Source organism: Elgaria multicarinata, chromosome 6 (genome assembly GCF_023053635.1).
Source record: "Elgaria multicarinata webbii isolate HBS135686 ecotype San Diego chromosome 6, rElgMul1.1.pri, whole genome shotgun sequence".
Lineage (NCBI taxonomy): Eukaryota > Metazoa > Chordata > Lepidosauria > Squamata > Anguidae > Elgaria > Elgaria multicarinata.
This window is the reverse complement of record NC_086176.1, coordinates 56,305,395-56,377,483: the sequence shown is the minus strand read 5'-3', so window position 1 is coordinate 56,377,483 and position 72,089 is coordinate 56,305,395.

Here is a 72,089-nt window from a genome sequence, read left to right as displayed (position 1 = left end):
GTACCTGGCTTGTGCCAAAAGGCTACAGAGTCACTTGGCAAAAGAGGCAGAAAAACTGTCTGCTCTGCTTGCTGCCTCATGATCTCGCTTTGCCATATGTCAGGCTGGAGAATTGCACAAATCAAGCAGCCATTGACCATGGAATTTGTGGACCTTTTACTTTTTTCTTTCTTTTTTAACTTTCCAGAACTCTATGCAAATTTTGTCAGGGGGAAATAGAAAAACAACAACAAATCTCCAAGTGAAGGGGGAGAAAAGGTTAAAAAAAAGACAAATTCTCCATCCAAACCTACATTTTTTTCTACTTTAGCCTTTTGGGGGGTGGGAATGTGTATTTTTGGACGCTGATTCCCCCCCCCCAACTAAATATGTGTACAATTACAGAAAGTAAAAAGAAAAAGAAAAAAGATGCCTGACAATCCTCAAAACACAAACAGAACACAGACAGTTGTACTATTTATTTATTTTTTTAAAAAAGTTGTGCCACGAAGGACTCTGGAGTGCATGCTGGGAACAGGATGGAGGACTAAGGGAGAAACAACCATAGCAAACCGAGGAGCTCCTGATCATCTGAGGGCAGCAGCGTGGGTTAGTGATGTATTAAAGAAGCCCCCATGGTTTGTGTCAAGGGTGACTTATTGTGATGTGTGAATACTCCTGCTGGCTCTCTAGAGCTTCAGGCAGGGCTTAGACCCAGCCCTATCGGAAGATGTAAGGTTTGGCTTGTTCAGTGGGAATTCTTCTAGATATGAGCCACTATGTCCCAAGTGTATTTTTTAGCCAAGCCTCTTGATTCAGACTGCTCTGGAAGAAATTTTCAACAGACATCCTGTGGTTGCCAACTGACCAGAAGTCGGCCTCCCCCTGTGCCTTTAACAGTGGCTTGATAGGCAGGAATTCGCAAGGGATGCTTTTCACAGAGATAAGTATTATAGAGACTGAAAGGCAGTATGTGAATGGTTGAAAAACAAACAAACAAATACAAGATTTATATTTGCTTATGTCCTCAGAACAAACTGTTAGTAAAGGCATAGAAACAAGGGTGAGTACAAAAGCTGGCACACCTACTAGATTCAAATGATTTAATCACAATGAATGTGCATGATAACAACCTCATCTGCACTCACTTATTGAAGAACATTGCTATTTCAATACACCCTAACAGTTCCATGGGTTGACAGAAGGTTTATGGGATGCAGTGACCGAAAGAAAATGTCACTGTCACACAAGCCACATTTAGGGTGCAATCTTATTGATGTTTAGACAGAAAACAAAGTCCTACAACTCCCAGAATGGATGCTAGGAGTTATAGGACTTATTTTCTGTCTAAACTTGCAAAGAATTGCAGCCTTAATGAACTGTGCTTGGAAATGAAGGATCCACTTGTCTTTATTGGTTGTGCTACCTAAGTTTGGTAGAACAGTCCTGGGGACTGTCTTCATGGCGCTGGGTTGGTGCTGCCTCCCCCCTTCAACCCTGTGCTTTCCCTCTCACCTGGGGTGGTGTCAGATAATCCTGATCCTGAAGAGGGAGTGCAGGGCTGTCTGCATCCAGGTCCCAGAGCCACCCCCACCCTCTTCCTAGTGGAAAGTGACCAATCGCTGGTCGCCTTCCAGCAGGCTCCTCCCTGGGGTTAGCCCCGGATTGGCCGTGGAGCGATGTTACATGGCAGAAGTGCCATGTTGACATCACTCCCTTTGAAAAAGCCAGGGAAAATCCCTGACTTTTTCAAATCAGAGCATCGCAGGGAAGCCTCACACTGGCTGCAAAGCGGTGCCTGCATTGTCTAACTGATGGGGCGCAAATCCACAACCACCGCAGGGTTTTTCCTGTGTGTAGACAACCCACAAGTGTTTGGTAGAAATCTTTGCAAATTACTAACTGGAACTGACTGGTGGCTCCATGTACTTTAGATTCAAATGAGCTACATTTAATTTTAGAAAGAGAAGCTGAGCCATTTCCCCACAACCTTCACTTCTGCTTAAATTCATTTCACACATTATATTGTATAACGTAAGCGCTCTCACTCAGCAGTGACATTCTTCCACCAGGCAATTGAGAAGACGTATCACCAGGATTAAGATCCACTATCTCACTGAAATGTTTGCCATGGCAAATCATACACACATGAGGTTTTTCATTTGTTCTGGATTGTCAGTTCCACTTATGATGTTCTCAGCCATGTCATTGCCTGAGCTCATAATGCTGTTCCCATATCATGCGGATCCAGTAACCTAGGAAACTCCTAGGAAACTGGTTCCTATAAACACTAGTAAAGGACTCAGAAGGAAGATGCATTACATCACTGTGATTACTAAAGGGTGTTGGAGAAGTGAATACTATATTGGCTGTGGAATGTAAGAAAGGAGGATTAGGTAATTCAGAAACTTTGTATGAATTTCTTGAGAAATGAAAAGCATGCTTTTGAGCCCCTTCAATGCAATCCTATACCTGCCTGCTCAAAAGTAAGCCCCACTGAGTTTATTGGGGCTTCATAAGAATCTGTGTGGTGTCAGAGCTGGCCCTACCATGAAGTGGGAGAATACAGGCACAGCTGGCGGTGGAATATGGGAAGAGTGGTGCTCTCTCCCTCCAAAGGGTCTGCTGCATCTTGGTCCTGTCAACCACCTGCATGACCTGCAGGTGGTTGATTTTTAAGAATTATAATAATTCTTAAAAATAGGGAACGAGCTTCAGCACAGCACTATTAAAAACATGGGAAATTCTTCTGACTCTTTGGAAGATAGCATTGCGAGGCTGGCTTTGATAAAGCTGGGTCAGGGGAAGTCTTAAGATAGAACAACATCCTAGATATTAATAGTGACCTCATTCCCTAAGTGTCAATTCTTATGTAGCCAAAATGGCGTCATCTATGCACAAGAGGGAGGTATAACAGGATCAGGAAAAGCACATGGTTTGTAGAAGTACAAACAAAACTTTAGAGGGGGAATGTTCCCAATGATAACTGAGCATGCTCAGTTGACCATGGAATGCTGACTGTTGAGGGGGAACAACAGAAAACTGAAGCGGAGGAGCAACTGGGGCAAGGCCTGCCGTGAATGTTGAATAGGATTGCAAGTTGCACTTGTCCGTTTATACAAGTGTGTGCGCTTGTTTTCCCCCTATTTCTGAAAACACACATTTCTGAGAAGCGTAGGGATGAGTGGGTTGGTGGAGACAAACAGACAACTATAATGATGGAGTATTAAACTAGGAAGACAACTGAATCATGTTAACTGTCACCGTTTGTGGTCAGATCTTATGGAACACCAGAAATGCTGCACTGGAATATGGGGACTCTGTCCTTATCTCTAATAGTAGTCACTGCTAACTGCTGGTAAAGTAGCACAATGTACTAAGACACGCAACAATGTGCCGTAATCGGAGAGTGCAGAACAAATTTCTCAGCTAGGCTTCAACGGCTGATCATGCTATTAAACACAAGAATGATTACTCTTGTCACTTAGTTTCTTCTCCAACCGCAGATGATGGGCTGTTTTGAATAATAACTATTATGGCATGGGAACATAATGTTTCTCAGGCTTCCTTGGACTTTTCTAATTGCAGGCTTACATTTCTCTTGAAATCCTTACAATTGCCTCCACTCAAGAAGCTGACTCCAAAATAGCCTTTCAAATGCTATTGATGTATCGATTGTGAGTTTGTGTATCAATAAGGATGGCATTTAAAATGTCAGGAGAGGGGGTGACATAATGGCCAAGAGGCTTAGCTTAAAACTGTAAAGCCCAGGGATCAAATTTCCCCTCTGCCATGAACTCACCATGTGGCCTTAGGCAAGCCTCAACCTCCCGCCTGAAACAAGGACATTGTTAATACTGCCCTATTCTGTAGACCAGTTGTGAAGATTATAAGAAATAATGCAAGTGAAAATCTTTGAACCCTAACAGAAGCACTATATAAATGTAAAGTATTATTAAATGTACTGATTCATAAATATCTGGAATATAGAATGTAGACTTTTCTGATGATGGGTTCATTTCAATTTCCAGTTTAGAGATCCAGTTGATTGGATCCAACTCTTAGCATAGATCTCTCAGCAGATTTGGGGACTGTCTTCAGACACCAAGTTGGTGCCATGTTCCTCTTGGGGGTGTTCTATTACCAGATTTCCTGCTGCAAGTGCAGGGTTCAACTAGATCAGCCTTCCCCCACTTGGTGCACTTGAGACGTGTTGGACTGCAACTCCTACAGCAGTGGTTCTCAACCTTCCTAATTCCGCGACCCTTTAATACAGTTCCTCATGTTGTGGTGACCCCCAACCATAAAATTATTTTCGTTCTTCTCTACACGATCCATTGTCATGGGATGGTTTGCTAATGAAAATAATACATAACAATAGCTTTAATAATACAAAAGATGATACATGACATAGTTCAGACAATACAGTTTCCTAAACCATTGGAAATATGTGTTTTCCGATGGTCTTAGGCGACCCCTGTGAAAGGGTCATTCGACCCCCAAAGGGGTCCCGACCCACAGGTTGAGAACCGCTGTCCTACAGCAATGGCCATGGTGGCTGGGAATTATGGGAGTTGTAGACCAACACATCTAGGAGGCACCAGACTGGGGAAGGCTGAACTACATGGCCTAAAAGCCCCCCTCCAACTCTATGATCCTGCAACTCTAGCAATGCAATCATATACATGTCTACTCAGAAGTGTGTCCCACTGAATTCCTATTGTCTGTAAGTCCCATTGAATTCATCTTACTCCCAAGTCACTAGGTTCAAGATTGCAGTATTATGCTGCTCTCCTATATACACTGGTTTCTCTGCCTTCCACCCAGGAGCCCAGGAATAGCTAGTATGATGGTGTTATCCACTCATCTTTTATCTTCACAATAATCCTGTGAGGTAGGCAAGCTTGAGAAACAGTGAGTTGCCCAAGGCTGTGTCAGTGCAGAGTAGGTTCAAGGTCAGTATTTTGTCATCTACTACACTAACCTCTCCCAACCTGTTGTCCTCCAGATGTGTTGCACTACAACTCCCACAATCCTCAGCTGGCATGGCCATTGACATTGCTGGCTGAGGACTGTGGGAATTGTAGTCCAACATGTCTAGGGGGTTCCAGGTTGGAGATGGTTGTGGTGAAGCCAATTGCCAACGTTGCGGATAAGGAATTCTGGGCACACTAGGCCAAGTTATCCTGAAACATTGACATCTCCTAATATCTAGAATGGTGAGGAACAAGCCATCAGGCAAGCGTGCCAGTCTAGAAGTGAAGTTCAGAATGAGAGGTAGAATCATTCTCATAGAATATTCCTGTACATATGCAGCCCTGGTCCCATTGGTTGTTTTTGCCTCTAATTTACTGAGTTGGACAGCCTTCCCCAACCTTTTCCTGCTGAATATGTTGGATTACAGCTTGTGAGTGACACATAGTAATGCAATGCCACTCTTTGCTGACATCTAGTGGCCTTGTACAAATTTGAATTTAACTGGAAATAATGGAAGACAAAACTGTTCTTCCAACAGGCCTCCAGATACAGACTATGAATCTCATATCCACTAGAACGTTAGATTTCCCAAATGTCTCATCTCCTCCTCTTTGAGAACTGGTTGGGTGTGCACAACGACCATAACATACCAAAACAATTGATTTCCAGAAGGCATATGGAGAGGCGTATGTATGCTGCTTCTTAAAACAAATATACTCTGCTGCTTCTGTGACTTATAAAACTAATTCTGAACATACCAGCTTGTTAAATCTACACCTTGGAAAGCCACCTGCATGATTAACTAGGCATATATGGCATGCCTAAAATGTTACACTCCAGTACACTCCTGATTAGTTTGCTGTCTGAATTGCACACAGAGTTGTATCTCACATGTCTCCATGCGCTATCACCAGAATTCTTTTAATCAGGTGTTTTTCAAACCCAAGTTACGTGAAGGGATTTACTGTCTAGTGCAGCCTTCCCCATCCTGGTGCCCTCCAGATGTTTTGGAATCCAACTCTCATCAACCTCAGCCAGCATGGCCAAAGAGCAGCAATGTATGAGAAGCATCCAAAATAGATCCAAGAAGTAGGTCATAAATAAAATCACACACTTCCCATAACATGACACATATTGCAGAAATTCTTAGAAAGCCTTCAGAGAACTCTGTAAGTGTTGTCTCATACATTTGAAGACAGGAGGATGAAATCATAGCTGAAGCTGGTAATTACATACCATGCAATAGAAGTTATCAATCTGCGATTAAATGTCAGGGATGATCTCAGTGTCTTGCTGAACAGAAACGATGTTTCTCCAAATGCAAGATCTCATGTAAGCCTTTGTCCCTCAAATGAGATCCCAATCCCCCCTCCCAGTCATGTAGTTGTAAATTTCGAAGGGCAGGTGCTAATCACAACAGTCCCCATAGTCACATTCCCAAGGATCATCCAAAAATTCAGGTAGGTATCTTGATCCATTTCAACAAACCAGTTTTCATTTCCACCAGGAATAGGTCTTTAGTAAAGCTAATGGGACTTAATTGCCCATTCATGGCTAAAAGCTCCATCACACTAGCGTTATAGTCTGCTGTGATGGTGAATTGCATGCAAAGGACTCAGATGATGCCAACTATGTTCTGCTGTGATTCTCCCCCCCCCCCATTAGCGATGTATTTTGGCACATGGAAAGTCTGGTTCTTCTGGTAATGTGAAAGCATATTGCTCAAACTTCAATGTGTATTTTAATCCATCATTTTCAATCCCATGTTCTGTGGGCATATTTTCAAGAGGCAATATTGCTGATGAAAGAGCGGGGCATGCCTTTTCTCCAGCGGGCTGAGTAGCTTCTCTCCCCTCCCCTTTCCCTTTCTCCTTTTCAATAAAAGGGAGTTTTAGTTGACTAATCAATTAATCTATGGATTAAATTTGCATATGAGTTATAAGCAGTCCCTCTGGAGCACGAAGAGGTCCCATTGAACTCTATGTTCTTACTCCTGAGTAGGCATTTTCACCTTAAAAGATATGTGGAAAATGCACCCTCCTTGCCAGCAGCACCCTCATTTTTAAAGATAAAGAGATCCAAATTGGCACAGTAATAGCTTTTAAGGAGGACTTTCAGCATGCTCAGTGTGATTCCGATTGGATCATCCCTTGATTTTAAGGGATTTTTAAAATGGAAATTAAACAAATGCTTACATCTGTGTAAGTTTTAAAGATAAAGAGATCCAAATTGGCACAGTGATAAGTCTTAAGGAGGGCTTTCAGTATACCAAATTTGAATCAGATTGGGTCATCCCTTGATTTTTAATGATTTTTTTTAAAATTCCCCCCCTTAAATTCTTTTCCTCTGTTTTGCACCAGTGCAAAGGATCGTAGGATCGCTCTTCCATTCCTTTGATCATACGAAGCTGTGCATCTTTGGGCAGTTTTCAAAAGTTAAAAACTGTAGACATTAAAAACAAATATACAAAGTTTAAAAACATAAAAAGCATAAAAAACAACAGTATCCTAATAAAAACAGATATTCTGGGGTCCATTAAAAACAAACAGTCTTTAACGGTTTCAGACGGAATCATTTGAGAAAAACAAGGGAAAAACAGCACCACCAGGATCTGTGTGAGTGAGAGACTAAAAGCTCTGGTGCTTGCAAAATCAATTGTTTATTGTAATCCAAAGATAAACCAATAAATCTTCTTAGTATAAAACTTGCCACAAAGGTTATAAAGTGCTCAACATTTCGGGTTCACAAACCCTTTGTCAGGAGCTATAAAACATTAAAATGATGTATGCATGAAGTTTTATCACATTAAAATACATTGAAACAATTCAAAATATCAAGTTCAAAGGAACAACACTCGTGATTCAGTGTTTGGGTTTCATCACTCCGTTACTCTACGAACCACCTTACTTACATTGCAATGTACTTAGGTTTCTACCTTAAAGATTCTCTTTAGTTTATAGCAATTAGATTGTGCCCATATGTTCTTATCCTAATAGCCCAGTACTCCCTTCCTATCCTAATAAAAACAGATATTCTGGGGTCCGTTAAAAACAAAAAGTCTTTAACGGTTTCAGTCGGAATCAGCCATAACTGTAAATGATCTGTCCAAAGTGCTGAACCTATTTGGTGGGGATAGGGTTCAATACCTTGGACAGCACCTTTAGAGTTCTGGCTGGTTGTTATTGAAACCCAGAATGGATTCACAGCCTCATCAAAATTGGGGCCATCACCCTCCATTGTTTGAAAATAGTTTCTCAGTGTGAACCAAGCAGTGATCAGTCCAGACAATAAGACTATTCCATTCCATTGGGTTATTATGAGTCTTGGTATAGGTGTCTGGTTGGGGGTGGAGTGAACTTGCCCCCTTAAGGTTTTTTTCCCCTGTAGATTTTTTTGGTATACTGCAAACTTTGTGGCTACTTCAGGCCTCCTATCTCTCTATTGTAAGTGGGTGGTGCACTTTTGGCTACTCACAAGCACAGGAAGACTCAAATCCAAATTAGTATATATTGTAATGATCATGATGCTGCCCTCAGGCTAGATCCAAGATGGAGTTGGTCTTGTAAACAACCCACCATATTTTCACTCCCTGGCCACTCTGGGTGGACAGTAAGTTCCACAAGCAATAAATACATTGTTGAAGAAGCTGCATGTAATCTAGCATTTGTGTCCATTGTCTGAATCCCATTTATGTAGACTTTTTAATATCCAAACTGATGGTGCATCTTCAGATCGGAGTAGTCTGTTGTGATTCTGTTTAAAAGTGTCCCCCCCCCCCACACACACACACAATCAGCATCCTTTTATTTATGAATGTTTCGGATTTTTCCAAGGCTATGAAAATAAAGGAGCTACTCCCCTCCTCTTCCTTTTAAATCAAAAAGAAAAAATAAGCCTAAAGGGAAAGGAAAGGAGGATCTTTTTGTACTTCTCAAAAGGATGACAGGCACAAGGCCACAAACCCAGGTCTGCACTGGATGGCATTGTTGGAAGAAAGGCTGAAAAACAATTAAAGGTGCTTCAATTGCTCTGTGGAGTGGAGGAAAACTTATCTTCCTCCTCCTGTCTCCCGCACGCTTTCTTCTCAGTTCCGTAAGGCCTGGGGCTGCTTTGCAATGTAATTGCTGCTGGGAAGATGCAGTTGTGCTGGGAATCTGAGTCACTCAGCCTTTGGCGGGCAGCAGCACCACTCCAGAGTGTGTGATGAGCAGAGGATGTGCTGTATTATGATGCTTCCGACTAGCTGACAGTCGGCGCGGAGCTGATCATTTCAGGAATCCATGAAAGGGGATAGGGGCCGCTTGCTAGAAACCACCTGAGCCACAGTCAATTCACACAGGTCCGATTGTGCCCTTGAACAGCAGGTTCAGCTTAATGCAAAAGGCTTTCGGCAACAGCATGACTAACGAGGGCAAACAACATTTTAATCAAGCAATTTGTCAGTGGAGGATCTGAAAGGGATGCTGTTGGGATACTGATTGGACAGAGAGAGAGAGAGAGGTTTCTAGCGTGGCCATGTCTCCTCTTTTACTGAGGTCAGTCCTCCATTTGAAGGGCTGCCAGATGATCATCTTCTGTTTGAAGGCATCCTCTGTTTGATGGGCTGTTCTCTCCAACTCTGGTTTAAATATAAAGGACCATAGAAACTGATGCCCATCATTAACACCAGAACAGGAGACTGAACAGGCATGTTCACTGGTCACCTGGTCACAGACATCCCCATTACGAGACCTTATTTCTGTTAAAATTATAATACTTATTTCTAAAATTGCATCTATCCATATACATTAGCATATGCAATTTTATGCAAATCTCTATCCTCTTTAGTCCACTATTTTCATGGTCCGTCCGTCCTTCCTTCCTTCCTTCCTTCCTTATTTTTTTGTTTTGTCAATTCATAAGTCACTCTATGGATTTCATTCTATGCACATCATCAGATGAGCATTTTATCACATGCTCATTAGTGGCAGCTCATGGTTTTTTGTGGTAACTTTCGGTGATGCCATCAACCTCCTGTGCATCTTCACTCCTTCTGGTTTATTTTCCTCAACAAAATAAGTCCCGGTAAATCCAACTTTTAAAAACAAATAAAACTTGCCGCAGGAAAACAAGCAATAAAAAAACACCCACTGAATGGGCCATGTGGTTGCTGCTGCTTCCGCTTTCTTCCCCCTGTGAAGGAAGAGCAAGCTACTCGTCTCTATTGTGGGACATCAGCAGGAGGCCAAAACAACGATAGAAAAAATGCAATTTTCCCTCCTTCTGATGACACTCTATGTCATCAGCTCAGTTTTGCCTCCAAGTTGGCACAGAGTGTTCAATGTTCAGAACTATGCTCAAGGATTCTTCCTCTTTGCAGAAACAAAAGTTTAAGATTCTGCAAATTAAAGGTGCCCCAAATTTGTCAATGAGCAGTGAAACAGTTTTTCATCCTGAGCACAGTATCACCCCCAGTTCCAGTTGAACATTCATACTTGGGGCAGACAGGAGATACAGATATGCCATAGGACTCACTGTAATATTTTAATGGTGTTGATGTGCTGTAACATTTTTTTTTGCATTTTGTATGCATTTTCTCTGAATGTACACATCAACTGTGCACATGTTTAAATGTGCACATTTTCCCATTGATTAAAGCATGCTTGTGTGTGTTTTTCAAAAGCATGAATGAAATTCTGGTCAAAAATAAACTGAAATAAACTGAAACAAATTTCTCACACCTCCATATAACCTTTTTTTGACTATTGACCATGTTTCTCCTTTGATGAAATCTCTTCATTGGCTTCCGATCCCATATAGAATTCAGTATAAGCTTCTTTTGCTGACATTCAAAGTGTGTCATGGTCTTGCACCTTCTTATCTTTCCTCTCTCATTTCACTCTACCATCCCCCTTGTACCCTCCGTTCTTCAAATGTTATGTTGTTCTCCCGCCCAAGAGTCTCTATCTCTCTTGCCCAGCTTCGCCCATTCTCTCTGGCTGCCCTGATTGCTTGGAATGCTTTTCCAGAGCAACTACGTACCACGAGTTCCATTGTAGATTTTGAAACGCATTTGAAAACTCATTTGTTTTCAATAGCTTTTGGTATTTTAGCTTGATCTACTGTTCTTATTACTATGATTATTCTCTTATTTCTGCTTTGTGAACCCCTTACCCCTTCATATGTTTTAATGTGATTTTAGATTGTAAGCCTCTAGGCAGGGTATCGCTGTTTTATTTGTACATTTTGCACAGCACCAAGTACATTGTTGGTGCTAAATAAATAAATAAATAAATAATAATAATAATAATAATAATAATAATAATGGTGTTGGGAGGGCTTTGTCCACTCTGTCTGAAGAACAGCTTCCCTTCCCTTGGCAGTTTTCTACTAGTGTTTCAATCTGTTCCAAATGAAGGTATATTTCTAACTGTGATTTCTCATTTCCTCCCTTATTTGGAGAAATGAAACACCATGCTTGAACGTATGCACCCATGTGTACTCAATGTCAGTCCAAGATGCAAAACCCAAATGTACTCCTTCTCCAGCTAGGGGAAACACTTTATAGAGTCTTTCTGCCTCATGTACACACCAATTCCTGCCTTCATCCATTCCCCTTCCATGGTGCCACCTTGAAGCAGGTCATTTCACCCTCCTGCATGGCAGGGCCAGGCCGACAGGATCTGCAATTTGCACACATTTGTTTTCTTTTTTTGCACACATTTCTGAGCAATTCGGAAAAAATATGGCCTACCCCACCCAACAAATGTGCTAAAAAAATATTCATTTAAGAACATTCTACACAGCCCTACATGGGCCTCATTTGTTCTGTTTCTTGTTCCTTCAGCTATCATTTACCAGGTTATTGTCAGTTCTGTTATGCAGGCGACAGGCCAGTGGGTGGCATGAGAACTCCACAGATAACATTTTCACTGTCCTCTGATAGGATTCTGCATATTAAACTGTGTGTGCTATTATTAAAAAGTTTCGCAGTTATTAAAAAGTTTCGCTTATTTGTAGAATTTGGTCTGATGCTCTAGTTTTGCCTTCTATAGGCAACGGTTCAACCTAGAAAAAACAGCTACAACAAAAGTGGATCTATTTCAGAAATAAACATCCTTCTAATAAACCACATGTTAGTTAAATGTTAGGGAAAGAGTGTTGCACTGACACTAGCAGTTTTGGGGGAACTATAACTGCAGCTTCTATTTTGGTGCTTATGCTTCTTATGTCTAATAGTGAACTTAGAGAGTGTCGAAGGATTGTAGCTAAACAGGGCCCCTGAGAAACAAGGAAGAGGCACCAGCATCTTCAGGACACCCCTGAGGCTTGCAGAAGTACAAACAGTCTTGGAGGGGATGCTTAAGAGCCCCCCTCCCACCAAAGAAAACAGCCCAGTGAGGACTGAACATGCTCAGTAGCCAATTAATGTAGTGTGACAGTAGCAAAAGAAAAATGGACTGCGGAGGTGGGGATGGAATGCGCTTCATAGACAGACTGGTTGGTAGCAACTCTGAATGGGAGTGCTCCTCTTAGGAGGAAACGCTGTCACATTTTGTTGCAGTCTCAAGAGAAGCCCACATGAATGGCTGACTGGCACTTGTAATATCATCATCAGTGCAAACTGCGTTGGTAAAAGGCATTAAAGACATCCGAAATTCCTGCTTATCAACATTTAGCCGATGTTGATTGATTTTGTACATATCCATCTTACTTCAGTTTGAGTACAAATTTTTTCACATTAATTGTAGTATCTCACTTCCTAATGCATAGCTGATGCGAATCACATTGTGGGTGAGGGTGGGGACCTGAAAAGCCAGCAGATGGAGTCAGGGAGTAGATGTCTCAATTTTAGACTCCACAGAGAGAGCAGCTACAGCCTGCAGCATCTTGCTAGTCTCAAGCTGACTATGAGAAGGAAACAGGAAGAAACATGTTGTGGTTGGCATAGCAAGTTCCATAAGAGAGAGTGTGTGTTTCTGCATAGCAGATCTAGAGCATGCAGTCCACCTGGGTCTATGCAGTCTGCTAGTCATGTATTGTGGCTAATGAGCTATGTGATAAGTCCAAGGGGAGGTAGCAAAAGCAGGGGGGGGTATCAATATTTATTTATTTATTTATTTATTGCATTTTTAAATTTATTTATTGCATTTTTATACTGCCCAATAGCCGAAGCTCCCTGGTGGGCTACCATATGTAGCAGGTAGCCTACCTTCATCTACGTTGATCACAAGTAGTGCAGGCCATAAATATATAGGTCAGAACAGGAATGTCTTGCATAGGGTAGCCACTTACACTTCACCAAAAAAGAGAGCATGTGTGTCATGGTGCTGAAGTGGTGTCATCCAGTATGCTTCAGGGCATTTCTTTGAGATCAGCTGCTATGAAGAAAATACTATTTTACATGGATGGAAAGGGCTAGCTCAAATTGCTGTCCTTCTATATATGTTGGCATGAAACAAAAGTGGTGGATACGAAAGCTGTCTTGAAAATTCATTTCCTCAGTTGTGCTTTTTTGAGATGGGTTTTTTTTTTAATTATAAGAAATATAGGGAAATGGGCCCCCCAGCCAGGAACCCAAAGTGGCTTAAATGGCTCCTCCTTTTCATTTTAACTTCACAACAACCCTGTGAGGTAGGTAAGGCTGAGAGTCAGTGACCAGCCGAAAGTCATCCAGTCACCTTCATGGCCAAGTGGGGACTAGAACCCAGAAGTTCCAGTCTAGCAGTCTAACCACTATACCACACTGGCTTAGTGATTAAAGAGAAAACAGTTGGTGCTGGCAACCAACAAACATGGGCTAGTGTCTGTGGGGCTTATTAGCCAGAAAGACCCACATATAATAGATGTGATCTACTATTATAGAGCAGGTTTTTCAAAAGCAGATGGTAAAGGATGCATTTCAATATGGACATGTAAAAATGGAGTGATCTAATAGGTCACACAAGAGGTTAAATAATGACGGTGGTGGAAAAAGAACAGCCAGGGGTTGCTCTGAGCTAGATAATATTTCCTATCAGGACAGAAGGGCATAGCTCCGTGGTGGCAGGGTACATGACTTGCACGAAGGAGGTTACAGGCTTAATTCCCCAGTGAAGGGATTCCAGGCAGCAAGACTCCAAGACCCCAGAGAGCTATCACCAAGTCAGAGTAGCTTGATCCATGGTCTGACTCAGTAGAAGGTCACTTCAGATGTCCCCCTTACACACTGCCTGGATCTGACTGTTTTTTCTATATACCGACCATTATATATATCGTCCTTTGTAACACGTTAAGGAGTTCATTCGTCTTTCTCTTGCTTTCCTGCCCAGTAATGCAGGGAAGGTCATGATTATTCCATTTTAGGGCCGAAAGAGACATTACTTGCAGCCACAACAGTGCAAGGCCCCTAATCTGGATTTGGACCCTAGCATAGTGGGTAGGGGAGCTTTTAAAGACTGGGTCCCCAGCATAAATATGCAAAGGGGGAGAGATAAATGCTAGGGACACATTTAAATTAATGTCTATTTTGGCCCTTAGAAGCAGAGAACCAAAGGCCATTCAAGGCAGTGCATGGCTACACAGGAATTTGAATTTCCAATACTATATCCGCTGGATCTCTCTCCCCCTCCCTCCCTCTCTAAGGCATTTATCATCACACAAGGCACTACCCTTAGAAGCAATGCCCCCCCCCGCCACCTGCCCTCCCTCCCAGACAGCTTCTCATTGACTTCCCTTGAGACAGTCTGATGAGCAAACCTCTCTGGAGGTGATGTTGTAAGCCAGTGAAGCCGTCTCTGTGTGTCACTCATAGCACCAGCTGTCACTGCACAATAGCATTAATTCCATTGAACAATCAATTGAATCTCTCCTGCACAGTAGCTGAACCCTGTTCACTGGCTTGGTGCGATTTAACACATGTTACTCCGCTCTCTCTTTTTAATTCATTCAGGAATTCAAGGATTAGAATACAGGTCCATGTAACAAACTGCATATTTCCACCGCTTCACTTCATTTTCTAAACATATCTACCTATCATATCTATCTATCATCTATCTATCTATCTACACATCTATCTATCTATCTATCATCTATCTATCTATCTATCTCAATATATATCAGACGCAGTATGCTTCTGTATACCATTTACTGGGGAACACAAGCCGATAGGGATGTCTGTTGCTAGGAAATCCAGCTCTTTTGGGGCTCCCTGGAGTTCTACGGCACGACAAAGTCAACTTGCATTTATGAGATGAGCCACACATTTCCCCTGTATTCTGGGGAGTTTTTACATTTTTGGTTTGCTTGTATTAATTTGCAGAAACAGACATTTGCAAAAAAAAAATGGCCATGATTTGCATAAATTGCACAGATTGTAGTTGTAATTTGCACAAATTATATGAACCACAGACAAAATTTGTACAAATAATGGCTGCAATTTGCGCAAATGTCTATTTCCCCCAAAACAACAACAGAGAATCCTTCAGATGGCCCAACTCACTGTGGAAGACAGAAGGGCAGAAGACAGAATGGCAGAAGACAGAATGACAGAAGAAAGAAAGCTTGTTGAGCTCCACCCACTCAAACTGGATTCCTCTGACATCTCTACAAGTAGTTGGCCACTGTGTGAACAAAATGCTGGACTAGCTAAGCCTTTGGTCTGATTCAGCATGGCTTTTCTTACATTCTATTCATCTCTGTAAATATCACAGAAAACCCATTCTTCCCAATTCATAAATCCTTGGATTGAATAGGATATCTTGAATTGGTGCTCATGTGAAATCTCTAGTCTTCATTTGCATTCATAATTGGGTAGGTCAACAGCCTTTACCATATATGTGAAAATTCAATCACATTTAGGGCCCACAGAGGAAATTATAGTCCATGCCAGGCATTTGATTTCCTCTCATAGAGAAACATTCTTTATGGAAGTCAAACTTCCCCATTAAAGTCACTTGTAATAACTTTGAAACTTCAAATATGCATCTGTTAGAGCCACATCTAATTAAGATTCCTAAGCCCACTGAAACACAAGAAAGAGTACAGACAACATGTAAATGATAGCTTAAGCCCTTCATTGGTGTCAGCCCTTACAGATACTAGAAACTGATGTCAGTAAAGGTGTGTGTGATTTTGGGGGTGTTGGATCTGCACTGGATAGCATCTAAGGCAGGAGTGAATAACTTTGTGGGCTCTGAAGCCAATTTTAACCCCAGGGGCCATACCTTTGCCAAATGTCCCTTGCCCTGACAAATGTTGGTGTTGATTTGCTACTGTGCTGATTCTTTTGCAGCTGCTGCTACCACAACAGCAAATGTAGCAATGGTAACACACCAGCAAATGTACCACACATAAGGGCCACATGCAGCTCATGAACCATGTGTTGACAAGCTCTGGTCTAAGTCAACTCAGTGTATTATGATCAACACCGCCCCCCTTCGTCTGCATATCATTTGGAACAATTATGGTATCAGCATGGCAGGTATATCACCATTGAAGCAATATCAGCTCTAAGTTTGTCCATTCCACACTTTTCCCAAACAAAATGAAGACGTTTCTTCCTTCCCTATCAAGGCTACTTTGATCTCAGTGGGAGCGTGCAGCATCATGGTTGCACTTGACGTGGACAAGCTTGAAATTAATTGTAATGCATTATTTCCCACTGGGCTTTCAATTAAACATTAGTCATTACTACTCAGAGAAAACAATGTCAAATCTGGCTCAAGGCTATGCACGCTTATTAGGAAACATGTCCTACTGAAATCACCCACATTGTCTTTCCCTCAATCATTGAGGTCAAAGGATGAGTTGGTGCAGGGAAAGGTGAAGAACAGAGCAAGTCTCAGATGTGAGAGGGGTGGCATGGCTGTGGATGTTCCCTCCAGGGTCTGCCAATACCCTGCAAAATACAGATGCAGCACAAAATGCAGAGTGAGTCATGAGGTGGGATGGGATGTCTCAGCCAGGGCCTTGATTCACTTTCCTATGTGCCTACACATGAGATAGAAGACAAGTAGAATGATTACGAAAAAAAGGTTAGGAAAGGGATGAGACATTAGCAGAGAGCTCCAGTTGGCAATGAGTCCCCAGTAGTTTATGAGCTCTGGAAAGTGCCCATTCATGCTGACCAGTGATGCCTATCAGCCTTCCTCTTTATTTTGTATGAATTTAATGTCTCTCTCATGAACAGCATTTGTATGGTGAAAAGCTGACGATCAGAGAAGTGCCTGAGTGCTAAATGTTATCTAGGCGGGGAAAAATACCTTAGATTACACCATTTGGGATTCCCATAGAAAAGTCCCACATCAAATCCCAGTAAAAAACCCTGAAGTTGTGTCACATTGGAGGAGGCCAAGTGTATCTTCTTTGCCCCTCATGATTGAGCATCTTTGCTTCATGTGTCCTTTTCCCTGCTACAAATGCTGGATGCATTTGTAGCAGTTAAATGTATTTACCTTTCTGTCCGTTGCACCTTTTGCAGTTTTGCTTCTTGGATGTAAATAGGGATGGGGCAGAAATTTGTTTACCAATTTTCACATTTTCACACCACTATGTGAATGAAAGTCTGCTGTCCTTCAAAATTTGCTGTTCTCAGATTTTTTAAAAAACTGCACATATAATATTAGAAAAAAATAGTTGCAAAAATATGTATAGCAGACAAAAATGCATGAATTATGAGAAATGAGCACCCAAATGCTTATGAATTTTCATGCAAACATTTTTAAAAAAGGATTTCTCAATGTTTGGGATGAACCAAACTTAAGATTGGGAAAATGAGAAACTGAAAGAAGCCAAATTTAGAGGCAAAGACACACCCTCAGTGCAAACTTATTACTGTGCACTTTCTGTATCAAATAGATACATAACTTCTCAGAGAGCCTTTCGAAGGCTGCTAGAATGATAGATGAGTCAATTCTGAAAATGCATTCCAGTGAATGGCAAAAGCCAAAACATGAGTACAAAAATTGTTCTGGAGTTATGGAGGAATAAGAAGGAGCGGGCAACTAATACTCTGGCATTTCATAACTCCTGGTTCATTAAATTTACTGTGTTTTGTTGTGCTGCCCTGTTGCTGCTTTATTATGTTGCATTTATTTATTTATTTTCCACCTTTGCACAAGGTCAGGATAATAAAACCTGCAATAAAACAAAATGCATATAAATGAAAAATAAATAAATAAAGTGACTGGCACAATTTTAAGCTTCTCTAAATTCTGGCAGCACTCCATCATTTATTAGTGCACTAAGGTCCTGTTCAAACAACACAGTAAGCTTTAGGGCATGTCTAGACGGGGCAATATCCCGGGGATCATCCCAGGATCGTCCCTGTGTGTCCACATGATGCATAGGGCATCCCAGGAGCAGGGAGGGGCGATCGTTCCCTTAGCTCAGGATATCGCCCTACCCTTTCATTCTGATTTTTCCTGCAGTCTTGGGATGATCCTGAGACCACAGGATGTGTGGCCCGTTGTCGCGGTTTTGTCTTGACTCCTCACAAGTAAACGCGTGGAGTCAGGAAGTGGACATGGGACATGGAGCTCCTCAAGAGCTCTGTGCCCATTGGGGGTGGAGTGGGGGGAAGCGTGAGGTTTTTTGTTTGTTTGTTTTTTAAAAAACACCTTACAGTTTCGTTTGAGCACTTGTGCACTCATTTTCCTTTTAAAAATAACCCAAAATGGTGGGTGTGACGGCCTCTTCCTCTTGGGACATCATGAGATCATCCTCCTCCACCCCTTTGCCTAGCCATGCCCATAGTTAGGCCACTAATCCTTTTGCAGCAAATGATTAGTGAATGTGCTTAAACTGTGGTTATATAACTACCATCATTAGGAATAGTTCACACGACACACTAAACCATGATGTTTAGCTTAAAATGCTTAACCACTGTGGCTTAGGGTGTCGTCTGAATAGGGCCTAACTCTGATAAATTGAGAGCAGAAAACAGCAGTGACTGACTGTCTGCTTGTGTCCTGCCTGAACTTAGCTGGTGTAGAGATACTTCATCCAGGTTACTCAGAAGACACATGTCTTGGAAATGTTCTTCCCAAACTAGTCTCAACTACATGCTGGCCTCCCTAACAAAACAATGTTGAATAGCCATAAACATATGTAACAGGATTGAACAAAGAGAGAGCACACTATTATTAAATGACCTATCATTATATTAATTGTTCTTTAAAATGGCAAAAGCAGCTTGAGCTTCCATTCCAAGCCACAGTGTCTAGCATAAGTCCTTTGGTTGTTATCGTTGATGTCAGCAAGGTGTCTTCCTAAAGAACAACATGTTCCAGCAATCAGGTGGGGAGTTCAAGAGACAGTTCTGGAATTAGGTGTCTGTCACATTTCACAGGACATCATGTTCTGGGTGGTTTTCTGGCCAAAATCATGTTGTTTCACAGGATGTGTTCTGAGAGACATAAACAGAAAGGTTACTGATATATGAAATTTTAGGTACTGCTATTGCCTGTCTAGATTTTTTTGTTTTTGTTTCCTTGTTTATGTTCATGGGTTCTGGCTGCCATTTGTTGTTGTTCTTGTTTTGGCCACCATCCCCCCCACCCCAGAAAAGAATGGCATATTTGGGGGGTCATATAACCACCATAGTTAGGAATGGTTCCATCTGAGGGAGTAATGACACAATGAGGCCCCACTCTAATACTATTTAAGAAGTGACACCTAATTTTGCTTATTTTCTTCTCTTCACATTCTATCCCCACCCACACACCCCTTTTGAATTGTTTCTATTAGATTGTACCCCATTATTTTCAATGGTAAATTGCCTTGGGTGCATGGGCAGAAAGACATATAGAAATACATCAATCAATCAATCAATCAATCAAATCTATGTATGTCACATTTGGCAAATAAGTTTTATTTTATTGTTCAGGGTGTGTAAAAACTGAAAAGGTTCACATCCCCATCCCAGGTCCTTTAAAGTAGCCCTGCGCACTAGAAAGAGTAACATGCATTCTGCTACACATGCTGCGGGAACATATAATTCAGCCTTTCTGGATTGTATTACATCAGACTGGAGAGAGAAAGTTACATGTTTGGCTATTTCCCCAACAACAACAACAAAAACAACAACAACAAACCAAAACCTTGTACACATGAAACTAGCACACTAGGGAGAAGTCTAACCTAGAACTGTTCTCCGCGAGGTACTAGTTTCTATGAGCAGAATGATTTTGTGGGGCGGGGGCAGTGTGGGGAGAAGCAGAGAGCAACAAATCATTGCAGTGTAGACTCCACTGCTCCTGCTCAGAGTTCCAATCAGCTCGCCATGCCTTCTCCTACGATAATCCATTTCATTTTGCCTCGCCCCCAGCTTTCCATTCCCCCCGAACAGAATGCTCAATATTTTGTGGCCACTCAGTCCTCATTGGGTCGTTTTAGTTCCCCTCCCCTTAGGATTTTTTTTTTTAAATGTACTTCTGCAAACCATCCACACACAATTTCCTCTTGTGTTTGGATGGTACTGTTTTTGCTGCATAAGGATCCACACTCGGAGAATGAATTTGCTTTTAGCATATAGGGTTCAGCTGTCTGGTTGCATGATATCGAGATGACTGCAGTCTGAGCTCTGATTGTATGCATTTGCTTGTTTCCTCGAGCTAAATTCTCTACGCCTTCTGCTACTATATGTCTGTGTGCCTCCACCAAAATGACGATGGAGCATCACATGTAAAATTACATAATTAATACACTTGAAAATTAATTAAGCCAAAGCTCATTGAAGAGATTTGTCCTTGGTAACACGATTCTGAATAATCATCCATCTTGGGCATTCAGCTTTGATTCAGTTTCCAAGCAAAGGATCTTCCATCACGGACATGCCACTCTTTCATGCCTGTGCCATATGGACAGTAATAACTTAAATGGATTCTAGCAGATGTTAAGCACACAGTGCATGGCTTGGAATGCACGGTTAGGCCCAGACTGTTTGGATAATGCCTTAATTGTGATATTTTGCTGCCATGAAACCGTATACGCTGGCCGTAGAGACAAAGCAAGCGACAGCAGGCAACATCATATGGAATGGTTGTTTTTTAGACTGATAATTGATTTGCTGAGAATAGCAAAAAAAAGTGAAAATTGCCACTTTTTGTTGAAAGCACTGCTAATGTTGACAACCTTTTTCTTTTCTTTATAATGCAGCTTTCACCTCCCCATCTCTATATACTTGCCTGCCCTTCTTGGCCATTTATTCATTTAAAATTATTACATCTCTGCCTAGAGAGATTCCAATGTCTATGGCTCAGGATACAAGGTGTCATTCATATGGAATGAATGGTCACAAACAAGAGGAAGTTATGCATGATTAGATCCTTCGGAAACAGGCTGGTAAGGAATGATGCACATCTTGCTGGATTAGGGCTTTTGTGTCAAAATACCTAGGGAATTTTCAATTGTGTATTGAACAAATCAGCTAACATCAAGACTGGAGTTTCTCTGAGTTGTGTTAAGTTTAGACTTTGAATGCAGGGTAATTTATGCAATCAGAAAACTAAAGTGGTTGAGCTTTTTCCTGGATTGTACCACTTCAGGCTCCTGGTGGCTGGGTGATCCATACTGAAATGCTCATCTACGGGGATGGAGGTAGTGGTGGCGGTTGCAGTGGGGAAACCCTTCCTGAACATAGAAAATTAGCATGCCAGCTTTTGCCTTCTTCCTAATTTCAAAAGTGGATGTAGTTTTGTTTTCCATGATGGTGTATTGAAAAATGAAAGGATGCCTGCAACCTGAAATGGTATGGTCCAAGAAAGACTTTACAGTCTATAGTTGATTCTTCTGATTAAATAAACTGGCCCAAAATCTCCAGAAGAGCTGCACTGCTACCACATTTGTACTAACCCTGTATCAAGTTGAAGACCAGACGCTGAATGAGCTAAACACCACTCCTCAAAATATGTGTAACCATCGCCTCTAACTATATTAATTAATGGTCATCTAACCCCACATTTAACATGTCATCAGGAAATGCTCCATGGTATAATTTGGTCCTGGGCTGTGCTGAAGCCATTTAGGTATGTGGAAATACACTCTTGAGTATTATAGTACTATGAACACACTCCTAATCTAGAATATTGAGGACTAGACGTCTGCAGCCAAACATTTAACAACTTAGTTCATACCAATGTGTAAGCTTACTGCTAGATTAGTCTGTCCCACTTCCCTTTGCCACCTTGTTGCTTGGCCAGCATCCCTTGAACCGTTGGCTTCCACATGCTTCAGTTTATAGCCCATCCTGAAAAAAAGGCCCTGTGGGGTTTCTTCAGAATCCCTTCTTTCATTAACCCCTTCTCACCTCAGTGCCTTGCCTTCTCTGCTTGTCACTTAAACCCTCTGGGTTTAGCACTTTCCCCTGGTATTATAATATCTGGCTCATTAACTCAGCACACGACACATATCCCCAGCACATTGTCTTGTCATTATGAGTTCCTTCTGATGAGCGTTTTATTGCACACTCGTAACTGGGCACTCAGGGATTTTTTGTAGGTCCCTCACACGACGTTGCCTGCCTCTCTCTCATCTTCCGTCCCTTCTGGCCTTCCTTGCACTGCAAGAAAAACCAGAAAAAGTTTGAAACATTTTTTAAAAACCGGTAGTTGCTGCTCTCTCCTGCTGTGTGTGGGAGAAGCAGCGTGATTACAATACTTGACTGAATGGGCCTCATGCTCGTTGTTTACTTCCTGTTTTCAAACAGGAAGTAACTGAGCGACGAAACCAGGAGCGAAGAAGCAACAGTAGCCAGCATTTTTCCCCAGGTGTGATGGAGCTCTATTTCTCTCTCAATATTCTGCATTTTCCCTCTTCAAAGTACTTTTATGAAGTGTTTTTTTGGGGTGGTAGTTACAGTTTCCATGTGCTACAAAGGCATGGGTTTTCCAATCTAGCGGTATTCTAACCTTTACCGGTGAGAGTGGCTTTAAAGCGGTAGTACCTATTTTGCAACATTTCCCCCGTAGCCCATGGTAGAATCTAGATGTTTTCTCCTCCTCCTTTCATTCCCTATTTTTACCTCCCACTGATTTTCACAGGATTTCCAGGCAGGAAATCTCCAGATAGTTTTGTGTGTGGCTATTTTTCACAGCACACCTACACAGCTGAACAGCAACTAATGATCACGCACTTTATTTTTAAAACTCAATTTCTGTGCAGCAGTGAAAGTGAGCATTATATATTGCAGGTATTCTTCACTGTGCACCTACATAACTGTGCAGCCATGAATAACCACACTTTATTTTTAAACCTCCGTTTCTGCACAAGTGTGCACATGCAGTTAGTGGACTCAACCCCCTCCGCGCAAAATGGCAGCATCCCCCTCCCACATTTCTCCCACAATTGCAGTAGTATAATGTGGCTTGTGTGACAAGTCATCATGCTAGACACACAGATGCTAAATCATATATGACAATTTAAACTCCTGTTCCTGTTTCTCTTGCAATTATAACACTGTGGGCTGTATCCAACTGTGCGATTCCACTAGTGCAAATGTGCTCGTGGAAACTAGGTCCTGAGCTATGCATAAGAGAAGAATCCAACTAAAGTTCCATTTGCGCAAGCACAGTTGTGCAAGTGGTTGTGCATAAAGCTTGTGAAACCTGCTGTGCAACCAGTTGCGCATATCTCTTGTGCAACCCATTGTGCAACCAGTTGCACAACTGCTTATACAACTGGACACACAAATAATAATGGGCAACTGCTTCATTCTTGTGTGCCCCTAAAGCAGCAATCACAGTCTCAAAAAATGCCAGCACAGCTGTGCCTCACAAATGAAACAGATCTAATATATATGGTCTCCCAGTCCCTATCACCTAAACTTCCATCAGATTTCTCTCTCTCTCTCTCAGTCCACTGTCTGTTCTGCACCTGTGCCTCTGAGACCCTCGCCATTTAGGGGTCCTTGATCCCTCTCCTGTTCTGTACCTTTCATCCTCTGAATTCTGTGTTCCTTTCCCCACTTTAAGATCACCATAGCAACTCAGGTGATCGGTTTCAGGGGCTTTAGCTCTAAAACTGCAACACAACACAGATAAAAATAACTTTCTTAGGATCGCCTGGATATGATCAAAAAATGAAAATTTCAATGACTTCCTTGAGTGGTGGATTTACATATTTAGCACCAGAGATAGTAGCACATTCAGAGGCTTCTCCTTTTTTAAACCTCCCTCCCACCCCTTTCTTTAATTGCTGCAATGTCCCCATGTCAGCAGCAATTTACCTCCATTTAAGACTTTTAGCAGCCAGAGAGAGTAGCACCATCTCCTTTGTTTTAATTCCTCCCTTTTCTTTTTAACATATTTTTTCTGCCACTTTCCCTTAGTGCAAGGGTGCACAGCACGTTTGGCCCCAAGAGCCATGTGTCATGCTGGCTCAGGGGTTGCATGCATGCATGCACATACAAATATACATGTGCAAACACACGCACACATACTATTAATCCTGCTACAGATCACTCTTTTCTCACTGGTAGTAACAGAGGGAACAGAATGAGAGGCTCTGGAGATGGGAATGGTGGGGGCAGGGAAATTGGCAGGGGGGATTTAGCGGTGCAGCATGGGGACGGCAGTAGGGCATGCGGCCCTTGGACCATAGGTTGTGCACACCTGCTACAGTGACAGAGATCCTCCTCTATCAGCAACCATCTTGTCCCACCATGCATGGCACAGCCCTAACCAAAACATCTCTCTGAACATAGGCTCTCTGCCATGCTTGCTTTTCTTCCCCAGGAAGTTATCGACATGGGGAAAGATTCAAGCATGCAAACTTTCACCTGGAATCTGAAGTGGCCAGATGCAGGAGGTGTTGTACCAACATATTTTCTGCCTGCATTGTTGAGTCCTCTCCCAAGGTGATACACACTCCATTTTTCTCCACCTTCTTTTCTCATTTAATGATCATTTCAGCTGTGCTTGTGTTCTTTGGCAAGCAATCTAGCTTTCTCCTTTGTGTATGACTTTGGCAAGTGACCTGCATTTCTTTAAAAAGACAATGCTGAGATGTGTCAAGTTATTTTTAATAGTGTGCACGCAGCAGAATTTTCATCAACTCTGATTTCTAGCGAGACAGTATAATATTAATAGCCCATGACAGAGCCTGTTGTCTGAGTGGCATTATTGCATGATAGGTCTTCGGGGTGTTGAAGAAATGAAGACATTCCTTCATTGTATGCTTTCAGACTGTGACCTTTCTCTAATTCTACGCTTTTCTTTAGACCTTTACAGAACCAACTATTGATCTTAATGAGTTCACTTCAGAGAGCTGATGACATCCAGACCAGGGTTGAAACAAATTTCCCCTCTAAATCCTCATCTGCAGATTTTGGTATGGAATGTTTGCTTCAAATTTAGCAGCAAATGTTCAGCATCACTTTGACATCTACTCATATTTAATATGGCATCAGATAGCAGTATTTAATATTTGGCATATATTTGATATTAGACTGTATAAAAGGACACGTGTGCAACAAAATGTTGCAAAGTGGAATGCTCCTGTTCTAGGTTCCAGCTAGCCTCCCCTTTTCCAGGATATCCATTCCTTTCCCCCTCCTAGCCTAGACTTTCCATCTCAACATCACCACCACTCAGTCAGCATTCTTTGCCACCTGAGCACGCACAGGCCTCTAAGGAGTTTTTGTCCTTCTGCAACCATGGGTTTCCCCAAGCAATACCTCCCTCTTGTGCATGGGTGGTCCATTTTGGCTTCATAAGGATCCATGCTTGGATAATGACTCTGCTAGTAATGTATAGGATTTACTCCTTCCGATGGTATTTCAAATGTGACTTTAAGTATTTGATGTGTCTCGGTTTTTCATGAAGGACTACGTTATAATATATATTTCTTCGTTTATATTTATTATTATTATTATTTAGTTATATAGCACCATCAATGTACATGGTGCTGATTGTACTTATATTGTACTTATATTGGAGCTATTTAATATCAAGGCTTGGTATGCTGGTATTTGATCTTAATGTTTATAGGCAACAACTGATTGTGTTTGATGAGCCAAAAGATTCCAATTAATTCTTGTTAAGATCTGGGGAGAAATCACTTTTATCAATGCTTGATTTAAATTTTTGACTGGAGTGTATACATCTTACTTTTGCCTTAGTTATGGGCTTTTTAGATTAAGGGGAAATTGTGTTGCCTTACCACAGCTTTGCTTCCTGCTTCTCTTGTGCAATTGTAAAGGGCTGCTATACATGGACAGAGAAGGGTGACCATGTGGTCTATAATTGAAAACTTACCCTCCTCTCCAGGCTCATAGCCTTGAATGTAACGGTGCTCTCTAGTGGGTGCTTTGCAATGCAACTTCTGCAACACATGGTAGGAAATTGTGTGATATTTCAGAAGAATTGGGATATCCAGGGTTTTTTTTAGAACAGAATAACGGGGGAAGGTGTGGGAGACATGCAGGAGGTTGATATCATTGTCAAATGGACCTGCAAACGTGAGTGGCCAGTCACAAGCATACTTTATTTTACTTGCGTGAAGAGCCCCTATAACATGAACTCTGGACACCAGCTCTGGCGTGGGGGTGTTATTTCTATCTATCACTTGTTGTTCCCCAAACAATACAAATCTAAAGGATATAACCTTGATCACAAAAACAAGGAAGGGAAAAAAGAAAGAAAGGAGTCTGCTTCCTCACTGGGTATTGGCAGCTTTTGCACAATAGCACATTCATCAATCTGCTATTTTTTCAGGATAAACTATTTCCAGCCATTTTGCCCAAAATATAGGTATTACTAAAAGAAATATTACTATGCAGCAAGTTCGTATGATGATCATAGCTATTATGTAATCAGGATACCTGAAAATAGTAACATCATGTCTAAGAATAGCCTCGTGTGGCGCAGAGTGGTAAAGCAGCAGTTTCTGCAGCCGAAACTCTCCCCACGGCCTGAGTTCGATCCCAGCGGAAGCTGGTTCTCAGGCAGCCGGCTCGGGTCGACTCAGCCTTCCATCCTCCCGAGGTCGGTAAAATGAGTACCCAGATAGCTGGGGGAAAGGTAATAACGGCCGGGGAAGGCAACGGCAAACCACCCCGCTATAAGGCCTGCCAAGAAAATGTCAGCGAAAGCTGGCATCCCTCCAAGAGTCAGTAATGACTCAGTGCTTGCACGAGAGGTTCCTTTCCTTTTTTCCTCAAGTCTAAGAGGCTAAAACATGCTGGCATTTTTGGTGTTTTGGCCCTGCCCTTTTTGCCTTGGCTCCACCCACTACTGAAATGCAGGTCATGAGAGCTTCTCCAAAATGGAATTCAGCCCCTGGGCTGAAAGGGGTTCTGTACCCCTGCAGTAGAGCAAGCTATGTAGCACACCAGCCAGGTATTGCAGCTTGCCTGATACTTGACGACCCCACTATTTTTGCAGCAAAACATGCCCCAGTCATGAGACAGAATAGCCTAGTGAAAACTGCCCACTACTCTCTCGCTGAGATGACACCTCCTCCTTCTGCCTCCACAGGGCGATTAAAGAACGATCTTGCCCTGAGGGGAGAAGGCAGAACGGCCTGTCATCAAATAATGCTTTTAATTTTTGTGAACCGCCCAGAGAGCTTTGGCTATTGGGCAGTATAAAAATGTAATAAATAAATAAATAATCAAACAAACCTGGATGAAGAGAGCAGCACAAAAGGATTGGATGACATCACAGGATAAACAATAATGTCCATATTCCAAACATAAAATGTGCTGAATTGTTCAGAAAATAAACCCTTGATAGCCAGTGTTATTGCCTTAGGTTTCAGTTTAGGTATACCCAGATACTTCAGTAGTCTCCCGTTTACTTGCATTTTACTGAAAGTGAAAACCATAAAGATTGAATTCACTTGATAAACCAGTGTGAGCCACATACATACCAATGGTACAGTCAGGCACACCCAAATATCAAAGAAGCAGCTTCGTTTCAGTGAGCGTTGAAACCACCGATGCCTCTCTGAAACTCGCTTAGAATATCTTGGGCTTTCGAAACTAGGACGGGAAGGGATACACTTGGGTGTACACTCTCTTCTGATCCTTTCTGTCCTGTCCTGTATCTAGTCAGACCAGAAATACTGCAAGTGTGTAACACTTCCCAATAAGACAGGTTTGCCAACTTTTCATATTTTTCCTTTACTGCTTTTAGACCTGCTAGGAAATTTGCCCAGTTGACTGACGGTTTAGCAGCACCATCCTGCCATATGTCCAGTGTGCAGTAGAGAAGGCATGTGGATTTTGCATGAACTCAGTGCACTTTGTATATGAAGAAGCATTCTAAACAGAAACAATATCGTAGTCAAGTAGCATTTACTAACGTTTCATTGCCTACTTTCTCCCTCACCCTTTAAAATAATTCTGTTATGTGTTACACACATCTACATATAATAAATTTATGGTGTGCTCAAAACTATCATTATCCCAGTCAGTAGCTCTTACTGCTGCTTTCCCTCAACCTGGTGCACATTGGACCTACTCCCAGAAGCCCCAACCTGCATAGCCAATGGTCCAGGATGCTGGGAGTTGTCGCCCAAAACTTCTGAAGCAGTGGGTGAGGCTGTCTTACCACATGCTTTGCAAGGCATGGTAATATTCTTATCTACATGTTGCAGACAGAGCTGAAGCTGAGAGTGGCATACCTTGTCAGTGGATGGCTGAGGCAGGATTTGAACTAGAGACATCCCACCTCACACTCTCAGACTCAAATCCTATACAAACTTAGCTGGGAGTAAAAACCATTGAACTCAGTGGGATTTTCATCTGAATAGACATACATATGATTGGTCTGCTAACCAATACATTACGCCATCTGGATACCTAGGCTGTGTCTATAAGATGACGCTCTGCATCCTGATTTCCCCCCAAACTCTGCAGCATCACTACTGAGAAGCAGCATCGATATATTTAAATGACAGGACTTAGCTAGACCTACCTGTTATTGTGTGACGGAGGGGTGAAGATCTCACAATGTTTACATGCCCCCCTCTGTTTACATGCGGCGTGTGACGGACCTGGAAGGAGAGGCGTTGCACCTGCCATTTTGTGTTTGTTTGTTTCTTAAAGGAGAAGATGTGTGCGAGCGCTCGTGTACAATGCCGGGTATATCAGCTAGAGAAATATAAAAGATATAAAAGATGAGCTGATAAATTCCTCCTTGACTCTGTGAGGAACTAGCATTTCTGGTATTTGATTGCACATTTGTATTACCCAATCATTCCTTGACCTATGGGAATGGCAAGTGGAAATGCATCCTCAGCACTGTAATGCATTAAATGGGCTGTGAACTTCCAACTCCTTGCAGATCATGCCCAAAACAAATTCAAAGGAAGAACACCTGATCAATTGTTTTCAGCAGACACTTTCACCTGGTAAGCGCTCTGTCTCACTGATGCCCATTTAGATGAGTAACTTTATTTATACAGACAGTCTCATTAACCAGCCTGCTTAGATGAACAAAGTATCTACTGATAGCTGGATGTTGACAAGTCACTAAGGGGTAGGGATGGAGGCAAAGTGATAGTCTTTCACGTAGTTAATCAGGCAGATGTTGCATGTTGTGGCACATCATAGTCATGCACTAATATTTAGCCTGTGTTTCATACAAAACATATACAGTGAAAGAAAAGTGGCCTTATACATCTGAGCAATGTGAAACATACCCCATCACAGCTGATATTAAACAGAATGCATAGGTAGTTTTCTTATTGACTGCTAACCTTAACAGTATATTAGGACTTGATGCCTTTAAAGCAATTTGTGTACAAACTACACTGACATACACACTGAAGTTGATTTAAACGTCTGGGCTTTTCACTTTGTATTTATAAGTGGTGCACGCGATTTCCTTATAAGAATGTGCCTGTATGCAAGTTTGGACCATAGCTTTCACTGGAGAGAAAATGTTATTCACAGCTTCAGTCCAACAGTTGGGGAAGTAAACATAAGCTGAATAATTAACAGTTGTCTTTGATTCCCTTTTTCATTTATATAGAAATACACTGAACGTGCTGAGGACTTCACTATGAATCTTTGATCAAAGGCTCATTAGGTTTTATTAGCCTGTCCAGGAAAAAATGTGAACCTCACAATTCAGTATGCCTAACACACAATTGGATGCCCAGTGATGCAGTGTTCCTGGGCCCTAAACCTATTCTGTTCCATTGTTCCTGGATACAATGTGTTCAGTCATTTACTGCAAGCAGATCAAAACAGAGCCTGACTTTTTTCTTCCTTTATGGGCTGTCTTTGATTATGGGAGTACATTTGTATTATTGGTTTTTAACACAGTTCAGAAATCCAGCCACTGTGTTCAATGTAATTATCTGTACATCCCACAGAATATAGAACCGTTTTGGGATGAATCACTCTCATCTCCTGCTTTTTTGTGAAGCTCTAAGGAATGATTATGACAGCAGCATGAATTCAATTTGCCATTTGCACATGAGCCAGAATGCTCCATCATGGCAAAGTTAGTCACTACTGTGTAGGACAGGGAAGTACATTACACTTTCCGGCAATTACTTCTGCCTTCCGTCTCCCATTGTAACTGAATCAACTCTGGGCTTCAATTTACCTATCTTGTTAAAACTTATTTTCATTATTGCTTTCATTTTCCATCACTTCCTCTTCCTTACAACCTGGAAATAGTGGAGAGATTGCATTTGTATTGAGCAGGAGCAACTGAACAGTGGCTCAGGAGCCAACAAATTGGGCCAACAAAGGGGTTGATACATTTTGTGGTTCCTAGCATCCTTCCTGAGATGCCAATGGACCAAGCAGTCCCTAACGTCTGGCATCCCTTGGGCATGCAGAAGTGAAAAGTAATTGAAGTTGCACAGACAGCATGCAAGTGGAGAGAGAAGAGGCAGGAGACTGCTAAAGAAGAAGAACATAAGAACATAAGAAGAGCCCTGCTGGATCAGACCAAGGGTCCATCTAGTACTGCACTCTGTTCACACAGTAGCAAACCAGCTGTTGACCAGGGACCCACAAGCAGGACACATGCAACAACACCCTCCCACCCATGTTCCTCAGCAACTGATGTATAGAAAAGAGAGAACCAGGTGCTTAAGTAGAATGGATGACATGGAAACAAGGAAAGAGTCGCTGACTGTGTAAAAAGCATGAAGGAGAGAGAGACAGAGAGAGAAGACACAGCCCAAAGGAGCAAACACAGGTACCTAAGAAACATAGAGGCTCTTTCTACACCTAAGGGCTTTCAGGGACGGAGTGGGGGGGATGATCCTGGTCTTACCTGCTTCTGGGATCGTCCATGGGTGTCTAAATGGAAGTGCGACATCCCAGAAGGGAAGAAGGATGTTGCGCCCGTCACGCCTGCCATTTTTTTTTAAAAAAAGCAGGAGCCGGTGCTCCAACAAAAAGTAAGGTGTATTTATTTATTTATTTATTTATTTATTTATTTATTAAAAAAACCAAGCCCCGCTCCCCCCTATGTCTCTGGCCTTCCCCAGGCCTGGTTCCTACCCGCTACTCACGGGGAGGAGGGAAGAAGCCAGGACAGGCACCCACACACCCGTGGTCCTCAGGATTGTTCCAGGATTGCGGGTAAAACCGCGATAACCAAGGTCTTGGTTAACCCGGGAAATGGAGGGATTGTCCCTGACTGTTCCCAGGATCCCTTGTGCATCATTTGGACACAAAGGGATGATCAAAGAGTAATCCTGGGGAAAATCCAAGGTGAAGAAAGGGCCAGAGAGCAAAGAGAGGAGACTATCAAGGCCTGGAGAAGGATGAAAGGTCAGTAAGTGTTGCCCCATTTTGGTTAGCCAGGGCCACTTTGAATGAGTTAGGCCCAAGCTATGGGGCCTTCTACCACCTTTCTCCTCCCTTCCTCCACTAGGAAGGTGTACTAATCTGTGCCCCTTCTAAGGCCTTTATCCCTTTTCTCAGGACATTACAGGGGTGTGCATGTTAATCTGCACTGGCCGCAGGCCTTTCCCCTCCATCGATGCTCTGCAGCCCTCAGGAAAGAGAGATTAATCTGTACCATCCAAGGCTGTTTCCCTTATCATCCAGACTTCAAAAAATCAGCATGGAGACTCACAAGGCCTTTAATTTAGCTGTGGCAATGTTAATATTGCTTTTCTATTACTAATATAAAAATATGATATCGCATGCATCTGTAAAGGTTGCGTGCATCCTGTGGCTCTTCCTTCATGGAACATGCCATGCATATTCTTTCCTTCTTTCTTTTCCTGAACTGGTTTTTCTTCCATAGCATTAAATACCTGCCAACTTCCCAGGCTACTTCATGCATCTGATGAATAAGGTGCTAGCTTCCGCCACAACAAGTTTGATTGAACTAGTTAATACAGTCAGCAGTATCAGGTGGAAAAGCAGCATTGTAATGAGCAGACAGAAGTTGTTAGCCTGCCAAAAATAAAAAAGCTAGCCTGCTGGGGAATGGAAGAGGTTGGTGAGGAGATGCCTTTCAGCGCTTTTAGCAAAGAACAAGGGTTCCCTCCTCTCCTCTGGCAGCCCACTTGGTTTCTATGCTCGCTGCAGAGAAAGGACAGAGCCAACCCCCAGTCCACTCACTTACCTGCACGTGACTCCTGATCACCCTATGATTACCAAGGTGGTGCTGAAACATAAGGCTGTGGTATAGTCTATCCTGGACTGCACCACTTCAGGCTGCAGATGGTGGGATGCAGTGGCAAAAGGTTTGCATGTTTGAATGTTCACCCCAAAAAGTCTCTCTTTACATACATCAGGAAAGAGCCTAGACCGAATCCCTCTCCCTGACATACTAATTTTCTATGTGTAGTGAATTCTCAATAGGAAAGCATTCAAACATGCCACCACCACCCCCATTTTTGGTAGCAGGCATCTTGCAATCAGAAGTGGTATGGTGCAGGAAAGCTTTATTACACTTAATTCTTCTCTCTGTATAAACTAGGGGTGCATAACTCTAGTAGCCTTGAGGATGACTCTAATAGCCTTGAGGTCCCCAGCTGGTACCAAAGCCCAGGGGATACTGAGCCATGTACAAGGGTGTGTTACTGTCATATAAAGCCTAAAACAACTTGGGACCGAGATACCTAGCAAACAATCTTCCCTTCTACATACCTAGATGACCTTTAAGTTTCAAAACAGACAGAATGACACCATGATGGCAGGCCTTCTCTGTAGCGGCACCCACCATTTGGAAAAACCTCCCAAAATGTGGTTTGGGAGGCAGAAAATGTGGCAGCTTTTAAATGCTTCCTGAAGACACATGTTCACCCAGGCTTTCCCTCGGCCATAAGTAAATTAATTATGTCATTGTATTTTACTGCTCCTTTATTTTAATTGGAACTGTTTTAATGCTGTGTTTTAATGCTTTGTTTTAGTGTTGTGAACTGCTGAGGGATCCTATTATATTCAGCAGTATATAAATGTTACAATAAATAATATAACATAACATAAATACCTCTTGAGAGGAGTCAAATTCTGCAGCACAACCCTCTTCTACTGTAGACCTGGGACAACCTGAAGGGCTCTGTGCCTCATCTAAGGCTCCCAGCCAGGAAACTCTTCAACCCTGTCCCAAGCCGAGCCATGATTCCAAACGCTTCCACACAACTCACCAGAGAAACAATGGCGGAGGGCTAAGTGGGAGATTCACAGCCATCCCTTGAGTGCCCACTTTACTGCCAGAAGACCTTTTTGCCCAAGATATACTCAAGAGTAAGGGTTTACCTGTGAGGATAACTAACTAGGCAGCGTCAGCTGCAACTGCTGATCCAGGATCAAGCAGCATATGAACTCTCAGTCTTGCCCAGGCCTTATCTGCATTGGTAGCTCCTATATTCTACTTCAGTTATGGACTCAAGTAGTGGGGTACTTTTAAGCCTCTCTTGAATGCCCAGCAGAAATGTGCTGGCCGGGATTGTGTGTTTATAGGTTACCCGGGAGGAGAGGCACAAAAGGGAGGGCAGGCAGCTGTCTGAGGGTGCCACCAGCTGCACAAAATGTGCCGGTGGTTGCAGGCAGCTGACAGGTTGAATGCTGTGCATTCCTGGAATAAACTAACTTGAAGATGCTTGAGAACTTTTTGTCAGAGCTACAGCTTGAAGTTTTTGCCCCCTGGGAAGCCCACACTTTTAGTATCTAAGGGCCTTCCTAGACGAGGCCTTAGCGCGCCTTCCGACCCGGCTTCCCTGCTGTGCGTCCAGATGACGCACAGGGGAATCCGGAGACAGGCCGCGCTGAGGCCTGTTCTTATGCGCCATAAGCCAATGCGCTTATGGCGTGCTTTTTCCCCAGCTCCGGCCTCAGGCTGGGGCTGGGGAAAGTGTGGAGACTTCTGCAGCTTTTCGCGGCTCCTCGCTTACGAGGAGCCGCGAAAAGCCGCGGACCTGGCACAGCGCTCCTAGGAGCGCTGTGCCCATCAGCGGGGGGGGGGGGCGAAGGATGGCAGGGGCAAGGATGGGAGGGTGGGTGGCACGGGGGAGGGCGGGTGCGATCGCGCCACCGCCGCCCGAGCAAGCAGGCGAGCGGCGCTTGCCCGGGCAATGCTACCCCATCCCAGGTATTGCCCGGGCAAGCGACACTCGGCTGCTTCCTTGGGCGGCGGCGGCGCGATCGCACCCGCCCTCCCCCCATGCCATCCACCCTCCCATCCTTTGCCCCCCCGTTTTTTTTAAAAAAGTCAAAAACCCACTTACCGTCTTCGGGCCAAATGCGCCCCCTTTAAACAAAAACAACAAAAAATGGTGGACGACGCAGGGCTTGCGTCCTCCCTGCGACTCCGCCGTCTGGAAGCCTGGGGGAGGCGCGCTAACGGTAGCGCGCCTCAGCCCCGCCTCCCTGCCAGCGTAAGCCGGCAGGTCTAGCAAGGCCCTAAGACAGTGTTTCCCAAGTGGTGTCCATTTCATTGTTGGTGGTAGAAACCAATGGCAATTCTGTTTTACTTACGCTCTCTATGCCTGTGCTACGGAGGAGAAGCCAGGCTCCTTAACCCTAATTAAGCTGGTGTTCTTTGTTGGCTTTGCTCTTCCATACTGACAGTTATTCTTTTGGAACATATGCATGTTGTTAAACTTGTAGTCACAGCCATGAAACCTAAAGCTTTCTTTTATAAATAATGAAACCCAGACTCTCAGGAACCAACGTCCAGCATGAACAAAGAGACCACATATATAGCGAACATACACACTGGCAAGGCTGGAGAACTTTGTTAAAAGGTGGGATATAAATATTTAGAATAAATAAAATAAAAATTAAGCTTTCCATTTTTCATGGTCTTAAACTGTGATCCTATTCACACTTACTTGAGAGTAAGTACCACCAAACTCAATTGGGGTTACTTCTGAATAGATGTGCATAGGATTGCAATGCTCATTGATTTCAGTAAAATCTACATAAAACCAAGTTGGCCTTGGACAACGTGCTGGGCTGCAGTGGACAGAAATTTCTTCTAAAATGCAGGCCTATCTGTTGTTTAACACAGAAGCCCGGCATCTTTTGCCAAGGCCTGGCTGTAACATAATGTGGAATTCATACTAGCCTACAAGCACTGTTTATGATTTCAGAACACCCAACCTCAACTTGGCAGTTTTGCTGTTGTGTTGGCAATTGCAGTTTAATTGTGGAGAAGATTCTGTGCAGTGACCTTGGGAAGATACAGAACACACTGTGACGAAGAATTACTACTGAGGGAGAAGCTGTTATTACTATAAGCAAATCAATATGACAGCGTTGCCTCTTGTTCCTAATGAAATTGTAAAGTAACAACTAGAAAAAGAGAACTATCAGTTCTGACAGCAATGATGATACCTGAAGATTAATAGCGAAAGTTTTTAAAGGAGACAAAGCAAAGGGAAGTCATTACCCTTAAAGAAGTAATACTTGAACTGCAGTTCTTAATATACCTAGAAGTTTTAACTGCTGAAATTAATGGGATTTGTTTCAAAATAAACACGCTTAGGATTGGTGTGCTAGTTTTGTTTTGTTTTTGTTTTTAAAAAAGGTTATTTCTTTTGAACACAGGTCGATTAAACTGGCAGGACTAAATGGACCCTTGGTCTGATCCAGCATGGTTCTTCTCGTGTTCTTAAATGAAAAGTGGATTTGATCTGTTATAGGTAGGCGTAGCTGTCTCCTAGCTGTGCTGGTTGGGACTGGCTAGAGTCATCCTCTATATCAATACAATACAAACTGTCCCTTTTAGGGCAGACTACCCCATTTATATATATTTTAACACACATTTTGTTTTGCAGCTGCTCAGTAGCAGCTGCCATTTGAAAGGAAAGACCAGGGTCGCCAGATGCAAAGGGGGGGGGGGCAAGACTTCCTTGTGCCTTTTATAGGTCTGTAGAAGAAGGCATTTTAGCCTGGCATGTTCTGTTCTTCCAAGGGGGGACTGGCACAGGGGGAAAGCATCTTAACCTGACCTTTGGGCCATTTTCTTAAAGAAAATAGCTCTGCTGCCAGCAGCTGGGGAACAGATACAGAGCTATCTCTTTAACACTAATGTTTTCAATTTCTCGACTTGAATACTTACACAGATGCAAATCCAAATCCATATTTAATTGATTAATTAATTAATTAGGAGACTTTTTAACGCACCTTTTGGGGTTTACAATATTATAAAACCATTAACATGTAGTTAAACACACTCGCAGGAGCAGGAGCAGCAACTAATGATTTTTTAGCACCAAATGCAGACTGGAATAAATTGTGTCTTCATGGTTGTCGTTTGTAAAGCCAGCAGTGATGAGGCCATAACGTATCTGGGAAGGGAGTTCCAAAGGTGTGGAGCCACCACTGAGAAAGCCCTATGCCTAGTACCTGCCAACTTAATGGCTCTTGCTGGTGGACAAGTCTGGTAAAAGTAGAAGATCATTTTAAAGAATTGACTTCATTTTAAAAAACAGCTCCTTCCAATATATATGCATTAAGGCTATTATGTTTGGTAGTTATCAACAAGATGCTAGTTTCTGAACTGACCTTGTGTGGCTGTCAGAATTTCTGTTTCCTCACTGCATTCATCATGTGTCCTACTTTACAGATGACAGTCCTCTATTTGAAGGGCTCCCGGAGGACAGCCTTGTATCTGAAGGCATCCTCTCTTTGGAGGGCTGTTTGGTCCAAGTCCAGTTTAAAGATAAAGGACCATCAGAAGGAAGAGCAACAGCAGCCTTGAAGTTGTCCATCCATCACTTAGCACCTGGACAGCAGACTGGGCAGCAGGTACACGGGGCACCTGGTCACAGTATTCCCCACAATGAAATTGTATTTCTATTTAAATTACAACAATGATTTTTAAATTTGCATTCATATATGTACATATATATATGCATTTATACATGCACATGAGCATATGCTTATTTTAGATAACAAAATGCTTGAATGTATACATTTCCCTTCATTGTAAAATAATTATGTTATAAAGCTGTAGCTCATTAAAACCCTATAAATCACCTCTCATTTCCTATTTACTGGGTACAGGCCCAAAATATGTAAAGTGGCCCAGAATACACTTCAGTTTGCTCACAAACAACAGTATTGATCCCATTTTTTTCCTTAACTCTTTCTTATATCCAACTTTGGTCACATCTGCACAGCAGTTAGCTTCTCTAGTAATGAAATAAACCCATGTTGGATACCTCTCCTGGCTTTGTGTCTTGTTCAATGAATTCCACATAGCAAAACAGTTGGAGGTAGTTCGTAAACACCCACTCAAGGACCTTGCCCAGGAAAGGGACATTTGCCATTGTCCTAAACTTCTTAAGATCTTCCAGATTCAGGGAAAAATTCTTCAAGAGTGTTCAAACTGCTGTGTTTTTCGGGCAGCCACTGTGATTCTCATCAATCTTTTTTGAAAAAAAAATAAATGAATAAATTACATCATTTGCACTATATTACTTTTGGGCTCTCTCTGTTGGTTGTCTCCTTCAGAGCAAAGTAAGAACAGTCATGCAAGCTTGGGAGCAAAACCACAGAACGTGGCACCCAATGCATCAATCCAAAGTCTGTTCTACTTGTTGCACTCTATGGTTGGGTCAAATATGTGTCAGCTTGCTTGGGGCTCTGCATTTTTCTCTTTCTACTTGTGGTAGCAGTACAAGCATGAACATTCAACAGATGCCAGTTGAATGTTGGGGGCTGCAGGAGGGAAGCTGAGGTCTGCATGCAGCCTATAGGCCGCAGTTTCCCCATTAACATCTGTAGTGGTACAGGGGGAAAGAACATTATCTTGATCTAGGCCTAGAGGAATAGCATCAAACATCTTTATAAGTTCTAATTCAGCCAATTCATATTGGAGTCCCCATTTGAAGTTCCTTTGTGGGATAATTTTCCGATTCATTCCCATAAGTTTTTTGTGTGAATAAGGAATGATGATTCTACACAGAAGCAAAGAAAGAAAAGTGATGTTAAGTTCAAGCTGTTTATTCCACTAACAATCTACAATGATTTAAAGAAAACTGTTTCATGCTTTGCTTTTCAAGCAACATTGCATCAGAATGTATACTGTTGTCATAATTCTTGTGTGGTGTTTACTGAGGAAAATGGGGATGTATCATAACTGTTTATATAGTATGACTGGTTGCTATGGTTTGTTTTACATTGCTGGAAGAAAAGCAAAGAACAATGGTCTGGCATTTTAGTCATGATTATTTGAAAAGTTCAAGATTGTTTTGAAGCTATTACTTGTGCTGAATTATTGAATTACAAAGAACATTCGGCAAAGTTGAAGTGCTAATTTGGTTGCCCTTCTCCACATCTCAGTTCAAGGCTGAGAGGCCTAAAAGGCAAATTGTTGCTTTTGAAAATATGCCTGCCCGTCATGATTTGTCCCCAAAAATGATTATTTACAGTAATAAATCACAGTATTTACAGTAATAAATTCCTTCAAATTCTACCCACCCCCCAAAATCATTTCCAAAAACATTATACTAAAATATAAGCTTCCCTCCTCAGCAAGGGTATCAGCCATGTACTTCACTGATGGAGGCATCTTTCTGATATAAATAAGGATGTGTATTATCTTCTAGGGTAGGAGCAGCAGCTGTTATGACCAGAGGACCATAATAACAGATGGATTGTGGCTTGAAAGAATATTTCTGCTTTGACTTGGTTCTGACTCTGAGTGCAGTAGGACTATACTGATAGTTTTCTGCCACTTCTTAAAAATTCGCCCCATTATTACTGCCATCCTGTGATGACTTTGCCAGCAGTTCAATCCATATGAAGCTATCTTGTGTGGCTTCATCCAAACCACTTCTGTGTGTTTGACTGACAAATCGTTTTAATTATAATTATAGCACCATGAAGCCTGAGAGCTTGCCAAGTTGAGAGAGCCAAGAAGAAGTTCAATTGGGCTGTAGATCTATTATTCTGTCCCTCCCCCATTTTCATGCTGCTTTAGCTTCTGATTGGCAAGGAGAGCTTCTTGGGGAACATCCATCTAACTTGTGGCCAACTTGATGCCCTCCAGAAGTTGTTGAACTCCAACTCTCTTCAGCCTCAGTCAGGGATTATGGATGTTGGTCCAACAACATTTGGAGGACCACAGTTTTCTCACCATAGCTATATACAAAATGTGAACACATCTCTGAGGTTTGGAGAAACTCCAAGGTTTGCAATGTGTACCGATGTGTATTGAGGGTATACAGTGGGGATTGATTGCTGACTGGCTGTTCCGGAGAGGGCAGAATGGAATTAACTATCCTGGAAGAGGGCATGGTTTGCTGGTTGGAACCTAAACAAAGGCCTAACCTACACCAAGCGGGATATTGCACTAAGAAAGCGGTATGAAAGCAGTATATAAAAGGCAGGAGCCACACTACTATTTTATAGCGGTATGAAAATGCACTGACAACTGTTGGGGTCCATTGACACATGCCATATACCACTTTTATACCACTTTCATAGTGCAATATCCTGCTTGGCATAGATTAGGCCGAGAGCTCTCCGCACTGCAACATTTTGTTACAGGTCTCACTTAAGATCAATCACTTGAGCTGCAGGGAAAGTCCAAATATAATGCTTGCTGGCTATTTGCAGGAAGTCATTGAACAAACGTACATCAAACAGAGTTCTAATGTAAATGTTAAATCTTATAAGTAAATAATGAGGATATTTTCTTTACAGTGCAACCCTATATATGTGTGCTCAAAAGTAATTTACATTGAGTTCAGTGGGGCTTACTCTTAAGTAAGTAGGTATGGAATTGCAGCCTTACAGTGCAACCGTATAAATGTCTACTCCGAAATAAGTCCCATTATGTTAAGTTGACTTTACTTCAAGGTAAAAGAGTATATGCATGTTTGGGGAGGGGGAGTCCTACAGCTCCCAGCTGATATTCAGGTAAATAACTTTGGCTCATCATGGTTTGCCATATATTGTCTCTTCCCCCCCCCCCCCCCGATTATTTCTGGAGCCTGTATGTATTTTTAGGGGCCTCTTTTTAGGTTTTCCCATTTTTCTTATGCTAACACAAGCTTAGATTAATTTTACTGCTCATCTGCAAAGCAAATGAAGATTGCATCAAGCATACTACTTCATATTAATCTATGTGCATTGAGGTGTAACAGTTTAGGTTCTTGTCTTGCAAGAAGATGTATTTCATAGTATAGCACCTGCATTCCTTTCCCTTGGATATGATTTTTGGTATTTGCATCCAGAGCCCTTTGCTTCCACCAGTAGATAAGCTGGGGGTGGGGGGAGGGAGTGAATGTAGGAGGGGGGCACTGGAGGGCATTTTGCCAAGACTCAAAACCTTGTTGGCAACCCCTTCAAGGCAAGTAAGGGTGCAGTCCTATGCATGTTTAGACAGAAAAAGTCTACAACTCCCAGGACTTTTTTTCTGTCTAAACATGCATAGGATTGCATCCTAAGTAACTTGGGCTGCAATCCTAAACTTCAATGCGGTTAATACACTTTATTATGTGTTTGGCTTTGGGAGTGTATCCCTAGTGGTCTCTAGACAAATATGATGGTAAAATATACAAAAGCTACTTGTGGCAGAAACACAGCATATGAAGGCAATATCTGATATTTCTTTGAACTGATGACACTACAATGACCCTCTTCCAAGTGCAGTTTACCAGGGCACATGAGGTTATGTGCAACATCATTGAAATTAAGTAATGTGTCCTGAATAACCCAGCAAAATAGAAACATGACATAAATTCCTGATAAAGGCATAGTACCTTAAATGAATCCACATAAACATGATTCCCATCATTGTAATAATTGATATTTATACTCACTTGACATTTCATAACCTGTCATGAACTCTTGATCTCACATTTCTCCTAGGTGAAAAGGGGCACTCTCTTTTTTAATATTACATTGCCAATATGGTACATTTTTTCTGCCTTCTTCCCAGTCCTCTGTTCTAATCTACATTGTCTATTATTGAGGAGGAGGAGGAGGAGGAGGAGGAGGAGGAGGAGGAGGAGGAGGAGGGGGAAGAAGAAGAAGAAGAAGAAGAAGAAGAAGAAGAAGAAGAAGAAGAAGAAGAAGAAGAAGAAGAAGAAGAAGACGACCCTGTGCCCCTAGGGAAGAATTTTAGAAGAGTCTGAATTTGACCATTCATGCTATAAACCAGACTTCCCCAAAGTGCTGCCCTCCAAATTCCCATCATCCCCAACAAGCATGATCATCTGGAGGGCAACAGGTTGGGGAAGGCTGTGTAGACCAGCTTGGCAGCTTGGTACCCTCCATATGTTTTGGACTCACATAATCCTGAGCATTGGCCATGTAGGCTGGGCTTATGGGAGTTATAGCGCAAATCATCGGGACGGCATCAGGTTGCTTACTCCTGGTATAGACCATGACAAAATGGGGATAGGAGAGATACTTGGAAGTTTATTAACCTAACCCAAAGCAGAGTTCAGCTGAAGTATTTGGGCTGAATAATGATTGCAACCTCATTCCTAAACACATTTGGAAGCAAGTCGTCGTTTTTAATGGAACCTCTTTCCAAGCAAGTACAAAACCTTTTGGTCTAGTGATAATAACCAGTTCACCACATGGCCAGAGCAACCAAGCCAGAAGGTTCTATGGCTGATGTACATGGTCAGCAGTTTTCACTCTAAGAGTCTACATACACACACACACACACACACACACACACACACACACACAAAGCTAGAGGTCATCAGTACTCATTAATGTCAAAAACACAAATACTAAAAGAACCACACGCCTGTTTTTTGTGGAAGGCTGATCAACTTTAGCCTCAGCAAGCAGAATATAGTCTACTAGTGGGGTATAGTGGGCTACCACCAGAATGTACATTTCTGAACTAAGAGCATCATCATAAAGGGGGAAATCACATTTGCTTACCATCACTTCTCTGCCTGCGCATTTGTCCATCATTACTTCCTCTTTCAAAAGAAGAAATAAACAATGTGCATGTGGCCCATTCAGTGGGCCATTTTGATCGTGCTGCTTCTCCTGCACACAGCAGGAGATAGCAGCAACTTCTGTCTTTAAAATAAATCAGACTTACTGGGGGGTTTTTTGCAGCACGAAGAAGGCTAGAAGGGGTGAGAGGCGCACAGGAGGCAGATGACGTTGTGAGAGGGACCTGCAAAAATCCATGAATGCCCAGTAATGAGCATGCAATAAAACGCTTGTCTGATGGTGCTCTAAGTCAGTAGTTCCAGTAGCAGCCAATGAAGCAGTTCAGTAGGCAAAACTGCAGGCAGCCATGATATGGCACTAAAGGGGAAGAGGGGGATTCCTGCCCTTCTCTTTCAACACCAGGAGGTGGCAACGGGGGTGGGAGCGCGGCAGCTAGCACCAGGCAAGTGCACAGTAGTTGAGTGGATACTAGTCACCGTGGGTACAAGCTTCTGATATCAGCAGGACCATGTCTATACGATGCCATTTTGCATCCTGATTCCCCCAAAATCCTGCGGCATCACTGCTGCGAAGCAGTATTGATATTTTTAAATGGTAGGACTAAGCACGGGCTAAATGGAGAGAGAAAAATCACAGCGTCATAGCCTGACGGCAGGAATAGGCAGCAGATTGGAAACTGTGAAAACTTTTCGGTTTTGGTTTCTGGGAACTTTGTACAATTTTGAAAGCCTGTAGCAGCACATCTGCACTGCTATAGTTCTTTGAGTTCATGCATTAGATATCACAACTCCCCTTACTTTTGTTTCCCAGACTGTAATATGGCCATGGCAGCCAGTACTCAGCTTGTCCAGCCCACCCCCTGACCTGGTTCTTGTGCCTACTCTGCATAAGGTACCGCCCCTAGCAATGCCCACTTTCCTAATCTGAAGTGAAGCCACCAGTGACAGACAGAAGAAACAATGTGGTGACATTGGGGGCAAAGTTGCAGTGAAAACAGGATTGAAAAAAAGCAGTTTCGGGGGGGGGGGGAACAGACATGGCTGCGAGTTGGCGGCTGCATCACATAAACAGTGCAGCACCACTGCACAGCCATGACAGGGTAAATAGGCCATATAGACACACCCACCCCAGGAGCACCAATCTATTCAGTAACCGTGTACTTCAGGGGTGTTGAACCTCTTTCAGCCTAAATGCTGAATTTCAATTTTGGGGGGGAAGAATTTCTCGGGGGCTACACTGCAGTGGTGGGCAGAGATGAAGGCAAAAGGAGCAGGGCCAAAACACCAGCATATTAAAGCTCTTTGCGTCAATAACAAAGCCTTAGGAGAGGCAGTTCAACTTTTTTAGGATTGGGTGGGGGAAGAAGCACAAAAGCCAAGAAATCACTGAATGACCAGTGGTTGGGGTCAAGGGAAGTGGACATGGTGCTCTGGGGAACCCCCTGAGAGCCAGATTTGGCCCCCAAGCCTGAGGTTCCCCACCCTGGTGTACTTGCCTGGCACTGGCTGAAGCATTCCTTCACCTCTACTGCCCCCTCCCAGTTCCTCCTCCCACTATCACCATTTTATCACTGGCCATTTTATCTAGTGAACCATTACACTGAGTTCTATGTAGCTACAATTGGCCACAAACATTCCCCTAAATGAGAGGTTGATCCAGGATCTGTCTTTTGCAAGAGGAAGGACTCTGGCTGCAGAAGTTCCCTCCATCTGATTTTGGGGATCCTGTTCCTCACCGTAGCTCACCCCATTCAGCAGGATCTGATTTTAGCATTTTCAGGGAGCTGGAGGAGCTGCCAAGGAAAGGAGCAGGTAGGAAAGTTAATTTCTGCCAGCTTAGTTGACCAGTTCACAGAAATGTACTGGAATCCTTGACAACTTTGGATGAGTACATTCTGTGTGCACTTGGTAACCTCTAGGAGATACACCCCCATTACCCAGAATCAAGCCAAAACATAGTTCTGTATTTGAATAAACAATCTAGAAGCCAAACAAATGTCTTGCCCATCCCAGGAACTCTCTGGTTCTGTATTTTTCTCTTTCCAGTATATCAAACTTTCCACCCATAATATGTTCTGTCTGCAGTTTGTCCATAGTTGAAATATACACATATGTTAATGCATTTGATTATTTAATGTGATACAGAAATGATGCCCACAGTTATCTCCTATATAACACACAGCTCTCCTACCTGCATCCATAATCTTCAAAATAACAACAACAACAACAACAACAACAACACTATGTTCAGCTCAACTCATGTTATGGAAGGACTCAGTTGTAAGGTCTCATGCATGGCACACATTTCTCTAACTTCAGCTAGTAGTTCAGAGTAACAGAAGCCCAGAGCTGAAACAAACTTTCATGCACTTGCATTTTTGCGTGATTTTTTTATATCCAAATTTGAATTCAAATGCTTGAGAACATTTGGCATATTATTTTCATTGTTTCTTTTTAGGTAGGCTTCAAATATGAGATCAGAAGTTGTCATCTGTCAAATACTAAAGATCATTGCATTTTATTTATGAGGATGTTGTAAGACTTCAAAGGGGAAGGAGCTTGAAATTCAACTCTCCCCCACTCAGAACATGTGTCCTGATTTCAAGTTGAGTCCTGACTTGAAATAGATTTGCACTCTTCCTGTATTGCCACCCTGCCTCCCCAAGAGAAGAGAAGAAAAGACTTTTTGGAGAAAGATGTATAGAAGGGAACAGATGGGAAGGCTGACCCACACAGGAGGAGTCCTTCAAGCCCTCTCTGTATTTGAGAATGATGTGCAAAGCACCATTTTCGGCTAGAGATCAGGATTATAGGTTTCTACCACTAGCACTGGTGGGAAGAAAGTTTAAACAATGTGTTTTCCTGCATTACTATTAAAAATAGGTTTTCTCTAAAGCATTCAAAAACTTCAAGATATTAATTAAACCTCTTAAGTTTCATAGTAAGTCAGTAATTTATCAAATACTGTCAGATCATGGTCAGGGTAGGCATGGTTGAAATTCTTGCTGATGGCCCCAGCAGGGCCCCACTGACAAGAATCATTTGGACTTCAAAGGCTTAGCAGGGATTTGTGCAGAAGGCCATAGCTCAGTGGTAGAGCATATGCTTTCCATGAAGAAAGTCCTGGGTTCAACCCTTGACATCTTGAGGTAGAGCTGGGAGACAGGGTGAATCCCTGGAGAGCTTTTGCCAGTCAGTGTAGATAATACTGTACGCTGCTCTGAGATCTTAATGATATAGGGTGGGATATAAATGTTTTAAATAAATAAATAAATACTGAGCTATGTTCTTTGCACATAATGGTCCTGATCAAAGCCTAACACATTTACTATTAGGTAGAGAAAATGTAGTGGGACAACTGCATGTTATATATGTAATGTAACATGTAGTTTAGCTCTAAGGGTCTAATTGGTCTGTTCCAAAAGAGCCTACATATTTATTTGTGCATAAAGAAACAGCCATGGGACAGCTGCATGCTATATAATTAATGTAACGTATAGATAGGGATGTATGCGAAATTCATTACAGTTCATTTTTTACCAGAAGTTACCCCAAGTCACACCACCCAGATCCAAATGCAGACTCAACCATAATCTGCAGTCAAAGTCTGTATATTTCAAAGCTTGTGATGCGATTCATGGTCCAAAACAAACATACATTTGAAAAATGCATGCAAAGTATTCTTTAATCGTTGGAAGGAAAATGGTACATTTCAAAAATGCACACAAGTGGTACATAACATTTTGAAAGATGCACACAAAAATGTGCATGAATTTTCAGATGAACAGAAAACACACACACACACACACACAAACAAAGCTCACAGGCTCTCATGGCCATGAATTGGAATGAGCTTCGAGGCAGAATTTGGAAAAACTTGAAAGCTCAAGTTTTGTTGATTCACACATCCCTACTCAGAGGGCCGTCGAGATATGAGGGAGATCTAGTGAAGCCAGCTCAGCTAGTATCCAAATACTAAGGCCTTGCCTTATTAGAGATTATTTGTGCCCACAGTGAATTGTGGAAGCCATTCAGCTACTGCAAGCAGAGTAGAATATGTTGAACTCCAGAGTGCAATTGATCCCTAGACAGTATTGTTGAATACTAAATGTCTCTGCATCTCAAATATCAAACACTGTTAAACATGAACTATTATGTATCCAACGTGAAAAATAATGTGATGCTAAGTGCATATATCAAATTTTGGGAAATATTTGACAAGCCAGAGAAACTCCTACATCTTTGTAAACCACCCAGAGAGCTTCGGCTATGGGGCGGTATATAAATGAAATAAATAAATAAATAAATAAATAAATAAAATTAGGATAAGAAAATATTTGAGAAGAATTTCTTGGGAGAAGGTTCATTTCAGTTTTACAGAAACCATAATTACAGCAAAGTTTCCTTCAGTTTCTTTTATCTTTTTTTTATTGTTGAGATTTCATCTTCAAGGATATCAGGATATTGAGAATTCACATTTCCTGACATTGTTTATGACTATTACTGAAGCATCTTCAGCAAAATGATGTCTATAAGTATCATTAAAGTTAACTAAAATAGCAGTAATTTGAAAAGAAAAAAATATAATCCCATTAATTTCACATTATGCAATATGCTGCTGCTAAGGACTTGAAGAAGGACTTTTAACTTGGACCAATTTAGTTTTGTAACATGTTTATTAATTTTTTTTAAGCTGACAGGTTATTTTGTAAGCCATTTTAACCATTTGGGTTAAATGTATACCTTGGAATAAATAAATAAATAAATAAATAAATAAATAAATAAATAAATAAATAAATCTATTAGACTTATGTCTAATATAAAAGGATTTCAGTCCTTTTATATTATACACCCTCAACACCCAGGGAGCTTTATGTCTGCACAGAGCTTCCATTGTCCCCACAAGAATTTCTCCACTCATTTGGATAAAGAGATGTGTGCACAGGTTCGGTCTCTCTATTGGAATGAATGTGGAGATCCACATATGAAAGAGGTCCATCTGAGCACACACAGATCTCTGAAATGGGGCATTAAACTAGAATTTCAAAACTGAATGAGTGGGAGGAGGGGTACAAAAATAGCGAAGGTAGATCCTCCCAAACCCCACTTTGGGAGGATCTACCAAAGTGGGGTTTGGGAGGATCTACCAAACTACCCCATTCCATGTAGAAAACAATTTAGAGAGTTTGGGTTACTTTGCCAAACATCCTCCAGACATTCGTCAAAACTTCACCAAGATCTTGAATGTGGTCCTTAGCTCAGCCCAACCTGCACCCCACTTAATGCAATAAAGGAAAAGGAAGCAGAAGAGTTCACATTAGGCTCTCCATAAGGGTGGGTTTAAACAAAATCCAGTTAGGATTGGGCCCAGATTCTGGGGGGTCTGGGTCAAATTCTAATAGGAACTGAGTGTGGACATCAGTCTGGTAGTTGAACTCCCCAATTTGCAATTCTTCCTCATCACTAAATAAAGTGTGTATTTATTCAACCTTTTCCTTGAAACCTTCTGCCAAAACTATCTTTGTGTATAGAATTTTGGTGTACTGCCCATCAATAAATCCAAAGTGTTCCCAAGGTTTCCATCAGAGCAAGCAGAACAGGAGAAGATGTCATAAAAGCAGCTGTCATACTTAATAACCTTACAGCACCTGGGATTGTGGAGTTCAATTAATTTCCAACCTTCCCTCTGTCTGGCTTGGGAACTTCAAGAAGTGTTTGTCAACCGTAAATGAACTTCATTTACCCTTCACTTATCTTAATAGCTCATCTGTTTCTTTGAAGTGTAAACCAATTCTAACAACTACTTTTTAAGCTTCTGTAAGCTGAGTGGGAGCGGGATCCTATTTACTAGCCCTCACCATACTAAGTGAATTTTAGCTTCAGAGGAAATTACTTTTACTACCCACCTCACCATTAGCATTGCCTGAACCTGGAGTCATATTCAAAATGGAGCTCCAGCCCTCCTGGAGCCTGATGGGCCAACATTCCAGGCTAATCCTGTCTGGAGAACCGCTATCCATCATTTTAATACTGTGATGTGACTCCTTTTTTTACTTTTTAGTTTAATAACATGTTTTGAGAAGGCCAAGCTGGCTTGCAGCTACCCATCTTGAGAAGCAAGAGCATTGAGTAGGGGGTTAGATTCAATGGCCTTATAGGCCCCTTCCATCTCTATCATTCTATGATTCTATAAACTTCATTTTATCAAATTGTCTGTTTTCCTTGTGTTTTCTCTGTGTTTTTATCAGTAAAATTCCTTTCTTGAATTGTGATCTAGACATAAGCCCCATTCATGTGTTCTGATTCTATGTAGCATAAACACACAAGAAGAGGGTGTGCATCATGTCCATCACCCTCTACACATCAAGGATGATTTTCTGAAGAGGAGAGACTCCCTGTATCTGTGGAGATATCCCACACAATTCAGAACACTCGGAAATCAGTGCTTTGAATTGTGTGGGAAGCCTCCACCATTAGAGGAGACTTTCCTCTTCAGAAAGTTGCCCTCCACGGGTTTAGGGCAACAAATGTGATGGAGGGATCAGGGTTAGTGCTCTCCCTTTTCTGTGTGTTTACTCTGCGTAGAATCAGAATGCCTGAATAGGGCTATACATCTTCTATTGATTTAAGTGGACTGAGTAGAGGGAGAACTAAACATACACTGTGCTCCAGGATACTATGAGTCAGAAAGGACCTACTCAGAGAAAATATACAGCATCCTTTCCCAATGTGGTGAGCTCCAGATATTTTTGGACTACAGTTCCCATCATCTCTGACCACTGGCTATGCTGACTGGGGATGACAAGGGTTGTAGTCCAAAACATCTGGAGGGCACCACATCAGGGAAGGCTAATGTATGCCAACCCCATTCCCTTGGAGAAATAAAAACTTCCCATTGAGGGGAAACTGGTGAAAACTGATAAAAGTCTGAGGAATAGCCCAGAAGAGTAAGTTAGAACTGCAACCCTGATTAAAGTAGGTGTGGTGAAGCCCCTCCTGTGAGCAGATTCCATGATACTTCTCATAATAGACATTCTTATTTTAGTCTATTGTCACTCATGACCTCTGAGCTAACAAGCTAATAAATAAGCAACGTAAGTTCCACTCAAAGACAATGCTTGAAATTGTTTATAGCGCCACTATTAACAGAAAATAATTTCTCAGCTTTCTTAGTACTGTTGCATCTGTCTTCTGGCCTTGGAAAGAGTGGAAAGTTAAGCATATGGCATGATATGGCCTCCTTTCATTTTACAATTTAGTATGTCTGAATATGCTTGAGAGTTAAATATGCACAGCTCATTATACATAGCAGCAGTAGTGTATTTTTTAAAAACTGCCTGCCTGTAATAATCTCATAACCTTAATCTCTGAAAAAGCCTCATTTGCACTCTGCTTAAATTACTGCCCTCTGCTTTTATTACATGCTCAATTTAAGCTTTGATGGAGAAAACAGTACAAACGACTCTGGCTTCACTTAAACAACAACAACACACTACTAAATGAAAGTAGCTTTTGAAAATGGACAACCTTGAAACTGAAATGTACAAAGGAAATTAGTTGCTAAAATCTAGAATACATGTTATTTGTCTATGGCACAAAGGCCATTACAGCCACAACAATAAAACAAAGTGTCTGTATGACAGCCAAAAATTTTACAAACTCAGGGGAAGAGAATTCATATAAAAGAACCAAACTGAGAGAAAAGGCTGAGCTTTTTATACTGGTGAAAAAAATGATACAGACCCTGGTATCAATGATAACAGGAAATTATAGCAGGTGGTCCCTTTCGCAATCTATGCCTGATGTTTTAAGAAAAAATTGGCGGATTTTGAGGTGTTTTTTGAGCTGTTGCAGCAAACATTGCAACCTTGATTGTAATCGCTTTACGGATCAAAGATAATATCAGCAGTGGGCCGATGTGCTCTCAGAAGATCTCCCAGAAAACAATCCCTAATGTCCTTATACAAGGAGCAGCATAACAAGTAACCTACTGTATCTTCTGCCACTCCCAGACCACAAATACATGTCCGCTGGGAATAGGGAACCCCTTTCTACTTCCCTTGCAGATAAGCTGTAGGCATTATTTGGAAATGGAGGGCAATAAAGGCCTATCTGAGAGTAAGGAAAGTCAGGTCTTGAAAATACTGTGGTAAGTATCATTCTCTCTTAACATGGCTAAACCATGGGGAAAAGGCCTGCAGCTGGCTGGCAAGTGCATTTTCATAGAAATCTACCCCAAAAGTTTTATTTCTCATAAAAAGATTATCCTTGTGCACCAGAAGAATCTGAGCATCCTCTAAACAAGAATGTGAATGCCAACCAATTGCAAGCCTATCCACCTTTTGTGAGCTGTTCCATGAAACATTGTTTCACCAAATTGCTTTCCTAAAAAGTTTTTTCCCATAAAGTATAATTGCCTTGTGAATTCTTGCCTTAACGGAAAGCAAATCAACTTCCAATTTTACTACAGCGGTGAGTGCCAGCAGTTCTTTCAAGAACTAATTCTGTATGATCTCAGCAGTTGGGGCAAATCTCTGGCCCCATAACTTCACCCTATGAGTTGTGGGGGAACCTCAGGGGGGAATCCGCACGTCGTTCTGAAATCGCTTCTAAGCGACCCCAGTGTGGCGTGAAAGCGAGCGTGTAACTTGCCTTTTGAAGAGCCGACGAAGAGACGTCCTTCCCGCCGCCGCCGCTGCCGCCGCCACCTGCAGACCTCTTCGCCGACCGGCGAGGAGAGCTCAGCTGAAGAAGGCAGGGTGGAGAGCGGAAGAAGCTCTCCACCCCGCCTTCTTCCCCTGAGCTTTCCGTCCCAGCTGGAGAGGAAGGAGTTGGGTGGCGGCGGCAGCGGCAGCGGCAGAAAGGACGTCTCTTCGTCGGCTCTTCAAAAGGCAAGTTACACGCTCTCTTTCACGCCGCACTGGGGTCGCTTAGAAGCGATTTCAGAAAGACGTGCGGATTCCCCCTAGCTGTATATAGCTTCAGAACAGGGACTACTAGGGAGCCACCTTTATGTCTCCCATAAATGCTGTTCTCCAGGCTGAAAATTTTGCTGCCTCCAGGTGAGATTTACAACTATGGCCTTAGCTAGACCTAAGGTTTATGTCAGGGTCATCCCTGCCTGCTCCCGGGATATCCTGTGTGTCATTTACATGAACAGGGATGACCCCGGGACAATCCTGGGATAAACCTTAGGTCTAGCTAAGGCCTACCATTATATGAAAAGTGTATCCCCAAATATTTAAAGCTAGCACATTGTTCAATCAGATGTCCATCTAGGCACCATTTATGAAGGCATTTTCTCTTAGAGAAAATCACCACCTTCGTTTTGGAATAGTTTATTACCAGTTTCTCCTGGCTACAAGTCTTGCCTAGTCTATTTAGGAATCTCCTCAATCCCATCTTAGTAGTGGATATGAGGGCCATATCGTCAACATATAGCAGCATCTGAATCTTTCTGGTTCCAATAGAAGGGAGGAAACAATCTGGACCACTTAGATCAGAAACCAAATTGTTCACGTAGAAATTGAACAGGAAAGGTGCCAGTAAATAACCCTGCCTAACACCTCTTCTGGTATTAACTTTACCAGAAAGAGAGCACTTGTAGGTCAGTATGCAAGTGAAGTTTCCGAATCAAAAACAATAAACACTTGTCTATGTTAGTAAAAGTTTATCCCAAAGGCAATCTCTATCAATTAAATAAAATGCAGAGGTAAAGGCCACAAAGGCCACAAACAAGCTTCTTCTGATTGGCTCAAACATTTATGAATCAGATGGCTGAGCACAAAACATTGATCAGTTGTGCTTCTCTCTTGGTGGAACCCTGCCTGCTCCTTAGCCAGAATATCATTTTTCCTCTGACTAAGATTGAAGCTTATTCAATAGGAACCTTCCATACACTTTTGAAGCTATGTCCAAAAGGCTTACTGGCCTATAATTTTTAGGGTCAGTTCTCTCACTCTTTTTGTACAGGGGAACAATAATACTAGACTGTCACACAGCAGGGATAATTCCTGTCCAATTAATGTGTGGAAACAATTTAGCCAAAATTGGTGCCCACCAAGTAAAGTTCAATTTGAGTAGTTCAAGGAGGTGCATATCTTTCCCTGGGGCTTTATCTGTTAATAGGTTCTTTAATAAACAGCTGATCTCCTGAGATGTCACTGCAGGGCAGACCAGGAGGTCTATGCTCTGTGAACCTTCCTCAACTGGCTCAGGACCATGAAAAATGCTCTCAAAGTGCTGTTGCCATGTAATTGCCAGGATTTGAACTTCCAAATGCAACTTAGAGGCATGTAAAACAGAGTGGACCATATTCCAAAATTTTGCATCATCGTTCTGTCTCACCACCAGGTCCAACTCATTCCACTTTTGTCTAATAAACACCAACTCCTCCTACTCCTCCTACTCCTGCTGGCCTTGTATGATGATCTTTTCCTACTCAGGGTTTTTAGTATAGTATTTGATCTGGTCCTTCTGGCATTGCTACTGAACCTAACTAGTTCTTTTTTCATATCCTTACATTCTTTGTCAAACCAACTCATATTTTGACGTTTGGAAGTACCAAAAGTGCCAGACCCTAAGTGAGGTTTCAGGTAATCTAGAATTTGTTCATAACCCTCCATAACTTCCAAGTTTCCATCCACAATTTTGTTCCTGAGACCCAGCAAATTAGTAGGGGTGTGATCCGCTTCGCTTAGGATTGGAGAAGCAACAGCGAATTGGGCTGATCCGCCTTTGCCTGAGGCGGAGGAGAAGTGAGTCGGGGGGCTGGAGGAGCATGGCGAAGAGAAGCGACCATAGGTGGAGCGCTCCTCTTTTCCCGGAATGATCCGCCCGCCATTTTGGATTTTTTCACCCATAGGATTGCATTGTGGAAAAGATTAGTGGATAACTTTTTTGTTTTTAAAGCTTTCTATTTGAAACTTGGTGTGCTTAGAGAGTCGTGGGTGGGGGTCATTTTGAGCCTATTTTCAGCACTCTGTGTGGTGCAGTTCGCTTGCTATAATTTTTTAAAAAAATAGGGTAAAAAAGCAGGAGAGGTACCTTTTTGAAGTGCTGAGAGGCAGATTCAACTCCCAGTCATGATCACCTGATGAAGCATCCTCCAATCCCAAAGTTGGAGGGGGGATAGGCAAAACGGAATACTTAGTAACTTGGGATACTGGGAAACTTCTCTTTCTTAGTCTCTGAACGGACTTTTCCCAGTGTTTTTTCAAACAGTAGCCCCACCAAATGCACAAACACAACCTGAAATCATATACTAAGCAAATAAATAACAGATGGGAACCACAGCACTGCTACCCACCCTAATCTTGGTGAACAACTGAATAGATGTGGTGCAAGGGGATGAGGTCCCCTAGGGCATGTGGATGTGCCCAGTGCACACACACTGTGTCCTGCCCTTGGAGGGTAATCAGAGCCCTCCAAAGAGTAACCCAGTGGAGAGACTGAAGCTAATGCCTGTCATGAGTTGAAGTGACAGGTAGCTTCTTAAGACTGGTACTTACTTAGGGCAAGTCAAAAATTGGCACATCCCCCTCCCCCTGGGCATGTCCACTTTCCTCTTACTGGTAAAAGACAAACATAGCCTTTTTTTAAAAAAAAAAAAAAACCTTCTTGTTGTTTATTCAGCAACACTGCTGCTTTTAATTCCACCCCTCCTTTGTTTATTTATTTATTTATTACATATACACCCCATAGCCCAAGCTCTCCTGGCTTTTCCTCTTCAGTGAAGTCAGGCAGGCTTTCATTGTGGTTCAACTCCTTGTTGTTGTTGTTGTTGTTGTTGTTATTGCTATTAATATTAATTAGTACTGCTATTATTAACGTTATTATTTTGTTGTTGTGTAATAATGGCTGTGATCACAATGCAGTCAATCAACTCTGAAGCAAGGATCACAAAGCTTTACTCTTATCCTCCTAGCCTTCTAGTTATGGGATGCAAAAGAAAAGGCATCTCTCTGTGCTGCTCCCGCCTCACAGGGATGGTTTGCATTACTGGCTTTGAAACACTCCTTGGCTCACTTCCTTGTGCCCCCAGAAATGTTTGCTGCCTGCCTGCCTGCCTGCCTGCCTCCCCGCCTCCCCCGGGGTGCTGCTGTGGTGGGACATCTGCCGGGACTGACTCCCCCTCCCATAGATCTATGGCATATCCCATAGTCCAGTCCTCCAAGTCCTCCTCCTCTGTTCCCGCCTCGCAGGGATGGTTTGTGTGTGTCTTCCTTTGACTCAGGGGAAAGCCATTCCTGCGCTCACTTAGACTTTTTGAAGTTCCAAATAATTTTTTCAAGTGTGGAAGCAGATTCATATTTAGGTTTATCTACTCCCCAATTCATGGCATGTTGGGATTTCCTTTGAAACGCCATGAATAAAGCCCATTGACCTGTCTGCAGCTTTAAAAATCCCTGAGATACTGGGGTGTCCGATTTTCAAAAATTCCCCAAAAATCAGAGGAGGCTTGGATTTGCTTGAGGCTTGGCATGCATGTGTATACATGCATCAGGTGTCATGGTGCCTAATTTGACGTTTCTAATGTGATAATTGATGGAGTTCTAGTATGGGACTTGATTTGGGGTGAGTTAAAAGGTTAAAGCCCCACCAAAAATCAGGGGATTATGGGATTTGCTTGAAACTTGCCATGAATGTGGATCTAGATGGCATCTGTGACGGTGCCCACTTCCAAGTTTTTTATCTGTCAAAATGTCAGAAAAAATCCCATGTCTGAAAATGGGGTGTCCGAATTTCAAAAATCCCCCCCAAATCAGGGGAGGCTTGGATTGGCTTGAGGCTTGGCATGCATGTATACGTGTCATGGTGCCTAATTTGACATTTCTAACATGAAAATTGACGGAGATATCAAAAGGGGTGTGAATTGGGGTTATGGGTGCTGCGTTAGAGGTTAAAGCCCCGCCAAAAATCAGGGGATGATGGGATTTGCTTGAAACTTGCCATGAATGTGGATCTAGATGGCATCTGTGAGGGTGCTTGCTTCCAAATTTTTATCTGTCAAAATTTCAGAGTAAATCCCATGTCTGAAAATGGGGTGTCCAATTTTCAAAAATTCCCTGAAAATCAGGGGATGCTTGGATTTGCTTGAGGCTTGGCATGCATGTGTATACATGGATAAGCTATCATGGTGCTGAGTTTGAGGTTTCTAACATTAGCAGAAAAAAGTTGTGTGCTTTTTTGGATTTCAATGCAAGCCTATGGGGGGGAAGCAGAGCTCCGATCCGGATCCGGAGCTTCGCAGCAAACCAGAGTGGACTGTAGGCAGATCGGAGTGGAGCGGAGCAGAGCGGACCCAATCCGGAAGTTGCGAATCTGGAAGAGAAGCGGATCGGGGGGTCCGTGCACACCACTACAAATTAGGGCCTTGCAACAAGTCTGCAACCTTGGTGCTCAAGGATTAATTCATCTGTTGCTAGAAAAGACCAACCCATAGAGTAAATCCTTTTATCCCAAATTGTCATAACAGCCAGTTGCATAACTAGTTTAATGGGATAGTGGTCACTCTCTGGCCAATCTTCCACTGAGAATGTTTTGACATGAGGTAGTAGAATTGGGGAGATCAGAAAGTAATCTACTACACTATCCACCCTTGATGAAAGGTAAGTATATTGTCTGGTAGACACATCTACTGAGCTACCATTCAAGATTAACAGGAAATACTTACATGCTAGCATCATGAGATTCTTGCCATTCTTGTTTATTTTTTTATCTTGGGAATGCCTATCCGAAAGGAAAAAATCATCAATGGGAACACCTAACTGTTTTAGCAGCTCCGCATTTGTTTGTCCCAAATGGCCATTTAAGTCACCTCCCATAATAATATGAGCATTTCCTGAATGCAAATCAATCTCTCCTAAAACAGTCTCCAAGGATATCCATACAAATGAAGGGGACATTGCAGAGTTTTCTGGGGGGACATAGACATTTATACAAAATAGGGAGATGCCATTTTAAAAGTTATCTGCAGTGTTAAAATACTATCGTAGGGCTGAGTGCCCACCATTTGGCAGAAACTCTCCAACTCCACAGAGACAAGGATTGCCAAACCACCACTGCAGTGTCCCATTGTATGGTGCCTCACTGCAGCAGCAGTGAAAGCTCTATGACCCTGAAGGTGCAAACTGGAGCTATCCTCCACCCACTTCTCTTGGAGAAAGACTATAGAGAACTGTTGTAAGTAGTCCACAAACTCCTTATCCACTAATTTACCTGCCCATCCAGAAACATTCCAGGACACTATGTTCAACACAAGGGGTATTGTTTCCTCTGTTCTTAGTCAACATCTATGAGGGTCAGAAGGAGCCCAGTTGGTCTCCAACATGTAACTAAATGGAACAGAATTTAAGTAGGATTTGGCCCCACTGAAGACCAAGCCCTCCACTAGAGCATGTTTAGACTCCTCTTTTCTCAGAAGGTAGAACAGCATTTCTTGTACTTTGAGTGACACCCACCCTTCACTGGGTTTACTCTGGATCGCCTTTATTCTTTTTGGAACCCAAAGGACCCAACTCAGGTCATCAGGGGTTTGAGATGCTAAATGCATTCCTGTGGCACACCTACTTTTGCTTACACCCCACAGCTATACAGATCTGCACCCTCACCCCAAATTTCTCCCTTCTGCTGCCACCATGGATCGACCTGTACCCTTCCCCAGGTACTCCAATGACCACACCAGGTGTAAATGAATGTAATTTAATAACAAGACATAAATGCAGGTTCAAAAGCTTAATGGTTTTTCTCAGTTCACAAGCGTATGGTTTCAAAGTATAACTGCGTAACGGTTTCAGATGGTAATTTCTCTTCAATGTTTCACAATACAACTTAAGAGTCTCCTACCTTCTAAACCACACTATTCAATCTCCCACACTCTAATCCATCAAAACAACAAAGCATGCAGACCTTTCCTATCTCTATTCTAAACCTCTCTCTCATATACCCTCATATCATTCCTCTCTCTCTACATACCTAACAGCAGCAGCATATGTATCACAGTCCTCTGACTCCTCCCCTTCTCACAGCCAATCCAGTCACTCCACACAAACATCCAATCAGCACTCTCCTTCCATCCAGCACTCACTCCCCCCTCTATGGCTTCATACTTACCATTCTGCTACAAACACACAGTGAGCAGGGCCGGCGCTTCCATAGAGGCCAATTAGGCGGCCGCCTAGAGTGCCAAGGTAAGGGGGCACTGAACGCCGCCCCCGGAAGTCACCCTCCCTCTCCCAGAGCCGCTCTGGCCAAGTGAGGGCAGCTTCCGGGCGCGCCGTTCCGACGCCTTCCGCCCCGCCCCCCAGCGTCCCTGGCTTGGCTTAAGCTGGGCGCCCGCCCAGCAGCCGAAGCCAACCCGGGACACTGGGGGGCAGGGGCGGGGTGGGGGTGGGCGGGGGCAGCTTCACGTTCTGACATCCGGTGCACACCAGACGTCAGAACGTGGAGCCATCTGACTGCCCTCCCCCAGCTTCCCGTTTTGGCTTCGGCTGGGGGCTTCCAGCCAAAGACAAGCCAGGACGCTGGGGGCGGGGTGGTGGTAGCGAACGGACGGAATTGGAGCTGCCCGCCCACCCCACCGCAGCATCCCGCCAAGCCAGGAGGACTTCGGGCGATGGACAGGTAACCTGTCTCCACCTACCTGGGGTGGAGTGGGGATACGGTGGGGGGTGGGGTGGGGTGAAAGCAGCTCACCTTGCCTAGGGCGCAAAAAAGCCTGGCACTGGCCCTGACAGTGAGTACTTTCTTTAAACTCTGCAAACCTTAATAAACTTTCGTATTACACCTAACGACATAGCTACATGCAGTAAAACATCACACTTGGCTTAACTCTTTTATGGTTTTTTCTTGGGCCTGCCTACTCATCTATTCAAACTAAGCTACTTTGACAGCTTTCTCAGGAGGTAGTTCTGCCAATGCAAGCAATCCATCTAGGAGCTGTGGCCTACAGCAGATATTCTTTCTTCTGCACCTTGGCCCCATTGAACTAGTGATGAACCAGTGATGAACCAGCAATATTTCCAGAAGCATACTTAAACAGTATCTCCTCCTGTTCTGACTATTGCATCATCTAGAAATGGAAGATAATGAACAGGAGTTCATTATCTTCACCAAGCCCTATCTGTGCAGTATTCGAACCTGGCTTTGGGATGGGAATCTCAGATTGCTTTTCCACCTTGCTGTTTTGTGAGTCGCTGCCATTCTTTATTTTATAACTTAGCTCCTGAGAAATATTTAAACACCCTCCTGAGTTAATTTGATTGAAGCACTTTCCAAAAGCTAATTTGGTGTCCACTCCCCCAAGTGAAAATTGGAAGTTTTTATGAGACTGTCCAAGCAAGGAAGATTTAACAGTTTGCCTGAAATATCTGGTAAACCAGATATCTTCTCTCTCCAAAGTTATTATGCCTTTTAGTAAGCAGTTGACAGTAGATCTGCATATAAAACTAAGTGCATGTCTCCACCAGCCCTATATCCCAAGGTAGTCCTTGTGCATCCACATGACACACAGGGGATCCTGGGGGCAACCCAGGATGAGCAAGGACTTTCCCTGGGATATAGGGAACCATGGAAAACCCAACTTTTCCGTGGTCCCGGGACCATCCCGTGGAGTCTGGGCCATGTGGCTGCTTCTCCTAGGCAGTCCCAGCCTCCCTGTGAGTAGCGGGGCACCTAAAATGCACAGTGGCAGACCGTACCCATCAGGGGTGGGGAGTGGTTTTTTTTAAAAAAAGCTTTTGCATTGGAGCACAAGTGCACTCCTCTCCATTGTTGTTATTGTCTACCCTATGGTGTAGACATGCTCCAAAATTCTTATGCTTGAGTAGGTAGAAGAGATCTCCATTACAAGCTGGTTAAAGCCAAGCTGTCGCGATATATATAGGAAATATTTGATTTTGTTCCCAAAAGGAGAGTAGGCCAGAAGCCTGGGGACATTTGAGAAGACTAGATGTTTTCTCACCAAAATTAGAGAGGACTGGTTGGTTACTTGAGATGGGAACTTCTTGCTAATAGGCATATGTTTATCTGTAGTACCTACTGCTATAGGATCTGTCTCAGTTCCGCTATCTTGGGTAATTTTAGCCTGTGCACCAAAACCATTTAATTGCTTTTCCTTTCCATCGATATCCTTACTCTGCCTATTCCTCTTTCCTTTCTTATTGATCTCCTGTTCTCCAGTATTTTAAAAGGGGGGGTTATAGTTCAATCCTTTCAATTTCTTCTTTATACTTGCCCTTCTCTCTTGCAAGTTCCCAGCCTCAGACCCAAGGATTTTATTAATCCCCCCCTTTTATTGACCCCACCTTTTCCCTCCCGTTTGGTGGTTTTTTACCTATGCCTTACCTCTTATTTTGATTTCTTGTGTGATTCCTATTTTAGTCAGTAGCATCACTCTTAACTGCCTTGGGGTCCAGCAAACTTGCCTCCTTAAGTAAGGAATTTAAATAGGGTAACAATAAGGCAATCTCATTTAAACATGTAGGAGATTCATCCATAGAAAGCTCCAAGGTGGAATTCTTCTCTAATGACATTAATTCTTTGTTAACAATTAAAATTTCATAGTTAAATCAATTCTGCCAGCACCCCAAATTGTGTTTTAAGTTTTATGCTCCGGGTTTCTTGGAAGATTTTGATAAGTGTATCAGAGTTCAAGAAGCAATATTTAGATAATAACTCCAAAGAATTATTACTAAGAAGACTATCCAAATTGGAAGGTAGCTTTTCCTCTGCTAGCTCCTCCTGTGAAAGTAATTCCCTTGATCTTACAAAGAGCTCTAAGACCTCTTTGTAAGAGCTAACAATCAAAGTTGAGAACTTCTGATCCAAGTTAGTTAGGTCTTGACAAACACTCCCAACTGGATCGTTTTGATTTATATCACATTGGGGCAGGGGTTCATCTTGGGAGCGTGCAATTTCCTGGGCAATATCACTATTAACTGTAGTGGCAGCACAACTCATAAAATCATCTACACATGTTCTCTGTATTCCCTTTAATATGCTGTTCAGTGATGGGTAAAAACCATCACTGAACAGCAGTAGCACCAGCCATAACCTAATACTATCCCAATCCAGAAATTAGTTACAGCATTGAAATAGGTGTCTATAACATTTTTCTACCTTTCACCTTCCTTTGACAAACTACTTTAATATGTTCCTACAGTCATCATTAAAAGCAGCTAGTTGCAGCTAATCTCATCCCAACTCCCAAATGCACACAGGACCAGTTCTCATTGCTTATGCCATGTTTTTAATCTGATCATCCTGTTCTCTTTCCTACTCCCAGCTTGAATATTAAATGGTATCTGCATATATTTGCTTATATGAGTTTCCCTTGGGATGCCCAAGGATTGCTCATCCTGGGTTGCCCCTGGGATCCTCTGTGCGTCATGTGGATTGCCTCACCTTCCACAATCTTTTCTCCCTTTTGGATCCTTAAAAATTACAGACAAAGGCCTTAGCTAGACCTAAGGTTTATCCCAGGGTCATCCTGGGGTCATCCCTGCCTGCTCCCGGGATATCCTGTGTGTCATTTACATGAACAGGGATGACCCTGGGACGATCCCAGGATAAACCTTAGGCCTAGCTAAGACCTAAGAGGAGATTGGGTTGGGTGGAGGAATAAGAAGGAGAGCACCAAACCAGCCAAGGACAGGATAGGCTCTGTCAAAACACAGGGGCCACCATGTCAAATCCTAGGAATTCCTTTCCCCAGACCATATGTATAAAACTCAGAGTAGAGAAATTCACCCTTTAAGGGAAAACCCAGCAAGTTATGGGGAAAATAAAGGGCAGATTTATTTGCTGAGTCTCTATTTTTGTATGACAACAGGAGATGAGCCAACCTTCCCCCCTCAGGAAGTGAGATAATAACAGGCAGGGTTTAAGCTCTTAAGAGCCTGGGGCACAGGAGAGTAAGGGAAAGACATATTATGAAGGGAAAGAACTTTCTATTAAAATTGAAGGATGAGTAAGTAAAATCCTTACAATTATATATGTAAATATGCCGGCACTCACATTTATACATATAAATAAGCTAGCACTGACAAAGAAAGGGACTAGCATGGCCATTATGGACTTGGTAGGCAATGCATGTGATTCCTTGGGTTTGGCAAAGTATTAGGCCTTTACCACATCCTTCTTCAAAATAGTACAATTGTGCAGTATCAATATCTAAAAACAAATCCATTAAAAAACAATGCTTCCTGTCCATACACGTGGGTTGGATACAAGCTAATGAGAGTCACAGATTGGCACTTGCTTTTCAGGAACTGCTAATGTAGAGAAGAGTTTAGTTTCCAGAATGATTTGTTCAGCATCATAAGCATTTTAGCCAATACATAACACATATTATAGTCTGCCTCTGGCATTACATTGTTGTTGACACACAATAGATACTTTTTTCTCGTGGCTCATCTAGGCATCCCGGCGCCATTCCTTACAGGATTTGTTTATTTAAAATACTAAAGCACTGAGAAATGGCAAGATCCAGCCTGCTGCAAAACAGGTAACCCTCCACACCAACCATTCTTTGTTTGTCTTGAAAATTTAATAATGAGCGCAGGAGTAATTATCTGGCAAATTGTGGCAGGATTTTTTCCCATTATAGGGCTGCCACCTAGATCCAACATCAGCATTTTCCTTATGAACACATTAGCTACTATCTCAGTACTTTGCAATAAATGTCAGTTAAAGCTTTATTTTTAAGTAGCATAGGAAGCCTTTCTTCACAAAATCCCTAGAATTCAATTGAGGCCAGTTTTAGTAAGCCCATTAAAGTCCTAGGCATACTTCAAAAAAGGCAAAATTTCACTTTTGTACATGTTTTACTATTTTTAGTGCTGTATCGTGTCTATCTTAGGAGATTCATATGTTACCATTTTCAGATGTGGAGTTACTCCTGCAAAAGTATATGCTACTCAGAGTCAGATATGCAAATGTTTCATGCCTCTTACGATATGGGACTTGCACCATGAGAAAGCGTAGAGATACACTTCAGAAAATGGCTGCAGTCTACAGAGTTGTCACGTGTGCTTCTCATTTACCCGTGCAAATTAGCCAACACTACATGTCCTGAACATGTACACACATACAAACACACACACACTTGTAAATACAGCTTGCATTCTGAAAGGATAGATACATTCCAGACAGCCACTATAAATCCACATTCCCCCAATTCGTGGCTAGTTAAAATGTATGACAGAAAATCTTTCATACACTTCCATTCTGTCACATGTATGGTATGTCCCTGGCTGTAACTACAAATTCCCCTTCCTCAATCCAAGGATTGCTGAAGTTCATGAAGGGTGAAGTCCCACACCCCTGCATTCTAGCAGAAATGTGGTTTTAATAGCTGGCTGCTGCAAGTTTAAGCTAACAGGCACCCCCAAAAAATGTTTTTTATTGTTACAAATCATTTAATGTGCAGGCTGTTCTTCTAATCACGGAGTCTTGGGTAATATATGTAACACATTTCTACTTTCTATTTGTTCTAAAAATATGCTGACAACTCTGATATGCTCATGACTGAGTAAGTGAGACCCAAGCGTGGGTGGACTTTTTAATATAAGATACATTACATATGTATTACTTATTTAAAATATTTTTAGTTCGTCTTTCATTCTATGATAACCAGTTCAGTGTTGAAAACATAATTAAAAGTCCTAATCCAGTATACAATAAAACAACAACATCAATTAGAGCAATTAAAAACAAGGAATGCATAAAAATAGACAGCTCACGCCAACCAGCTTAAAATAAATCAGTCTGAAAATGCTTGGGCAAACAAATAGGTTTTGACCTGTTGCCAAAATGAATATAATGTTGGTGCCAATCACACTTCCAGGGGGAGGGTGTCCCACAATTGGGTGCCACAACAGAGAAGGCTCCCCGCTTGTCACATAACATACTAAGTGGACTTGGAGAAGAGCCACCTTGATGATCTTAAAAAACAGGCTGATTTCTACAGGAAGAGATGCTCCTTCAGATGTTTGGATCCCAAACCATTTAGGTCTTCAAAGATAAGCATCAACACCTCTTTGAAGTGGGCTCAGAAGTGAATCTACATGTTCTTTAATGAGTAAGGAAATAAAATACCTGACCTAATTTTTCAGCTAATTACATAGCTGTTTTATATAGAAATTAGAACTTATAGAAATAATTATGTTCACCTGTGGGTACGAGGTTACAGCTGGTAAATAAATACTGCCACAATTCTGTAATGCTATTTGTGCAGTATCCAACGGGACGCAACCAGCCGAGAGTTCTTTGGATGTTTTAGAGATGAGCATGTTAGCGGGGGCATCTGTTAACACCACTTAAATTCAATAATGAAAATGTTAGTACACAAATGCATGTATCAACAACAACAACAATGAAGAGAGAGAAAGGACAGTTTCAGGGAACAATATTTTGATCATTAAAAAGCATGAAGTGGTCACCATTGAGCCTGGCTCAAAAGTCACTCGCTAATATGAAACCAGGGGGAGGGATGCCCTACATGTCAACCAGTCCATATGGAATGGCTCCCTAATATTTCAGTTTGATGATGCCATCACAATTAAAAAGCTAGCAAACAAGCAAGCAAACAAGGCTTGTGATGGTATAATTAAAGTTGCTGGACTATGCAGGGAGCTAAGATAACAGCAGGTGAGAATTTCTTGAGCAATAGCCATGAAAGTCTGTTGCAGCAAAAAACAACAGTCTTGTGACACCTTAAAGAGTAACACTGTTATTCGCCAACCTGGTGCCTCGGGACGTTTTGAACCACAGCTCCCAGGATTCCTGAACATTGCCTATGCTGTCTGGGGCTGAGGGGAGTTGAAGTCCAAAACACCAGGAGGGCACCAGATTGGGAGAAGCTGGCATGTGCTTTTGTGGACACTAACTAGGTTACAAGGGGTTCAGGGGCCTATAAGGCCATCGAATCCAACTTCCTACTCAATGCAGGAATCCACCCTAAAGCATCCCTGACAGATGGTTGTCCAGTTGCATTTTGAATGCCTCTAGTGTGGGAAAGCCCATGACCTCCCTAGGTAATTTGTTGCATTGTCATACTGCTCTAACAGTCAGGAAGTTTCCCCCGATATCCAGCCAGAATCAGGCTTCCTTTAACTTGAGCCCATTATTCCGTGTCCTGCACTCTGGGATGATCGAGAAGAGATCCTGGCCCTCCTCTGTGTGACAACCTTTCAAGTACTTGAAGAGTGCTATCATGACACCCCCTCAGTCTTCTCTTCTCAAGGCTAAATATGCCCAGTTCTTCCCATCTCTCCTCATAGGGCTTTGTTTCCAGAGCCCTGATCATCATCGTTGCCCTCTTCTGAACACACTCCAGTTTGTCTGCATCCTTCTTTGAAGTGTAGTGCTCAGAACTGGATGCAGTACCTAACCATCTTGGTGCTGGGGCAGAGATGAATAAAGCAGTGTCAGTGTCTCTGCTATGAAAGAAGTCACCCCCACCCATCCCAAGCAGCAGTAGCATGGCATGACTGACAGCAGCCACTGCCCCAAATGAGAGCCATGGGTATGGCCCTTGTGGGATTATTGATGTGAGAGTAGGAGTGCTCAACTGCATAATCATGTCTTTTCAATGAGATTTAAACAGTGCTCCCTGGCCATACTGCAGGAGTAGGTATAGTATGCTACACATGTAATTAAATACAATATATTGAACTTGAGATGGAAATAAATATGTGTGAATATTGTGTAGAAATATATAAAACTGTGGCAGAACAGCAGGGGAAACTAAGAACAGGTGTTGTTTGTGTTAACTAGTTCATTGGGGCTAGGTGTCAGCCTTTGTTGTTGTTGTTACTTAGAATGCAATCCTAAGCACGTTAACTAAGAAGTAAACCTCACTTTGCTCAATGGGGCTTACTCCATGTAACAATGCATAGGCATGCCATCCTATGCACACTTATCTGGGAGTAAGCCCCATTGGACCAAGTGAGACTTCTTAGTAATCATGCTTAGGTCAGTGCTGTTAATTTCTTAAAATATTGTGTGCCCTGGCCCTTTAAAGCATTTTAAACTCCTCTGAGCCTGTTATACTAATACACATGAATATCTGTCGTGGCTGGTTTGCTCTTCCCTGCCAGAGCAGGAAAGGAATTTGAAGAAGGCTTTTTGGCTTGTATTCATCTTGAAAGAATGCCGCAGTATCTCAGTTCCCATCATGATTAATAAACCACATTTAGCATATGTCTCTCATACTTGAATAACTCCAGAGGAACAAATGCAATATTTTTATGCCCTCTGCACATAACATGGGCTTGGAATACTATGGAAAAGACAACCAACTAGAGTATGCATCAAATTAAGACATTATAATGGACTCTGAGGAGTTGAGGGGAGAGAGAAGGAAAAGTTAGGTTATTCTAAGGAAAGTGCAATCATCTCATATTCAAGAATGCAGCTTCTCTGGTATTATCTTGAAAGATACATTCCCCATATATCCTCTTACAGGATATATATGCCACCCAACATAGGCCTTACTTAAATGGGCAGGATTTTTTCTTTACAGTGCTATCCTAGGCATATGCAGTATAAAGAGAAAATGTAAGATTACATTTGTAGGTTCAGATCTGTGGTCATGGTTTTTGGGTGGGGTCCCCCCCCTCCTCCTTTTGAATGTTATTTGGAGGCTATTAAATAGAATAAAGCCAGTGTGTGTGTGTGTGTGTGTGTGTGTGTGTGTGTGAGAGAGAGAGAGAGAGAGAGAGAGAGAGAGAGAGAGAGAGAGAGAGAGAGAGAGAGAGAGAGGAAGACTTAAATTTAGACCATCAGCTATCACAACAGCTGAGCTGTTGCACTGGGAGGCAGGTGCTGTTGATCTTATGCACATGTCTCTGCCCAAAGCTATGTTCACGGGCAGAGCAATACTGTACATTCCAGCCTTATGATGACACAGCTGTACTCCAGAGCAGCACATTTCAGCACTCGGCACTGCGGATGTCATTTATCTTCCCACATTCCAGAAGTTTGGGAGAAAGGGGGATAGGACTGGCAATGGCATCTTTCACATTGGGAACCTCTAAACATGCCTTGCTCATTTTAGAGGGCTGGGGATGAACACCGCTATCGAAAAGAAGGCTGTCAGACATATTTTGGAAGCTTCATTTTTCATATCTATAGTCCCCGACTTCTTCTTTGGGCTTGGAACAACATAACATACTAATATGAATATAATGTTGATAAATTGCTTGCAGATTCCTAGTGTCTGGCTGCATGAACTGTAGAAACCTCATGAGCTGTTAACTAGACTGGGGCATTTTCTTTTTTTGGCAGAGCTCCTGTACTGTTAGCAGCTGTGTGATGTGACACATACAAATTCAACAGGTAAAGCTTTTTTCCCTTCCTTTTGTCTGTAATGCATGCTGGGGAAAAGTATTGCCTGCTGAATGTCTACATGTCATGCTGCTGTCAAACACAGAGTACAGAATACCCACTTTGCAGCCTGCCAATGGTTACCACCAGTGGAAATATTACTGATGTCAGAATTCAGCCTATGGACCTTTCCTCAGGTATAACTGAGCCTCCAGGGTGGACCCATGGACTTCTCTGGCCCCAGGGGATCTAGGGGTTAGGATTGTGCTCTAAGGCTGCAATCCAACATATTTACCTGGGAGTAAGCCCCATTGAACATGTCTGCTTCAGAGTAGACACGCATAAATAAGATTGCACTTTAAGAAGTTACACTTATACAGAGATAACAAAATATGTACTTGGACTCCATATTTCATACACAATAAGGATTCATACCTATATTAAAGGGGATGGGGTTATTTTTTTTCCTACCTAATTGTACTTGATTATAGGGTAGCTATGTGTCCTGCGTTACAGAGGCCAGACGTCGATTTGAAGGTGCCCTGCATGTGAAGGGCTGCCCAGTTGAAGCTTGGTTTAGAGATAAAGAACCAACAGAAGAAAGAGCTGGGGCCCTGAAGTTAGCCCTCATGGCGCTGAGTTGGCACAGTGGTTTTGCTTACACGGGGTGGTGTCAGGTAAACCCCACACAAAGGAGGGAGTGCAGGGTTTGCAGTGGTCATCCGGGTACTGGATCCACCCTCACCCTCTTCCTGGCTTCCAGTGACTAATCACCAGTTGCCATCCGTCAGGACCTCCCCCCGCATTGGATCAGCCACAGAGTGAGGTCAAATGGCAGAAGAGCCAGATGACCTCGCTCCCACTGAAAAAGTCAGGGTAAGTCCCTGACTTTTTTTACTGCACAGCTTCACGGAAAAGCCCCACAGTGGCTGCAAATCTGCAGCTGCTTTATATAATACGAGACTTTGAGCACGTATAGACAGCTCCCCGGAGAGCAGACTGAGCAGGCACACAGGTTACCTGGGGCATGTCTACACCAGTCCTATGTCCCGGGATTGTCCTAGGATCGTTCCTGTGCATCCAAATGTCACACAGGTGATCCCGGGAGCAAGCAGGGATGATCCTCCATTTTCCTGGGATAACCCTTCAGCGTAGAAAGGGCCCTGGTCACAGTCTTCTCCACTATGGTGACATAGCATATTTTTTATTAAAAATGTAATATTTTTTCTAAATTTGCATTCATACATAAATTAGCATATGTAGATTTAATGCAAATCGGTGTGCTTGTTTGTCTTATTTATTTATTTATTTTTGGCTATGTCTACCTGGCCACCCTACTTACAGCCTGACCTTCAACCTATGGGATGGAATCTTGTGGTGCTATGTGAGTGTGGCTAGACACAAGTTGAGGACAGTTCCCTGTAGGCAGAATGACTCAGAAACAGGGCACAGCCGTGACTTTATTTATGGATTTCTTCTGCCTCTGGAATGGCATGGCTGGACAAGTTCCAAGTAAATATTCCTGGGAACTGTTCATGTTCTTCCACAAGGGGCCTAGGGGACCTGTGAATATTTATGCTGTAGCAGCATCAGCAGCAAGAGAAAGACATGGAGTAATAATTCTATATTTGTCTCCTATTATGTATTCTAAAAGAAGACCACTTGATTGTGATTAGATTCCTACCTTTGCAAGGGGGGAGGGGGGTGTCATGCCACCTTCTGCCATCAGCCAAGGGCCATCTGATGTCCCTCCTTTTCCTTTTCCTTTTCCTTCTATCCCTGTTTCCTGAGTATCTCGTCTTCTTAGTTTGTAAGTCTGATTGCAGGGCCTGTCTTAGGGTGACCATATTTGGGAAACCAAAAAAGAGGACACCTAGTGTGTGTGTGGGGGAAGCAGCTTTCTGAGTGCTGCAGAAAGTACGTTATTCCCCCGCCACCTTAAAGAACCCGATTGGAGTGGAGGAGGGGAAAGGATTTCATTCTGCACCACCACCATCCACTCCAATTGGGGCCTTTTCTATAATGTCCACGAATGACCCACTTTCCCCTTTAAGGCCTCAATTGGAGCTCGGGGTGGGGGAATGATGTGCCTCAAGAAAGCATGTCATTCACTCCTGCCATGCTAATGGCAGCCTTAAAGGGGAAGGTGTGTCATTCCAGGACATTATTGAAAATTATAGAAAATCCCCCCTGACACCATGGAAAGAACAAAAACCAGGACAAATCCGGGGAAATCCTGACAGTTGGTCACCCTAACCTGTCTCTGCTTTTGGTTGGATGAAGTGCTCTGGGAGAAAATAATTGTCTGAAAAGCAGGATAAAAGCACGATAGATAGATAGATAGATAGATAGATAGATAGATAGATGCAATAAAAATATTCCACAGGGAATCCGCCAGTGAGGTTGATTCCTGAAGTTGAGCAGATTTCCTGGGCTTCACACTTACACACTTAAAGGTGTTTGTTATTCTTTACGGCCCTCTTTAAGGTCTGGAGTTCATAACGATTTGTTCCAATTGCAACAGACATTTCTAGAGTCACTTAAGAGAGGGGGCAAAGTGTTCAGGAATTGTAGCATTCAGCCTCACTGTGTCATCAAGTGCATAAGTGGAAAGAGGCAGGTTAACCCCCTGACCTGACAAAACAGCATAATTTCCAAAACATTTTGCTTCCAATTATATCAATACAGTTTAGACGATTAAGGTCTTTCTGTACATCCCAGGGTCTTACAGGATAAAGAGATTTGTACATTAAAAAGGATTTTCATAATAGCCTCATCATGATTCATTTCTAAATTGCTGTTGTTAAAAGTGTCTCAAAATGCAAGCAACACAACTGAAAAAAACTTAAGTGCTAACAAAATTTCAAATTGCACTCTGGAATTGTGTTATCTGATATTGAATTGGCTTTTCATATGTCTTTTAAAACAGACACTCAAGTTAATTTTTTCCTCGCTGAATAAACAAGATATATTTTTGGAAGAAACTTGACAGCATACCAAGACTGAAGGAAGTGCAGAGACGGTTATATCCTGTAAAATGATTCCACCTGTCCTTGCCTGAAACTAAGGAAGAGCCCATGGGTAAGGTTTTTTTTTAGGTATGAGCCACACAGCCTTGGTATGAGACACAAGATGACAGTATTGGCATGACAATCAATGCTAAAAACATCTGTTTTGTTTTTGCTTTGTTGATGCCCAGTGTACAAACTTGAACTCGGTACTGTTCAGATCAGCAAAATGTTCTGTCCTCCCTAGAACTGAAAGGAGAAGCAATCTGGAGTCCCATAAACACACAACGTAGACCCCTGGGCAGGATCTACACTACAGCTTTAAAACAGTTTCTAGCAGTAATGACAACTGTTGGGGCCCAGGACACACTCCATATACAGTTTTCAAACCGTTTTCAAAGTGTCATATCCTGCTCGGTGTAGATCTGGGTGCACATCAACAGCCCAGTTGGAGAATCTTGACTTCATACAGTGCAACAAACATGCCTTTTCTACACAAAAACAGTTTCCTGTCCAAAAACCAGTAGTAGGTGCAATCCTGCAATTTTAGGGATCTTTTATTCCCATCAACAATCTGTAACTGGCTACTTGCACTTGTATTAAAATTCTATTAATAGAGATGAGGATGCATCCTAAAACTTAGGTTTGACAACTCCTGACTACTCCTCAAAATTCACAATCCCAAGGATAGAGCCAAAGAGGTTGAGGGGTGGAGCCTGCAGCGTCAGAGGTGGTGCTCAGGAGATTTACAGATGGCATCCATGTGCCAGGACAAATCCCAGCAGTAAAGAGGTAGCACCCTTTGTGCTGGGGTCTAGAGACCTGTGTTAGAGGAATGGAGTCCCTAGAAAAGGCTCTGTTCCTCTAAGCGCATCATCAGACTAGCGTTTTATTGTACGCTTGTTACTGGCCACTCACGTTTTTTCAGGGAACTACCAAACAATAGGCAGCTGGGGAAGGGGATGGCATCAGGGGAAAGAGGAATAATGGAGAGCCAGAAGCTAGCTAGCTCTACTAGATGTGGGCGATGTAATGTGGACAATGCCTCATTCGGGCGTATGATTCAGTCATCTGCCCTTGGTGGCTTCTTTCCCGTTGGAAGTGATGGATCAGGGATTAACAGATGAACAGCAAAAGAACTGATGAGAGTCCTTACAGTTCCAAAGAGACTCATATTTCAAGCTTTGAGAGATAAGCATCCACTACCTATCATTCAATAGCTGGAAGATCTTACTCTTTTGCTACATTTGAACATATATCCTACTGTCATTAATTTCATCTCGACGTTTATTAAGATGTATGGACTCCTTAAACTGTTGAATCCATTTCTTTTCCTTTCCCCCCTTTTTAGTAATGGTGTTGTGAACAGTTATTGTGTTCCTTTTCTTCTCTTGCTGTTTTTGCACCCCCCACACACACACACACATGCTCCTTTTTTACCTTTTCCTATCTCTTATAATTGTAAAAAAAAATATTAAGCAAATATATAGGGGGGGAAAACTTTAACTCATATCACATTTCTTCATTTCTTACAGATGCCCAGGGACATTTCTAATACAGGCACATAGAAATGCTCACACATAGGGCATGACTAGATGGGGCGATATCCCGGGATCATCCCTGTGCATCCACATGACACACATGGGATCCCGGGGGCAGGGACGGATAGTTCCTCCCTTGCCCCGGGATAGCTGGGATGACTTTAATCCTGGCTTTTCCTGTGGTTCCGGGATCGTCCCGAGACCGTGTTATGTGTAGGCGGCTGTCCCAGTTTGTCCCAGTTCCTCGCAAGTAAATGCGAGGAGCCAGGAACTGGGCATGGGGCACAGAGCTCTTCAGGAGCTCTGTGCCCATAGGGGGTGAGAGGGGAGGGTTTTTTAAAAACAAACAAACAAAAACAAACCAAAAACCTAACCTTAGCGATGGAGCTCTCCTGCACTCATTTCTGATAAAAAAAATCCCAAAATGGTGGGTGTGACGTCCTCTTCCTCCTGGGATGTCACGTGCTGTATGTAGACTGGGGGAGGATCTCACCATCACCATATCACAAGATCCTCCCCCTCCCTGGGTCTAGACATGCCCATACCCTTTCATAGAAACAAATGACAAATACAGTTCATCATACAGACAAGAATCTCTTACTTAAAGACACATTTTCACACACACACACACACACACACACACACACACACACACACACACGGGGGGGGGATCTGATTGCTGCTGCCACCTGCTGCTTTTGGACACTCTTGTTCATCTTGTTGCTTGGGCTAGCTGGCACTGGCAGATCTAAAGCCCCAGGCAGGGCACGAGATGAGCTAGCCAACACTGGCAACAGGGCTACTGGTGCTGGGGTCAGCGCTGCAAGTGATTAACCAGAATGAGCAGAGCCAGCATGGCCGGCGTGGCCCAGCTTCTCCTGCCCACCTTCATTCACTGCCTGCCACCCTCTTCTGCTACTGCTGCTGTTGTGGTGCTGCCAAACGTAAAGCAAATGGAACTTCTGCTCACAGGGAGAAGGGAGGCTCA